The 72,089-nt window shown below is 35.0% G+C and overlaps 3 protein-coding genes and 1 non-coding gene across 4 annotated transcripts; 3 read left to right on the top strand and 1 right to left on the bottom strand.

Annotated features, from left to right (window-relative positions):
* Positions 1–16,309: 16,309 nt before the first annotated feature.
* LOC115712422 (stemmadenine O-acetyltransferase) lies at positions 16,310–17,891 on the bottom strand. Its single transcript, XM_030640695.2, has one exon. The coding sequence runs from the start codon at positions 17,718–17,720 to the stop codon at positions 16,395–16,397; it is 1,326 nt and encodes a 441-aa protein (XP_030496555.2). The 5' UTR covers positions 17,721–17,891; the 3' UTR covers positions 16,310–16,394.
* A 12,083-nt stretch (positions 17,892–29,974) lies between these two features.
* On the top strand, positions 29,975–31,832 carry LOC115711946 (stemmadenine O-acetyltransferase). Its single transcript, XM_030640142.2, has one exon. It carries the CDS (start codon positions 30,268–30,270, stop codon positions 31,612–31,614), a length of 1,347 nt encoding a protein of 448 aa, XP_030496002.2. The 5' UTR covers positions 29,975–30,267; the 3' UTR covers positions 31,615–31,832.
* A 3,116-nt stretch (positions 31,833–34,948) lies between these two features.
* LOC115712054 (stemmadenine O-acetyltransferase-like) lies at positions 34,949–36,786 on the top strand. The gene has a single exon (XM_061113010.1). The coding sequence runs from the start codon at positions 35,250–35,252 to the stop codon at positions 36,594–36,596; it is 1,347 nt and encodes a 448-aa protein (XP_060968993.1). The 5' UTR covers positions 34,949–35,249; the 3' UTR covers positions 36,597–36,786.
* Positions 36,787–48,029: 11,243 nt separating this feature from the next.
* Positions 48,030–48,136, top strand: LOC115715412 (small nucleolar RNA R71). The gene has a single exon (XR_004011283.2). It is a non-coding gene; the product is annotated as a small nucleolar RNA R71 (small nucleolar RNA).
* Positions 48,137–72,089: the final 23,953 nt, after the last annotated feature.

The following is a 72,089-nucleotide window of genomic DNA, read 5'->3' as shown; positions in this document are numbered from 1 at the left end:
TCCTTTATGTTATTTCCAGCCTATCTCATAATAATACAGACTCGTTGACTAAGGCTCATTAACGTCCCAACCACATAAAAACTCCGAGTGTTCTCTTCCTATTTCATTCTTTTAAACGTATTTTCTTTAGCTCTAATATTAAATAATTCATTTTCAAAAATTTCGATAAATATTTTTGTGCTTTCATTGAGAGCTAAAAAAAACAGTGATACCATCCATGATTACAATTAGTAATTATGGTACTCACCCAAACCCAATCTGGTATTATACTGACCCTAAGAAGGGTGACGATGGTCCCAATGCTAAGATGTGAGATGCAAAAGATCCAACTGAGGCGATCAATTTCCATAAAAAGGGTAAAACTAGCAACAAACCTAATCCTAGAGATCTTATGGCTGAAGACGATGAATCCGACGAGAATAATTCTGATGATCTTGAAGATGATCATCAAGACACGCGTGAGGAAGATAATCAAGATGCGCGTGAGGACAATCATCAAGATATGCCTATGCGTGATAACATTGAAAATGAGGGCAATTTCGATGAATCAGATTCTACATTCATGGTCAGGAAGCTGAAAATAGATGAGGATAAATTATTGTTGGAAGAGCAATTCTCATTGTTGATGCACGAGAAAAGGCAAGAATGGAGGCCATAATCAAGGCATTGACCGCAGCAAGTAGAACCACTAAAATGGCTCCAAAAGACAACACTGCTAGCTAGAATGATTGATCCCAAAACTCAAAGAACTTACGATCCTCGCAAAGACAAATAGAAAGGAAAAGTAGGTGAAACTTTCAAGAAGGCCGCCCAAAATGAACAGCAAAAGAAATCAAAATCTGTAAGCCAATCTCAAAAGAAAAAAATAGGAACTCATGCTTCAAAGCAAGGTGACCAAACTAATTCTAGAGGTAGAGATACACAGTTTGATAAGACTAATGCTGAAGCCAAGAAGCCTTTTACTCAGAAGGGTAAAAATCATTGTGATAATTCTATTAGTCAAAGTGATGATGCTGAAGAATTGCATCCGTCATCACATAAAAAAAGTGGAAGTCTTTCCGCAAATTTTCTGTAAACAAGGTTCAATTATGATCAATGGTATGTCTAACTTCTCTAAGGAGTCTCTTCTAGAGTACCGTTTTCATCACGATTATCATTTTAAATTATCAATACTTTATGACATTAAGGTACCTCCATGAGTATCTCTAGATTTAACTTCTCCAGGACAAATCAAATGAATATATTAATAGCTTCTACATTATTCATTTATGCTTCATACTATATTTTTGGACTCATTCTAACTCATTATTACTCATTTCTGCCATTTTTAAAATTTTTGACCAGAAAATATTATGCTGGCATTATTCTTCCGCTTGAATTGCTAGAGACTAGCAATAAGCTAGTTGGGGATTGTGATAAATGCTCAAATTTATACATTTTAAGCCTTTAATTATAGAGATAAAATTTATATAAATTAAATATTTTTTATGTTTTAATGTTAAATTTATTTTGTTTTGAAATATTTAATTTATTCTAATTTTTGTGTTATTTTTTAGATTTGAGCAAAGTGGTAAAAAAATATCAAATCCATATACAAAAGAGCCCAATCAAATTAACGCTCAATTTCATTTGGAGCAAAAAGTTTGGAGGAAAATGATGAGAACTCAAAAGTGTGTATTCAGTTAACACTTTTGTGTATCCGGTTGAAATTAGAGCAAATGACTTCAAACATCATTGTTTCCAATCAATTCTATGGGCTCTTATTTTATTCTTCTCTCCAACAAAGTCTTCAAGCCTGATAACTCTATGAAAATAGAGTTATTTATATATTTTTGGGCATTATATTAGCTTTGTTCTCAAGTATTTTTAGTTTATTTTAGTGACTTTTATTTGGTTTTATTTAGTTTTGCATAAATAGTAATTTTAGTATTTTTTATTAATTTTTAATTAATTTTGTAATATTTTATCAATTTTATTTAGTTTCCCATTTTATAAGTTTTAATCTCAATGTTGTGTTTTTTATTTTGTAGAAAGTTTAAATGCATATTTTGGGCTTGTCACATTAGTTCAAATGAAGAGTATTAATGTTCACGGAGGGGCTCACTAATGACCACCAATATTTGATGTAAAGTGAAATAGACTCAAAGCCCAAACATTTTACACTTGAGTGGCTATATTTATCGGGCTTTTACTTCACTAGTTGAAAGTCAAAAGAAAGAAAGATTGGGCCAAAAAAAAAAACAGAAAGAGAAAAGAAAATCAAGTGAGGGCTTGTTTTGGAAAAAAAAAAAAAAAAAAAAAAAAAAAAGACATCCTATACATGATGAATTGAAAAGGCTGAGGGGACGTGATACAAATTGAGAAGAGGTAGCTGCTACAGAGCTTCACACCAAAGAGAAAAATGAAGAAAAAGAAGAAAAAGAAAAAGAGAGAGAGTTTTATTTCGGGTTTTAATTTAGCATTTTTATGTTGGAGATTGGCAAATATTCAAAGGAAGAAGAAGAAGATTTTGGCAAGAAAAAGCTTGGAGTATTTTGACAACTCCAATATGGGTTTTTCTTTTTCTCTTTCTCTTATTTTAAACTTTGTAATTTTCGAACATTCCATTATGAGTTAATTTTTATTTTGTTAGAATTATTTTGTGGACTTAAATTGTGATTTGGTATTTTATTGCTATGTTTAGTGAATTGGTTTTGTTCATTCAAGAGTGTTTATTGTGCAATTCCTTACTTTTGCTTGATCACCATTAGTAAGTAGTAGCTAATCTTGATTTTGGAAAAATAGGGTTAGTGGAATTGCTTGAATGATGCATGAATATCAACTTGGAAAAGTGTGATTTGTAAATAGCATAGGAATGTGTTCAATCTTGAAAGGCTATTCGTGTTCTTTGATTTGTTAGTTAAGCCTACTTTTAGGCCAGGGTGATACGTACATTTTGGGAACACGGTAGTGCAATTGAGTGGGAGCGCTAGCATAAACATGGAATCTATAGCTTCTATCTGGCGAATAGTAAGCAAAGGATGATCTCCTTCGAGCTTGACCAAACGAACATAAATGGTGGAGTACTCATTTCACATAAGCTGAAATATCATTTATACGGGGTCAAGTGTTTTAAGGATAAAATACATAGTAGGGTGTTACGGTAATCTAATCCCTTTATAGTGTAGATCATTCATATAGAGGATCATTGATCACATTAGGATTATAACAATGGATAACTAATGATGCGTCTATATGGTGGAACATATAGAGCATTCTATATACTGAGAGTGCAATTCTAAGTTCTATGCGTGGATTCAACGAAGAATTAATAATTAAGTTAGTGAATTTTAGTGCTAAATTCTTGATCTACTTATTGGAAGCTCGGTTATGTAGACCCATGGTCCCCGCACTAGTTGAGATAATATTGTTTTTAAGACTCATGTAATTGGTTTTGATTAATCAAATATAATTCTCAAATTAGACTATGTCTATTTGTGAAATTTTCACTAAGTAAGGGCGAAATTGTAAAGAAAGAGTTATAAGGGGCATATTTGTTAATTATGATACTTTGTATGGTTCAATTAATAAATATGATAAATGACAATATTATTTAATAATTATTTATAGTTATTAAATAGTTAGGATTGGCATTTAAATGGTTGAATTAGGAAATCGGTATTTTTGAGAAAATCAGATACAAAAGTGTTAAAATTGCAAAATTGCAAAAAGCAAGGCCCAAATCCATCAAGCCATGGTCGGCCACTTTTGTAGACATTTTAAACTGATATTTTCATTATTTTAATGCCAAATAATTCAAACCTAACCCCAGTGGAATGCTATAAATAGATAGTGAAGGCTTCAGGAAAATAACAGACACTTCTGAATCAGAAAACCTGAGCCTTTCTCTCTCTACCTTGGCCGCCACTCTCTCTCTCTCTCTCTCTTCTTCCTTCATATTTCGAACTTACCTTAGTGATTAGAGTTGTGCCCACACACAGCAAGCAATACCTCAATCATAGTGAGGAAGATCGTGAAGAAAGATCATCAGCAAAGGAGTTTCAGCATCAAGGATTCAGAGAAAGAGATCCAGGTGCAGATCTTGATAATACTCTGCGACAGAAAAGATACAAGGGTTAGAGATCTGAATGGAAGGAGTCATTTAATTCCGCTGCACCCAATGTAAGGTTTCTTAAACTTTATACGTGTTTATTTCATCGTTTTAGAAAGTTCATATTTAGGGTGTTAATAAACATACTCGTGAGTAGATCTAAGATCCTGGTAAAATAATTCCAACAACTGGCCTCAGAGCCATGGTAATTGATTTACTTGGAAGAAATTTCGACTTTAAAACGATTGTTTGTTTGTTTTTGGATGGTATCATGTTGTATTGAGTGTTATTTGATGATTGATTGGTGTTTTGAATTTTCGTCAAAAATAATTGAATATCTGTTTCTGGAATTATTTTTATTGGATAGTATGGAAAAAATTAAGCAAGTTACTTTTTTACAGAACTCAATTTCGATTTAATTTGAATTAGTTATGATTTTTTGAAGATTCGAAAAATCGGAGTTGTGCTGAAACTAACATGGGCGCGCGGAAATCATGCACGACATGATTCCGCCGAGAAATCTCGCCCATGACACCCTCCTGCGCGCGCGGACGGGTATGCACAGCATCCCGTCCGTACAGCTCGCAATTTTTTCGTTTTTCTTCGTTTTTTCATGCTTTTTCATGGAATTAACTTCCGATTTTTTGTGTAGTTCTGTATTTATACTATTACTATTCCTAATTCAATTCTAATTATCATTATGAATTAATTTAATATTTTTTAAATTTAATTCAAGATAATAGTGTAATTTGAATTGAAAAATAGTTAGTATCTATCTTATTTGCTTATATGTTATCTTATTTTAAAATTTAAGGTCAGATTTTGAATATTTTAAATTAAATCTTTTTTTAAATAATTTGACCTTATTTAAATTTAAAATAAGATAACTATAATCATGTAATTTTAAAAAGATGTAAGATATTTTGCTAACTTTTAAATTTTGTTATTTTATTTATTTAAATTACATTTAAAATCTGAAAAAGATATTCATTTATCTTTTTTAATTTTTTATTTAATTTTTATTTATAAAATAACATTTAATTTTTAAAAGTAGTTAGCAAATTTTGAAATGATATTTGGGTTGGTTGCAACCTAATTTTTCAAAATTGTAGGTTTAATTTTAAATTTAAATTTTTTTTAATTTCGAATTTTTCAAATTTTTTATTTAAATTTTCGAAAACATTTTTTTATTTAATTAATTATTTCGAAATTAATTATTTAATTTAAAATTAAATAAATCCTACATCCAACTATCCAGCTAACTTGTTGCAGGAGTATGTGTTTTAGCTTATGTGTAAGTTTTCAAAACCTATTATTGCTTGATTGCAAATAGCCATGGTTAACTTGTTGACAGATCCAATGATCTGATTTTAACTCATGGCTCCCTTGGTCAAGTTAATAATTTGTAATAGGTATATTTACAATCTTCTTTTATCTGTGTATGACCTAGAAACATGATAGGACTCATCCAAAGTGTGTCTGTGTGAGCCTATGTGTTTAATTTAATTATAGATGCATATAGGTTGCTGTTGCTAAATAAAATGTCATAGTTCTTGATAGATTTTATTTAGGCCCATTTAGTTTTTGGGCTTAGTCAATTAATAATAGTTGTTCATTTTAAGGTTAAATTCCTCTCTTTTGGGCCTTGTGTGAGAGTTGGGAGCCATAGTAGTGGCTACGACATACTGAACCCAGCACCCCCTCACATGAACCACCCCAATGTGAAGGCCCATTTGCCTGATTTGAATAACTGTACTAGGTTAATTATACTAGTTTAACCTAATAAAATTGATTAGCAACATAATTAATTTCATTTATTTTGAAATTAATTTAAGAAAATCATAGTTTAAAGAATTTTATATTCTAAGCTAAACTACATGTATTTTCTTGTATTTAATTAAATATAGAATTATAACCATCTAGATTCTTTCTGAAGCTTGATTTAAATTTTTCATTAAATATTCCTATTTAAGTTGATATTTAGTTATCTACAACTAACCAACTTAAATCTGAATATCTTTTGGATTTAAAATTTCAAAATTAAGTTGAGGAATTTTAAGAATTGGTTATTAAGATTCTTTAGATATTTTTTAAGTTAATATCTTTTCGAATATTAACTTAAAATAGAATATTTTAGATATTTTTTGAGTTAATATCTTTTCGAATATTAACTTAAAATGGAATATCTTCAAATTAAGTGGTTACAACTTAATTTTAATTTAATTAAATCTGATTTGAAAGATATTTAAGTTGATTTTTTTTAGATTCTTCTAAAACAACTTAAACAAGATATTTTCAAATTTGTTCCATTTATTATTCGAATTTATTTTTCAAATTTAATTAATAAATGAAAATTAATTAAAATTGATTTTTTATTTAAACCAACTTTGATTTGTAATTTTTCATTATTATATTATGGAACTTGTTCGATATTTATTTGAATTTATTTTCAAATTAAATAATAATTGAAAATTAATTAAAGTTGATTTTTTATTTATTCAACTTTAATTTGTAATTTTTCATTATTATAATATCGAATATTATGATTATACAAAATACATATATATATTTTTTAAAATAATGAGCTTTTAATCAAAAGATATTCGATCTCCATTGTTGGTCTTACAATAGTTAAACTTTTTCAATATAACCTCGAGACGCTAGACTTCGTCCCCCTATGGATGGTTATTCGTTGAACACTTTTAACACCGTAAGATTTCATTTGATAAGTGTTTTGTGAGTTTTCGTCTCTATTTAGACTCTCCCCTACGGTGACTACTTAAAGATAAACTCATAAAACATGAAACAATGGTGGAAGCTCATAAAATGAGAATAACCTTGACTCTCGCCTACCAGGACAACGTTGGATTCTCATTTTGATCGAATAAAAGGTTGCTAAAATGGTTTTATTTTAGATGAGCTGACAACTCTATTCAACTAATGTTATCTTTGACTCTCGCCTACCGAGACACTGTATTTCATTATTTTAGAAACCTTGGAAAATAAACTATGTTAGATTTAGTATTTTTATAACATATGTGATTATTTGTTATTTTCTAAACTTGTGTATGAATTTTGAACCAAAACCTTACTTCTGTTTTATTGATGTGTTGTAGTGTCTATAACCCTCTTCCCATTCCACTCCTAGTTAATATCTTAGCAATTGAACTTGAAGTTATAAACTCCTTGTCAGAGTAATACTTCACATATGCTCATGATGGACTTTAAATTCCAGAAAGCACGTAAGCTGGGAATTGTTCACTCTGAAGAGCAAAAAGTTCATAACTCCATAAATCCTACTACTTCAAGCTTAGTTGAGAAGATAAGAGAAAGTGATTCCACTTCCTCAAATTATTCACAACAAAATGAACCAGCAAGAACAATAATTAACAAACGAATAAGCAGTAATGCTTTAGTCTTCGAATCATGTGTGTTAGAGAATGATAAATCCATTTGGATTATTGATTCTGGGTCTACAAACCATGTAATGCAATTGCTTGAGAATTGGAATTATTTGAAATCCGGAGAGTTGAAACTTAAAGTTGGTAATGGCGAAATGGTTTCGGTTAGAGCTAGAGGAAAAGCCAAACTCAAGTTTAAAAACAAAATTTTTGAATTAGACAATGTTTTATACATTCCAAATTTCAGTAGAAACTTGGTTTCTGTTTCATGCTTACAATTGCAACAATACAAATTAGATTTTTCGAGTTCTGGTTCTACCATTTCTCGAAATGATATTCAGATTTGTGTTGCATCCATGGAGCAGGGGCTTTATGTTCTTAGACCAGAAACACCATTTGCCTTACATAACGAACTTTTTAAAGTAGCTAAACCTAGAAACCACAAAAAGCAAAAGATCGTTGATGATAATGAAACATATCTATGGCATTTATGTTTAGGTCATATAGGCTTTGATAGACTCAATAGGCTAACCAAAGACGGTCCATTGAAAAATGTCGTCTTAGGTGAATTGCCAGTGTGCGAGTCCTGCCTCGAAGGAAAAATGACTAAACGTTCCTTCTCTACAAAGGGAGAGGGTGCCAAACAACCCCTAGGATTAGTACATTCCGATGTCTGCAGACCTTTGAATGTCAAAGCCCGAGGTGGTTATGAGTACTTTGTCACTTTCATTGACGATTACTCTAGATATGGACATCTTTACCTTATGCATAAGAAATCTGAAACATTCGCAAAGTTTCAGGAATTTCACGCATTGGCTCAAAACCAATTAGGTAAAACATTAAAGATTTTGCGAACTGATAGGGGTGGAGAATATATGGATATGCACTTCAAAGATCATTTAATTCAACTTGGAATTGAATCCCAATTAACCGCCCCTAGCACTCCACAGCAAAATGGAGTTGCAGAAAGACGGAATCGCACACTTTTGGAAATGGTTAGGTCCATGCTTAGTTTTTCAACTCTACCTACGTCCTTCTCGGGATATGCAATTCAGATGGCAACCGACATTTTAAATTAGAATATATGGATATGCAGTTCAAAGATCATTTAATTGAACTTGGAATTGAATCCCAATTAACTGCCCCTAGCACTCCACAGCAAAATGGAGTTGCAGAAAGACAGAATCGCACGCTTTTGGAAATGGTTAGGTCCATGCTTAGTTTTTCAACTCTACCTACGTCCTTCTAGGGATATGCAATTCAGATGGCAACCGACATTTTAAATGTTGTTCCATCTAAATCAATCCCTAAGACACCCTTAGAACTATGGATTGGTCGTACACCTAGTTTACGCCATTACAGAATCTGGGGGTGCCCTGCTCATGTCTTAAGAAAGAAAGACGGCAAACTTGAGTCACGAACTGAAGTTTGCATGTTTGTCGGTAATTCTAAAGAGACTAGGGGTGGACTATTTTATAGTCGCAAGGATGATAAAGTGTTTGTTTCTACAAACACAACTTTCCTTGAAGATGACTATATTAAGAATTTCAAATCACAAAGTAAAGTAGTGTTGGAGGAAATGCTTTCAGATATAAGGCCTTCCAATGTTTCGTTCTCTTCCACACGTGAAGAGGACAATCCCACTCCCTCAGTTGAACCAACTGAGAAATCTACTACTGAAGTTTCTGTTCAGAAGATCACCGCACCTCGTCGTAGTGGGAGGGTTTCAACAAAACCTGGTCGTTATGGCTTGGATGGTGAAATCAATATGGTCGTAGGTGACGGTATTGAAGACGATCCATTAACCTATAAACAGGCAATGGCTAGTCCGCAACGGAAACGATGGTCGGCCGGCAGGGATTCAGAAATGGATTCCATGAAAAAGAACAAAGTCTGGGAATATGTAGACGCACCTGACGACTATCATCCGATAGGATGCAAGTGGGTTTACAAGAAGAAAAGAGGAGCTGGAGGCGAAGTCGAAACTTTTAAAGCTAGACTTGTAGTCAAGGGTTATACCCAAAGAGAAGGCGTGGACTATAAGGAAACTTATAGTCCTCTTGCCATGCTCAAATCCATCCGAATTCTTCTCTCCATACCTGCTGCTTTCGATTATGAAATCTGGCAAATGGATGTCAAGACTGCCTTCCTTAATGGGGTACTTGAAGAAACTATCTATATGGAGCAACCAGAAGGTTATGTTCTTCCTGGGCAGGAAAAGAAAGTTTGCAAATTAAATAGGTCTATCAATGGACTTAAGCAAGCTTCTCGCTCATGGAACAAAAGGTTTGATGAAATCATCAAAACCTACGGCTTTCTTCAGAATGAAGATGAACCTTGTGTTTACCAACTCAAGGAAGACCAAGTAGTAGTATTCCTGGTCCTTTATGTTGATGACATTTTGATTATTGGAAACAATGTCAAGAAAATGACTCACATCAAGGAATGGCTCAACACTCAATTCGATATGAAAGATTTGGGTGAAGCAGCCTATGTTCTTGGTATTCAGATTATCAGAAACCGGAAGAACAGATCTCTTGCTCTCTCTCAAACAACCTACATAGACAAAGTCTTAGAGAGATTCTCCATGAACAACACCAATGGGGCAAACATGCCTTCTAGATATGGTATTCGTCTATCTAAGGAACAGTCTCCGACTGATCCTCAAGAGATAGAGGACATGGCAAAAATTCCCTATGCCTCTGCAGTTGGAAGTCTAATGTATGCAATGCTATGCACTAGACCTGACATCTGCTATGCAGTTGGGATCGTGAGCAGGTATCAGTCTAATCCAGGACATGAACATTGGAATGCAGTTAAGTATATTCTGAAATACTTAAAGAGTACAAGGAATCTTGTGTTAGTCTACAAGGGTGGTGCTTTAAATCCCATAGGCTACACTGATTCAGATTTCCAGGCAAGTCTAGAAGACAGGAAATCTACATCTGGGATGGTGTTTACTCTTGGGGGTGGAGCAGTGGTTTGGAGAAGTGCTAAACAAACCGCGATATCGGACTCAACTATGGAAGCTGAATACATAGCTACAGCCGAAGCTGCTAAAGAACTTGTCTGGCTAAGAAAGTTCTTCACCAGTATAGGTGTCGTTCCTGGAATGGAAAAGCCTCTGGTTTTACTTTGTGATAACAATGGAGCAATAGCAAACAGTAAAGAACCTCGAAGCCACAAGAGAAGCAAACACATTGAAAGGAAGTATCACATTATCAGAGAATACGTGGCAAGAGGGGATGTACTAGTTGAGAAAGTTGACACAGAGGACACCCTAGCTGATCCATTTACCAAAGTCCTGGCCGTGACAGCCTTTGAAAAGCACCGTCAGAATTTAGGATTAATTGATATGTACTAATTAGTTTTATATTAGTGCAAGTGGGAGTTTGTTGGGTTTTATGCCCTAAATAAAACTCCATTTAATTGTAATCTATTTTATTTAACATCAATAAAGAAACAGAAGTATTTTTCATTCATTTGTGTATGTTTTGGTTCACTTTATCAATTGCTTGTCTATTTGATTTATAAATTCATCTTAAACCCTTTTCACATACTTGATCATGTTTATTGTGTTGTCATCACATTGGAAAGTAAACATGACTATGTGAATAAAGTTTCCTAGATTTATCAGACACAGGGTTTTACTGATATGATAATCTACAACAAGAGTTTACTTGCATTTGGAGAAATGCTATGTTCTTTCCAGAACATTGGTTAAAGTAAAGCTCAGGTTGGATGCATGGAGTATGCATCGGAAGGGACCGATATTGAACTTTGACTTAGATTTAATTAAACTTACCGTAAAATCTATTCAAGTCAATATCGCCAAGTTGATCCTAGATCAAATGTTCTTAATCCTGTTATGATTAGGCTCAATCTTGAAAGGCTATTCGTGTTCTTTGATTTGTTAGTTAAGCCTACTTTTAGGTCAGGGTGATACGTACATTTTGGGAACACGGTAGTGCAATTGAGTGGGAGCGCTAGCATAAACATGGAATCTATAGCTTCTATCTGGCGAATAGTAAGCAAAGGATGATCTCTTTCGAGCTTGACCAAACGAACATAAATGGTGGAGTACTCATTTCACATAAGCTGAAATATCATTTATACGGGGTCAAGTGTTTTAAGGATAAAATACATAGTAGGGTGTTACGGTAATCTAATCCCTTTATAGTGTAGATCATTCATATAGAGGATCATTGATCACATTAGGATTATAACAATGGATAACTAATGATGCGTCTATATGGTGGAACATCTAGAGCATTCTATATACTGAGAGTGCAATTCTAAGTTCTATGCGTGGATTCAACGAAGAATTAATAAGTTAGTGAACTTTAGTGCTAAATTCTTGATCTACTTATTGGAAGCTCGGTTATATAGACCCATAGTCCCCGCACTAGTTGAGATAATATTGTTTGTAAGACTCATGTAATTGGTTTTGATTAATCAATTATAATTCTCAAATTAGACTATGTCTATTTGTGAAATTTTCACTAAGTAAGGGCGAAATTGTAAAGAAAGAGTTATAAGGGGCATATTTGTAAATTATGATACTTTGTATGGTTCAATTAATAAATATGATAAATGACAATATTATTTAATAATTATTTATAGTTATTAAGTAGTTAGAATTGGCATTTAAATGGTTAAATTAGGAAATTGGTATTTTTGAGAAAATCAAATACAAAAGTGTTAAAATTGCAAAATTGCAAAAAGCAAGGCCCAAATCCATCAAGCTATGGCCGGCCACTTTTGTAGGCATTTTAAACTGATATTTTCATTATTTTAATGCCAAATAATTCAAACCTAACCCTAGTGGAATGCTATAAATAGATAGCAAAGATTTCGTAACATGAATTGTAGCACTAGTGTCTAACCACCAAGTGTTTGAGGGCACATCAATAATATTGGATTCCAAACAAACCATCACAAGACAATTACCTTTCTTCTCTAATTGAGCTTTGAGCTTTCGGCAATCAGCTTGCTTATGCCCGAAGCATTGACAAAAGTTCCACTTCCCTTGGAAAAACTCATTCTTATGACCACTTGAAGAAGAGCTTGCTAGTCCATTTCTCTTGTGAGAATTGTTTGGATTGGTCACCATGGAGATACTTCTTGCTCTCCCCTTTTTCATGTCCTCTTCTTCTTTGGCAAGAATAGTAGTCATCTCCTCAATGGTCCACTGCTCCTTTTGAGCATTGTAGCTTGATCTGATCGAATCAAATTGAGAAGGAATGGTTTCCATCACAAACCGCACCATGTAATCCTCACCAAGATTCAATGCCATGCCCTTGAGCTTTTGGTAACAACCCATGAGCTTGTCAATGTGGGCTCTATAATATCACTCGTATCAGCATAATTAGTGCGATGGAACAAATTCAAGCACTCATTTTGCTCATTCTTTGAGAACTTTTTGTACTTTTCCTTAATGACAGCAAGAAAATCCTTTGCATTTTCAATCTGAGGAATACTATCACGAATGGACTCATCCATGTGATACCTCATAAGCACCAAACAACAGCGATTGGAATGATCCCAATCCTCATAGGATTTCTTATCCTTTTCAGTGACATCATTAGTAGGTTTAGGAGGTGCATCCATTCTCAAGGCCAAATCCACTGTCATAAGAGTCAAATTCAACATGAGAGATTCTACCCACTATTTGTGGTTTGTTCCATTCAGTGTCAACATGACAGAGGTTCTTGGAATGCTTAAAGCTGAATGAGAAACAAGAGCAATAACTATTAAATGCATGTTATAACAAAATCATGTCATTTGTGCTCTTTTTCTCATAAATAAATGATCGCAAAATAACTAATGATCATCATGTATGCTAGAGTTCTTAGACAAATTAATAAAGTAGAACTCATATACATGTAAGAATAATCTATTAATTAAATATTATAATCAAATACATTAATTCACTATCGAAAAAATAGATAAATTGTAATTCATAATATTTAATAAACTTTCTTCACCATATTAAGCATCCTTAGCAAGCAATTATTATCGATAGGATAATTAATTACTTATAAGAATCTTAATCTAATATTGGAGGAAGATACAATATTTAAATAAATTAATATTTAAGTGTTCCTCATTACCAAACAACTTTCCATGCTTAATCTTACGGTAGGTAAGAAAATAAACACTAATTGTTTAAACAAAGAAATAATTAATGCCATAACAAGATAATATTAATTACTAAGATTATGAATAAATTCATGCATTAATATTATGCAAAAGTGAGATGTGGAAATGATAGAATGCTAAAATGGAAAAAATTGGTGGAAAATGGCCCAAAATTTGACCTTGCACACGCCCCCACGCACCCATTTTCTTTCCTTTTTTTTATTAAACTGTCACACGACATGTCGTTTGATGAAAACGACATGCAGCAGGGGTCATGAAACGACCTGTCGTTTTGTGCTGCAAGGGGCTAGACCTATTATCGTACGACATGTCGTTTTGGGGAAACGACATGTCGTTTGCGACGAACGACATCGAAAAGGGTCAGCAAAATGACCCGTCGTGTTTTCTCAGTGGGTGATGAACCATGTGCGCGTACGGCATGTTGTTTTTGCCTGACAGAGGCAAAAGACATGTCATTTTTCTCGTCCCTATCACCCAAAAAACCAGCTCGCGGGTCTGCGGGTCTGCTATTCGGATCGGCGCAACCCGCTTCGTGACCCGATCTGATAGACCACCTCCGGCCACCAGATCTGATGTCGTTTGAGGGGTTTTGTTACATTTTGAACACTCTATCATTCCTAATACCCATTTAATTCAAAAAATACAAAATAATAGATAAAATATTATAAACCCAAAATGGGTTTTTCTCCATTAATGAACATTATGAAAACTTTATATTTCACCATAAAACCATATAGCAACAGTCCCAAAAATAAGAAAAAAAAACTCATTATACAACATTTAATCTCACATTACCCATTAATAAAATATATTAATCCAAAAATTAAAAAAAAAAATTAGAAAATAAAAATGGGTTAAGTTCATGAGCTCTAAAATCAAATATATCAGCTCTTGATACTAATTGTTAAAGTTCTATGATTATGAGCTAACCAAGAACACATTAAATGCTAGTCTTCATTACTCATAATCATCAACCAAGATCTATTTTATTTAGAGCATCATAAAATAAGAAAATACATACCTCCCATATTGGCATTTTCCATTGTTGCTATGACACCAAAATCCTTCAATGTATCTCCAAGAGAGTAGAAGAGGAGCTTATGATAGCAAACCCTTTTCCTTATCACCACACACACTCTCTTCGTACATACTAAACACATATTAACCCCTTTTATATCCAACACCTAACCCTAAGAGCTTTATTAGGCTTATTGGGTTAATGAGTACAATTAGTGGTGGACTATAATTTAATGGGCCAATTATAGTTTTAGGGTACTCTCATGTGCCTCTAATACATTTATTAATTATTAACCATCCCATTATGGTTGTTGACAATTATTGTGCACATAGTTAATGATTGTGTTTATGGTATTAAACCTATGATTATATTAGCCCACAATATTAATTCTAATAAACATTTGTAACCTATGTTGTCTGTTGCGATACCAAAGAAGGGGTGTTCCCATTCTTCGCCAGTTACTATGCTAAACGATCGGGGTATCCCGTATCCTATTTTTGGACCTTAACTAAATGTCTCACTACTATAAAAGTCAGAATTCGCGACAGTTTGAAAAAGGGACCGACACTAAAAAAATTAAGTAACTGTTTAAAACCGTCAAGAAAAATCAGTGTTCTCGACGGTTTATAATAGTAATTACAGGAATAGGTGATGATTTTAATTGGAATTCGTAAAATTTATTGGGCCCTTATAGGTGACGGTTTTAATGATTGATTATAGTATTTATTATAATAACAAATAATAATATATATATATAAACTAATATAAATTTTTACATTTTTTTTTCAGTTTGGAGACGAGCAGGAATACAATTCAAAAACTAATTTATTACCAGTGCAGTGTCAGTGGATAGAACGGTTGATGGCGGTGATTCACGAAGAATTGGATGATTGATGCTGAAAGGCTAAAGAATTTTTCTTCCCTAACTTATTTTTTTTAAGTTAACTTGTAGTAAGATTTATTAACTTGTCAATACTTGGACTAATTTACAATATTTTTGTAATATGTAATTGTAATTTATTAAATTATTTCTATGAAATGAAATTAAATATTTTGGCCAATCGTAAAATTAATTTAAATAATATTTAATTTACCTTTTTAAAAAAATAAATATCTAATTTTAATTTAAATTAAATAATATAATATATAAATTAATAAATATACAATTTAAATAAATTAAATTAAATTAAATAAACTGAAAAAAAATAATCATTAGATATTTGCCATTGGTTGTTATGGGTGTATATGACGTCGGTTATTGGCTAAGAACCGATGCCATATGTACCCCTATAGCGTCGGTTCCTAGAAAATAACCGATGCTATAGAGGTACGTATGGCGTTAGATATTTTAGCCCATATATCGTCACTTGGATCAGCGTCAGTTGCAAATTTTGCTAAAATCGATGCTGAACGGCCTTAAAAACCGTCTCTTAAAGATATTTTTGTAGTAGTGAGCACTATATATATTGTATGTAATAATAAAAAAAAAAAAACCCATTTATATAGTTAATTAAGTACAGAGAAATACCAATAATGTATACAGCATGTAAATAAGACCAATCATTTATAATCTTTTTAATTTATTTAATAATAATTTAACCAAATTATTAAAAAAAAAATGCCATATATCACATACAATTATAAAAATAATGACACAAAGGGTTTAAAACAAACAATTCTCATACATAGTTAATTAAAGTACACATGACATGATAATCATATTCTAAGTTGACAAAAGAGAGAGGAACTCTTTATCAACTTCCAATTTGGCCATTTCATGTGGACTAAAGCAAGCATAGGCCTCTATTTTGTCACATTTTTTGTTATCTAAAAATCCAAATATATTACCATAACACCTATCAGCCGAACTTACCCAAATAGGCTCACCATATCCAAAGTCAGCATCATAAAGAGGAAACCTACACAAACTACTAAAGGCAAGAGCAACCCCTTCTCCTTTAAGGGATCTCTCAATAGCCATCATAAGAGATTCAAAGTACTCATCTGATTTCTCAACTCTTTGAAGATCATTTACTAACTTTTTATCAATCTTTCTTAACTCATCACCTATCAGCCTCGCCACCTCGTAACCCTTCTCATTATTATTATCTTCCTTAGTATTGTAATTGATGGACGAAAGTGATGTAACATTAGCAAAATAGTAGTTGCCGAATGAGTTTTCGGGCAATGGCTTATCAAACTTGGAACGAATATTCACAGGGTGATAGATAGTTAATAATTCGCTTTTAACATCTATGCCTGTAACCGCCACATAACGGCTATATAAGAAAGCAGATAAGGCCTCGATACGAGTAATCCGTCGCGGCGGACACTTTGATTTTTCCTCGTATTTGGCTCTGAGTGCCTCCACCTTAAGAGCATCGAACGCGAAAAACTTTGCTAAGTTTGTGTTCTTCTTTGGTAGAGCAAAAGTTGGATCGTAATTACCAATATTCTTAGGTGGGAAAAGTGATGAAGAGATGAACGTAGGTTTTATTACCTTATTCTCTTCACCACGAGAAATGGCCATCCAGCTTTTTGTAAACTCTAAGCAAGATAAAGCGTCTGCGATTCTATGCGAAATGCAGACGCCAATGGCGATTCCGCCACAAGGAAAGATGTTGAGTTGGACACCAAAAGGTAGCTCTGCGCATTCGTCTAGGGGAAATGGAAGAAGATCATTGAGTTCAACAGGAATAGGGTTGTTAAGAACGTCCGAGAGTTGCGTCTTTAGTACTCGAGCTTCGAAGACGAGTGCTCCCTCGTCGTGGCAGTCGACGCAGAAGTCTTTGGTGAATCTTCCTGCAAGTGGGTAGTAAAGAGTTAGGGTTTTGGACAAAGATTTCTTGAGCTTTTCGGATATGTTAGAGATGATATAATTGTTGTCGTTGGAGTCATTATTGATGTCGTTTAGTGAGTAGTAATAGATGAAAGGACTGTAAGCTCTGGGTGATATTTGGTCAAGGAATGAGAGTTGATAGAGGCGCAGGTGGTCAGGGGTTGGAGAAGAAGGTTTGATAATATCTTTTGAGGTTACTTCAACCTTCATTTTTTTCTTCTTTTTCTAAAACTATATTCTTTATCGTGCTCAATTATAGCTTATATTGAATATGCGTATATATACTAAAAGAGTTGCGATTATATATGTCAGTATATAAGGTTCATCTTATATTTAATCGTGAAAAGGATAGGAAAAAACAAGGAAAAAAAAAATTAGAATATTCTTTCTCCAATTGGAATATTATATGCATGATGATAATTAGGACTCATCATCAACAGGAGAGTTTGAAATTTTTCACCATGCGATTGTGGTATTTTTTTGCAAACTGTATGTTATGTGGTGCTATTTGCGATTTTAAATTTAATAATTACGATTTAAACTCCGCAACACTATATATTATAAAATTAATTATTAATTTTTACAATATGGTTTTTATTTATTTTTTATACAAAGAACAAATATATACAATACGTATGTATATTATTTTATTTTTAGAGACAATTCAATATATAATAACTTGATAATTATTATACATGTTGAAGTTAATTAAAAGTTTAATAAGATTGTTTATTTTGTATTGTTAAAGCTTTATTTGTTTAATTTTTAAAATTTTGTTATAATATCTTATAATAATGATAGTGTAAATCGCTGAAATTGCACTGCACCACACCGCACTATGTTTTTACGATTTGACTTTGCAATTTTAATATCTCGTTTATATGATTACAGTTTGAGAAATTACAAAAATCACATATAATTTAATTTGAAAATAAAAAAATACAACCCCCACCACACGTTAACATAAAAAATTAAAAAAGTTGTCCAACTATTATGCCCCTTACCTACTCCACGTTATAGTTGCCATAATAATTTCGTAATATTTATTTAATGTCCATTAAAATGTCCAAAACTATACCACATAAAAATATATTATTTACTAAATAAAAATATAGGAAAATTCTACAATGCACTCCTTTGAAATAGATATATTGATGCACCTCTATCTATTTTAGCATCCGAAATAATTTTTTAGTCAATTTTTTTCTCATGGTCATGTACGTTATAGTTATTTAAGACATCCTACCAAATTTTAAAAAATTTGGAAAAGTTTAACACGCTGAAGATTATGTTCAAACAATGTGTTGTACGCGTGACTATTTTATTTTAAATGCGTGTAAAATAGACTGTTTGAATATTGTTTTTCGATATTGTAAATTACTCCGAATTTTTTAAAATTTTGTAGGATATCTTAAATAGCTATAACGTACATGAATATGAAAAAAAAAAATTAGACTAAAAAATTTTTCTGGAACCGAAATAAATTAATAGTGCATCAGTACATCCTTTTTAAGATAGTGCATTGTAAAATTACCTAAAAATATATAATACCCAATATATTATTTTCTTGTACCCGATAAAGTGTCCAGTAGCATTTCTAATGACGCTGGTATGTCTTTTCGCTTGCCTACCTCCATATATCTATCCATTAATTAAATTCAAATGATGATATAGACTTCTGCATAAATAATAAACAACATCTGATCAATTTTACTTTTTTTTTATTTATCATCAATATGATAAGATTCTTTGAATATTTATCTCTTCATGTCGTGATCTAAAATAATGTAACACAATAATCAATGAGAAACCAATTAATTCGATGTTTATCAATTAATTAAGTTCTAAGGTTGTCACATATTTTTTTGGCTTTTGTGAAGAAAAAATGTGTATATGTATAGACCTATAGTTTTCATCAGTTCAAACTTATTTATCAATAATTGAGTATTTTTATAACACTATGAAAATATCTTATAATTTATAATTGATTAACAATTTTACATATTATTTATTAATTTAAAATTCGTGTGACTTTTTTTTTTTTGAAATAAAGATTGCAACTTTTATTAAAGCAAATCAGCCAACAAAATAGCTTTCAAGCTAGAAGGGACAGACCCCCTACTGGAAATACGATCCGGACATGAACCAGAAGAATGAGCTAACCAGTTAGCCGCTTGGTTCCCAGATCATTTTACAAACTGAACTGAAATATGAAAAATAATAAAGAACCGTATAAGATTAATACAATCCGAAATAATAAGACCAAGAGGAGAAAGAATTTGGCTATTGCTATTGATAGCATTAACCAACAAGAGACAGTCCGACTCCATAATCACCTCTGTAGGACGAAAATCTTCAACAACACCTCCTTCTTCCCAACAAGATTTAACCCAACTCAAAGCCTCCTTCATTGACAACGCCTCAGCAACACAAGGGTCAATTTCACCCCGAAGCTTGACGGCCGCAGCAGCAAAGCACAAACCAGCATGATCTCTAGCAATCCACCCCAACCCATGACTCCTCTCAGTTGAAAAAAGAGCAGCATCACAATTAACCTTCAACTCTTCCAAAGACGGTTTAATCCAATGCTCAACACCAGCACGAGGATGACTAGAAGAAGATGAAACACCTCCATTTTTATTTTGAGCAAACTTCCAAAGTTCAAGTTGCGTAATTGCAGATGAAACAACTTTTTCCCTAGAAGTAGCCTTATTATTCCAAAGTAAATCATTACGGGCCCCCTAAATACTCCAAAGAACCATTGCCAGCTTATCAATCTTCTCAGCCAGATGAGTGTTACAGAAATCCCCAAACCAGCCACCAAAATCCTCATCCCCATTATTAATATGCAGACCCAAACCACGCTCCAAACAAGCTTTTGTAAAAGAACAACCAGCCATGATATGAAAGGTGGTTTCGGGTTCAACATTACACAAAGAACAAATACTGTAAACATGAACCCGCTTAGTCTGAAGAGAGACTAGAGTTGGAAGACAATTGGTGAGAGCCCTCCAAAGCAAATTCTTAACTTTTGGAGGAAGTTTCAAATACCAAAACTTTATCCAAAAACCAAAATTATCCTGCATATTCCATCTTCCATTACGCACTTGTACAACACGATAGGCACTCCTTACTGAATATCCACCAAAAGTTTCAAAAGACCAATACCATGTATTCAGTTTTGGCAACGCAGGTAGCAAAATTTTACAAATGAGATCCACATCTCTCGGCTCAAATAAATCGTCTAAAAGCTCCACATCCTAACACATTCGATTAGTCTGAAGAAGATCAGAGACAGGACAATCCTGAAGAGCCTCATGAGAAGAAATCACATAGGGATTGTCCATAGAAGGGAGCCACGGCTGGTTAAGCATAGAGATCGAAGAACCAGATCCCACACGCCATCTAGCCCCCAATTTAACCACATCTTGAGCTTCAATTATACTCCTCCACACATAATTTGGATTAGCTCCCAACTCAGCATCAAGAAAAGAACCTTGGGGATAATATCTAGCTTAAAAAACACGAGCCACAAGCGAAGTCGGATTGGTTAACAGATGCCAACCTTGCTTGCCCAACATAGATAAATTAAAGTCCCTCAAGTTTCGAAAGCCCAAACCACCTTTATGTTTATGCAGACACAACTTATTCCAACTTTTCCAATGGATTCCTCAACCTCGAGAGGCCTTAGAATGCCATCAGAATCTTCCCATTAGGCGATCAATGTCTTTACAAATTTCAAGGGGAATCAAAAAAACACTCATGGTGTAAGAAGGTAAAGATTGGATCACAGACTTTAATAAAACCTCCTTACTAGCTCTCGATAAAAGCTTACTATCCCAGTTTTGAATATGCTTCCTAACCTTCTCCTTTAAGAAGCCAAAAGCCACATTCTTGTTTCTACCAACCACACTCAGCAAACCCAAATAAAAACTATTCTCATCAGCAGCATGCATATGAAGGGTTGACAAAATACCGAAGCGAACACTATCAATCGTGTTGGAGCTAAAAAGTACAGAAGACTTATTTAGATTTACCTTCTGACCTGAAGCCTCCTCAAACTTCTTCAGCAATTCCAGAACACGTTGAGCCTTCTCCATAGTGGCCGAGCAATAAAGGAAGCTATCATCAGCAAAAAGCATATGTGTGACATAAGGGGCTCTACGAGCCACACGACAGCCATGGATCCATTTCTTTTCTTCATAAAGCCGAATAAGAGCTGAGAGACCTTCCGCGCAGATAATAAAGAGATATGGAGAAATAGGATCTCCCTGACGAATCCCTCTAGTTGGGACAATCGGCCCAAGAACTTCTCCCCCATGGACAATGTTATAAGAGATTTTTCTCAGACATTCCATTATCATCACAACCCAGTCAACCGAGAAACCCATGCGAAGTAAGATTGCATGCAAGAAAGACCACTCCATTTTATCATAAGCCTTGCTCATATCCAATTTAAGGGTCATACAACCTTGCTTTCCTTGTTGTTTACGTCGCAAATAGTGGAGGATTTCAAAAGAGACAAGAACATTATCCGTAATGAGGCGACCAGGAATAAACGCACTCTGAAACTCAGAAATAACCTTGGACAATAGACCTTTGAGCCGGTTAGCCAAAATTTTAGAAATAACTTTGTAAAGCACATTACACAGAGCAATAGGTCTCAAATCTCCCATGACTACAAGCATTTTCTTCTTTGGAGTAAGCACAATATTAGTAGCATTAAGATCTCTAGGCATTACCTTATTCCGAAAAAATTCTGAACAAGTCGAACGACATCTTGACCAACAATATGCCAGCACTTCTGATAGAACGCAAGTGTCATCCCATCAGGACCTAGAGACTTATCTGGATGCATTTGAAACACCAGTTAACGAACTTCTTCTTCCAAAACTGGTCGAAGCAAAGTAACATTATCATCATCACTTATCGAAGGCTGAATCTTATCCTGGATATCATTACCATGTGTCCCCAAGGAATGGAAAATATCAGTAAAATAATTAACCATCACCTGAGGTAAACCAGTCTCCCATTTGACCCAATCGCTTGCCTCATTCTTCAGCTGATGAATGAAATTATTTTTTCGACGAGAACTAGCAGCAGCGTGAAAGTACTTTTTGTTTCTATTCCATTCTTTTAACCAAAAGTGCTTAGATCGTTGACGCCAGAAAATTTCTTTTTGATGATAAATCTCAGCAAGCTATTTTTTGCGTCATGGTATTCAGAAACCGAGGCACTATCAGGACAATTCTTGAGAGCACCAATTCTTCTTTTCCAGCTTTGAATCCTCTCCTTAAAGTTACACGTCAAATCATTTCCCCAAGATTTAAGAGGTTCCTGAACAGCCACAATCTTGTCAATAATGTTATTAGAAATGCAGCCTCCTCATTGCTCCTGAATAATAGAAAAACAAGTCTCTTCACGGAGCCAATCATTCTCAAAACGGAAAGCTTTAGTAGAACCAATTTGAAACCGAAAAGAAGGGTCAAGAAGCAATGGACAATGATCGGAAGTGGTGAACATGAGATTGAGTAACCGAGAACTTGGAAATAAATCAACCCAGTCTGAGTTGGCAAGAGCTCTATCCAACCGAACCTCAATTAAATTTTCTGAATCCCTACCCTTCTCCCAAGTGAACTGATGACCAACCAACTCCAAATCCACTAAATCACAATCAGCAACTGCTTGTTGAAAACCTTCAAGAAGCCAATTCGGATAGGGATTTGCACCTCTTTTATCCACTTGACTCAACACATTATTCAAATCACCAATAATACACCAAGGAAGAGCCGATTCTTCTTTCAAAGTTCTCATAAGGTTCCATGTGTTTCCTCTAAGAGCCCGGTTCGGTTCACCATAAACACCCGTGAACCTCCAATCAAATAAATTATTATGATGAGCAATCAAATCAATGTGGTTCTGAGAAAAACCTCTAACCTCAGCGTCAGTTTGTTCTTTCCACAACATAGCCAAACCTCCTCCCCTACCTTGCGCATCCACCGAGAACATACCTTCATACCCAAGTTGAGAAGAAAGTAACTCCAACCGAGGTTTCAAGCTTAATGTTTCACAAAGAAAAATAAAAGTGGGTTTCTTTTGATAAACCATATCTTTAAGGAATTGAAAAGTCCTTGGGTTCCCAAGCCCATAGCAATCCAAGCTCAATATACTCATAATGATTGGCGAACCCGATCGAACGAGCCCGCCATTGAATCATTTTTTGATTGAGCACCCTTTTCCTGGCCCAAAATCACATTACTTTGCTCCCTAGGCCCATTCGGCCCAATAGCCACCTCCTTGCCCATTCTTTTTCTTTTAGTATCAAGAAAAAGCATCCCTTCCTCATCTATCTCTAAATCAGATGCCACCTCATTTTGTCCTTTACTGCCTAATTTATCTCTTCCATTACTTCCACCAATATTCATACCATTTATTCCCACAAATCTTGTATTGCCAACAACCGAATCCCTATTACCATGCATCAAACCTTGACCCATGATATTAGGAAAAACAACCTGCTGACTGCCCCAAATATCAGGGATATCAATCTCCCTTTCTCTTCTCGGTTGATCATCCACCGGAGCACCAAAACTCCCAGCACCAACAGAAGCCGATCGGAGCCACTTCGAGCCCATAGCGTACTGCGTTTTTTGAGGGACCGCCTTCATGAATGTACCGTATGGTTTGACAATAGAAGCAATAGGTTGGATAAACCATCTAGAGCAATATTGCTTGGTATGGCCTATAATTCCACAAATAAAGCAAAATGTAGGCACAAACTCATAACGAAAATTTATCCAAAACCACTCACCTCCGGTTAATTGCAGCTTCATCCGCCTTTTTAATGGCTTCTCAATATCAATCCGGACCCGTACCCTTAGATACTCCCTCCAAACACCATTGAAATTATTCTCGTCAGTTTTAACGAAGCTTTCGATGTAGTTCGCAGCATCCAACACCACCCTTTCCGTCTTGAATCCCGCCTGAATATCATGCAATTGAACCCAGATTTCAAGATGATGCAATCGCAAAGCTCGCGAAACATCTCCAATTTTTAGTCTCTCAAAAATCAAATGAGCGTTTTTAAACGTCCATGGGCTCCTATCAATAAACCTCTGAATATCTATCTCATGATAGAATTGAAAAATATATCTATTTCCTCCCAAATCTTTCACATACATGCCCATACCTGGCTTCCAAATCCAAAGGACTGCCATCAAATTTTGCATAGCCATGAAATCGATCGGACTGTCTGTAAGAAAACGACCAACTATTCTCCACCGTGTATCAAGCTCTGCATCATCGACCAAGGGTCGATCATATTGAACCGCTGGCTCCTCTTCCTCCTCGAGTGGGATGATCGACAACCTATCCTCAACGTCCTCATTACTATACGACGTCGCCATCAGAAAACTTCACAAAACAGACCACAACAAACCACCGAAAATAAGAACAGACCTCAACAAAAGAAACAAAAATCAAAGAAACATTCTCACCATGTCAATATACAAGACCTTAACCTTAATTTTAAGTTTAATTGCCTTGAATGATAATTACCTTTTAGTTTGGATTCAATTAACAAAAATCAAATTAATTAATAGTTTTTATATTCTAATCAGTAAATAATTGCTAGTGCGATTTAATATTAAAATACATTAATTATAACTATGACACATTTTACCGTGGTACCATTAGCAATTTTTTGTTTTCTAATCTTTTCTCATTTTTTATCAATACCATGACGGCCCGTTCGGTACACAGAACTGGATTGGATTAGACAGGCTAATTTGTCCAATCCAATGTTTGGGCATGTTAGAAGTCTGGATAACTAATCCAGTTAACCTCATCTGTCTGGGATTATTTATCCCACCCTGCTGGGATTATTTATCCCATCCAGCAGGGTGGGATAAATAATCCCATGCAGATGAGATTTTTTTTTTATCGTTTTTTTTAATTTAAATTTTATTAATATATTTTAAATTTAATAAGAATTTAAAGAAAATAATTATCACACATTTATTTATACATTTTCTTTATCAAAAACTTATTCATTAAAATTAGTGAAATGTATAATTTTGAATTATTATACATAAGTTTTTAAAATTTAGAATATTATTAATTAAATAATAGTTACTTAAATTGATTCTAAGAAAAAAAAATATGACAATAAAATTATATATTATTTTTAAATTACTAAAAATTAATATTTATATTAAATTAGTGATTAAATTAGTGTTTAAGATAAACAATTTTATATTATTCAAGTATTTTTATTTTACTATTTTAATTATTTATTAAATAAAAAATATGACAAAATATTTTATTATATATTTATGATATATTCTTAATTATATATGATATATTATTTTTTATTGCTACGAATTATTTATTTTTATTTATTTATTATTATATATTTTAATTTTAATTTATTATTATATATTTTTATTTAATTTAAGTTTTTTTTTCTAAAAGGAAATAAATAAAATAGTCCAGTCCATTCTTAAAGCAAACACAGGATTACTTTCAGCATAATCCAATCTTGTCCAGTCCAGTCCAATCCTTTACAGTCCAATCCAGTCCAATTCTGCGTACCAAACGGACCCTGAGATTATAATAACTTGTTAGTGATTGCATGCATCAAGGGTTATTGTAAGAGTTCGAGTTTACAAGTGTATAAAACTTTGAAAGTATCTAAAGTTTAAATAATTAGACCTATAATCTATAATGCTTGAAAGTTGTCATTAGTACAAAACTCCACGGTTTTGATCTATATCTATTCAATTTTAAGTAGTGATGGATTTTTCAGAAGTATATAGCCTATTTAAAACTTTAGTAGTAATGGATTTTTCAAAAATATAGCCTATATTTACAACTGAAACTTTTTTAAAAAGCAATAATAAGACACATAAATTTTATAGAGGTTCAGCTACGAGCAGTTCGATAATAGCCTAATTCTCGTGATTGGTATTGACTTAAGATCAAGGAAGAAAATTCCTTTTCTTATAGCTCTTACAACAGTATCTCTGAATATATAATTCTTAGATAATAATATAGTCTTAGCTTAGCTGCTTTTCGACCCCCCTTTGCCCAGTGAATATGCATCACTATTTATAGGGCTGGGAAACTTGAGGAGGAAGAATTTCCTCTCTCGTTACAATGCGTATATAAACAGAAAGATCGTGGGATCAATGCTGAATGCAAGGATCGTGGGATTGAGGCTGAGTACACTGATAGTGGGATCGTGTCTATGTCGTATCCACGTAAATTGATCCCTGAGTTATAGGGATTGAGCTGATGACTCATGATGCGAAAGCTGAATTCGCTAAGTGTTGATTGCTCTGCACGGATCGCTGAATATCTTACTATGGACATGCCAGCAAGGCATCCTACTCAGCCTATCTTCCCGAGCAGATGTTCTAAGTGGACTCCACGTCAGAGTGCAAAATTTAGAATAACATCTATTTTTATGTTTACAATTATAATAAACCATACAAATAATATAAAATATTTCATATATGTGTTTATTTTATTTAAAATAAACATACCAATAACATAGAATAATAACATTCACATAAGTTTATTATATCACTCTATGTGTGTCATGTTTAATTTTTAAAAAATAAATAATATATCTATATATAAAAATTGTTTATCTTTATCTTTTACTTTGATAATTGTGTAATGTTTATTTTTTCTAATTAACTAATATTTGGAGTTTATAAAGTTATATTTGTTTATTTATTTTTTGATATAAGAATTGTATTTCAATAAAAAATTCGTTCACTAATTCATTAGAAAATAATCAATGTATAGAAACAATAGAAATAAAATATATTTATTTTAGTATAGTATAAATTGACTATGTCTACTTTTATATTTACAATTATAATAAACATACTAATAATATAAAATACTTTGTATATATTTATTTTGTTTTCTATTTATTAAACATACTAATTTAATAAACCAAATAATAATATTCACATATGTTTATTGGATAACTATTCAATAATGGTTACATTTTTATTGTAACCATCGTGGTTACATTTTTCTTTGACCTGTAATAGCAGGTTACTCATAGGTAAACATTTTTTTTTAGAATTAATTAATTATAATTAACTATTTTCTTAAAATCATTAATTAAATATTTAACAAGACCTCTTTTAGCAATTAATATTTATAAATAATTTTTTTAATTATATTTAAATCCTTACTCTAATTATTTTAACAATAAAGTCATTTAATTATAATATTTACAATACAATTTATTTTCTGACAAAAATTAAACTTCTTTTTACACAAATTAAAATTCTCTTCTTATAGTAAATTTTTAAATAATTAATTATTTTTAAATGATATTTAATGATTTTGTTACAGTTAGATGAACTAAGTATGAAACCTCAAATTAGTCAATCAATAACAAGTGTAGCCATTTTTTTTCTAAAAAATTCTTCAACTTATTTTACTTTTCACTTTTTAAATATTTAAATAAAAAAAATTAAATAATTAAGTTTAATAATTTAAAATTAAGATTACAAGTATAATAAAATTTAAATTATGAAATTATATGTGTATAATTTTAAATTATAAAAAGTTTTGCTATAAAATTTTAAATAATTTAAGTGCAAAAAAATAAATTGCTAAAAGATCCTTATATAGTAATAAATTGCAAAAAATTAATTAATTTAATTTTAAAATATAATTAATCTTAATTAAAGTTTTATAAGAAAATAAATTATTAGGTTACTTTCAGGTTACAAGTTATTTATTATTTATTTTTATTTAATTTTTAATTTAATCACAACTATTTAATAGTAATCCAATGACTTAAAAAAGTATAATCATGATGGTTACAATAAAAATATAACCGTTGAAACCTCTTCTATGTTCATTATAATACTCTATGTGTGTCATGTTTATTTTTAGTAATTTTAAGCATTAATTTATATTTATATACATTAATGTTTATAATTTTGATATTATATTTAATTAAAAAAAATCTTATTAAATTATAATAATTCATACTAAAAATAGATAATAAATATTTATTCTTTAATTAAAAAAATTTAACTAGTTTATTTTTATAAAAATATTTATTATTTATTTAATTAATGTTACGAAATTATTTATTTTGAGTTTTAATAAACATATTTTATTATTAATAATTTTTAAAACATTAATATATAAACGTAAGGATAAGATATTACAAAATAATATTATAAATATTAATTACATTAATCTATTTATGGTAATTAGTTTAAGATTTATATTATTTAATGATTAAAATGTATGATTTCATGTAATATGTTTTCAAAGTGTATAAGTTTTTAAAATATTTTTTTTGTACATTTTTTGTAATTATATTATTTTTGTTGTATATTTATAAAAAAAAAGCGCTTTATATAAATAGATAGTTATTAACGTAGTTGGATGTAAGTTAAACCAACAATAAATTTGACCAAAAACAAATAATCCAATAATAAAAACTTTCCAAAAATATATTCCTAAACTATAGTTTATTAAATAAATGAAGAAAATATAAATTAAAAAATGAAACAAACCCATATTTAGTTTATAAAATATGTTATTTAATCAATACAATATAATATAATTAATAATAGTAATTGTCTTATTATAGAAATTTTTATCAAAAAATATTTATTGATGTAACTTTTTCCTAAAACTAATATTTTTTTTTTTGTTGAAAATCAGCTCATTGTATTTTATCTACACTGTTACATCCTAACAATACTAGATAAGGTCTGAATTCATTTCTACAAATATATATATATATATATATATATATATATGATCCTAAAACTAATATTATCTACATACAATTACTCTTATACACTACAAAAAATGTTATTTTTGCCGGCTTAGTTGTTATTGCGCTGCTAAATAAAGTAACTTTTACCAACCCATCTCGCAAACTACACTGGTAAAAATGTTAAATTTTTACCAGTATATATTTGTAGTGGTAAAAATTTAACTTTTACCAGTACATTTTTGTGTTAGGGAAAAATCATTTTTGCCAGCATTTTTTTTTAAAACTGGTAAAGATTCTAATATCAACGTTTATTTGCCAATACATTAAAAGCAATATTAAATTTTTACCAGTGCAACAATGTACTTGTAAAAATAACATTGATAGCTTGATTTCTTAATTAAACTAATAGGTATATGAGATAGTGCAGGTGTTTTATTGCATTTCTTATTTACTTAGATATGTCTGATGATAAGCATGAGAATTGTTACGTCCAACGTTTTCTATTTATTAATGTAAACGTATTATAAGACTCTTGATGATTAGCTTATCCTAAAAGCATAGGAGAAAAGACACATCTCATTATCAATTCATTATGAAATTAGGGCATTGGTAGGTAAGGGGCAAAATAGATATATCTTTAGCATCAATCTGTTTTTTTTTTTTTTATCAGATAATCGGAAATGTGTAAATTTTTTTTGTTGAAACAATTGGAAATGTGTAATTCATTGGCTTAATTTTAATCTTAATTACAACGCATCCAGCTATAGCCATATGAGCTATCATATTCAAAGTGGACAATTCTTTCTTTCTTGATTTCTTCATAGACCTTATTGCTCACAGTTCTATTTCGTACGTAAGAAATTAAGAAGAAGAACCTTGTACAATCAACATAACACCCAACTCTTTTACTATATATATTCACATTGTTACTCTAGACTTTTATAGCAACTTAAAGGTTATTAGTATTCAAAACAGAAAGGAAAAAAAATGAAGGTTGAAGTAACTTCAAAAGATATTATCAAACCTTCTTCTCCAACCCCTGACCACCTCAGCCTCTACCAACTCTCATTCCTTGACCAAATATCACCCAGAGCTTACAGTCCTTTCATCTATTACTACTCACTAAACGACATCAATAATGACTCCAACGACAACAATTATATCATCTCTAACATATCCGAAAAGCTCAAGAAATCTTTGTCCAAAACCTTAACCCTTTACTACCCACTTGCTGGAAGATTCACTGAAGACTTTTGTGTTGACTGCCACGACGACGGAGCACCCTTCTTCGAAGCTCGGGTACTGAAGACGCAACTCTGCGACGTTCTAAACAACCCTATCCCAGTCGAACTCAACGATCTTCTTCCATTTCCGCTGGACGATTACGCAGAGTTTCCCTTTGGGGTCCAACTCAACATCTTTGATTGTGGTGGAATTGCCATTGGCGTCTGCATTTCGCATAGAATTGCAGACGCTTTATCTTGCTTAGAGTTTACAAAAAGCTGGATGGCCATTTCTCGTGGTGAAGAGAATAAGGTAGTACCACCCACGTTCATCTCTCCATCGCTTTTCCCACCTAAGAATATTGGAGATTATGGTGCAACTTTTTCTATCCCAAAGAAGAACACAAACGTAACAAAACTGTTTGTGTTCGAAGCTTGTAAGGTTGAGGCTCTCAGAGCCAAATATGAGGAAAATTCTAGAGGAGAAAACCATGCAATACCCAAGTTGTGGCAGAGGCGGCTTTCTCGTGTGGAAGCCTTATCTGCTTTCTTATTTAGCCGTTATGCTGTGGCTACTGGTTTAGATGTAAAATCAAAGTTATGTTGTACCTATCACCCTGTGAATATTCGTCCCAGGTTCGAGAAGCCATTGCCGGAAAACTCTTTTGGCAACTACTATCATGGTATGGAGACATTATTACCTCCGTCCATCATCAGTAGTAAAAATGAGAATTGTCACGAGCTGGCGAGGGTGATAGGAGCTGAGATAAGAAAGATTGACAAAAAGTTTGTGGAAGATCTTCAAGGGGTTGAGAAATCAGATGAATACATTGAATCTATGAGGATGGGCAATGAGGGATTGGTGAGAGGAGAGAGATGTGCAGTTGTGTTCAGTAGTTTGTGTAGGTTCCCTGTTTATGATGCTGACTTTGGATATGGAAAGCCTATTTGGGTGAGCTCTGCTGATAGGTGTTTTTGTAACATATTTGTGTTTATGGACAACCAAAAGGGTGATGAAATAGAGGTTTATGCTTGCTTAAGTCCTGAAGATATGTCCAAATTTGAAGTTGATAAAGAGTTCCTCTCTCTTTTGTCTGCTCATACTAAGTGAGAATATTGCATTGGAAAATTCTAGGATGCATGCAACTCATAAAGTATGAGTGTTGATGCTTCTTTTATGTTTTTCACATCAAATAGTTATAATTTTAAAAGTTTGGAATTAGTAGTTTGGAGTGTCGAAAAATAAAGTTCAAACTATCTGTTATACGTTTGTACTTAGTTTGTTTTATACGCGTGGAATTGATTATTTGAATTTATATTTAATTAGAAGTAAATATCTTGAATAGCTATACTAAATATGCCAAAGATATGAAAGGAGTACCCTGAATTGATACAACTATTTTCTAAGGGTGCACACTTATTGTATATGATCAGTTATTAAAACTATATTTGTGTGAGAATTATTCTCTTTTAAAGTGTGGTTTGTAAGAAACAATAATAAATTATATTGTAATCCTAATGGGGCCGTATGCATGTCTTTTCAACAATATTAATGGTTTTTTCTTTTTTGGTAAATGAGAAAGTATTATTGCTACTTAAGAAATGAATCAAGATCCATTGTCCAAATATTGTGTCCCATATTATGTCTAACCAATATGATGATAACACATCATTTAATTTATTTTTGTAAACTTTACTCACTAAAACTAAAACTATAGGAGCAATTCCATTAACTACAAGCTTTTATTTTTTAAATAGTTTCCTTTTTTTTTGGGGGGCTATTTTTGGCTGAAAATAGTTTCTTTTTTTGTGTCAAGATTAGGTTTTTTTTTTTTAAATCTAGAACCTTATTAAAATAATCTATTTAAAATAAAATTAGTATCGTAATATAATTAAAATAATTACAAAATAATAATGATATATTATTTTTTTATTTATCTAAATATAATAGAGACATAACATTAATAAGAATTATTGAAAAGAAAGAGCATACCTCTAATTTTTCTTCTAGTTCTATAGCAGCGCTTGCAAGACTTCAGAGTATGAGTTTAAAAATTCTAAGTTAATATGAGGTATAATAAATTTATATTAAAAAAAAATAATATTTTAATAAGGTTCTTGATTTCAAAAAAAAGAAACTAATCTTGATAAAAAAAAAAACAAAGAAACTACTGTTCAGCCAAAAACAGCCAAAAAAAAAAAGGAAACTATTAAAAAAATAAAAAACTTTGTAATTAATGGAATTGCTCCGTTAGTTTTAGTGAGTAAAGTTTACAAAAATAATTAAATGATGTGTCATCATTATATTGGTTAGACATAATATGGGATACAATATTTGGATAGGGGATCTTGATTCCTTAAGAAATATTCTTAACTTCTCAAACCACAATCTATCTTTTAAACTAATTTTTTTCTTTTACAAATTGCGCTTTTTTTTTTTTTAATTCTATTACAATGGTATGGACAATATATATTTTGCTATCCCATAGAACAATATTTCTTGCATCCCAAATACTATAAATTACAATATTTACAGTTGCTATAGACCTCCCTGCGGAACATGGAGTGTCTACTTCTCTCTCTATCCATTTCAAACAAGTGCCAAGCTTCATCTTCTTACTATGAAGCCTAACTCAGTCAAAAATCTGTTTACAAAAATATTATGACTATAATCACCAGTGAAAAACAAGTAGGGGTGGGTTTCTTTCTCAAGATCACACAACAAACAAGTATCAACTTGTATGCAGCCGAATCTCATTACCTGATCCTGAGTTTGTAATCTTTGCTTACAAGTTAACTAACAAATGTAACTTGTGTTTTGAGTCACTATACCAGTTTCAAATCAGCGAGTTCTAAACTCTAGGATTATCAATCTGAAGCAACATTCTATCACAAAGTTTGAAAATCGAAAAATCCATGCATGCCAAGAAATTCATTACAGCCAACAAGCCTCTTTATCATGTCCTTCACTTTTATTATAATTATTTAATAGTCATGAATATGACAAATTAATATAAATTAGTAAAAAAATATGGTAAAGAAACCAAAATATAATTCATAAGGAAATTATAAATATATAAACATAAATATAGTGTACCAAAAATAATGATTGGTGGATACTGATCGTGTTTATATACTGATCATTTTCAGTATAGGAATGTCCCAACTGATTTGCTACCTTACTAGGTAGCTTAATTTGAAATCTAATAAAATTTGATTACTTTTTTCAAAAATAATAATTGGTGGAGCTATATTACTTCACAAAAAAGAAGTTAGTATTGCAAAAGAATTATCATTGTCAAAGAATTAATAAAGTCAAGAATGAAAGAAACTAAGCTACAACAAATGAATTTCAATATTTCAGGTACAAAAATTTTTACCAAGTTAGCGACCGAAAATGTGGAATGATATGGTCTAGAATAGGCCAAGTCTTCCTAAACATCAGTTCAAATTAATTAAACAATAAAAATTAGTGATTGGTTTTGCCAAATCAGGATATTAGCCTTAGATGCTTTAAAGTTTTAATCGAATCTTAATTGGCTTTTGTTCTTTAATGCGATAAAAATAAAATTTTCTTGCTTACGAATTTAAATAGTAAGGGTAAAATTTTTTAGTTGGGTCACCTATGCCATCGACGTAAAAATGGGTGGAATAGGTGTTGGTTACAAATAGTCAGTTTTGAGCATAATGTTAGCTTTTTGTAACTGGCAATAATAGATAGTTGTTGGGAATTTTAATAACTATGTGCTTACCGAGATTTTCGAAAACTAATAAACGATAAAAAACTAAAGAAATATAATAAACAAAGAATGAAACAAGAGCTTGTAGTTCATGGATTAATGAAATTAAACTAATAGCAATATGAAATAGTGTAGGTATTTTATTGCTACTACAAAAAAATTAATACTTTTAGTGACAACCTTTTAGTCACAACATAAATATGACTTTTAGTCATAACAAAAAGTTACTTGTGACTAAAACATAGTATTTAATTACAATTGTTATTAATTTAGTTTTAGTCACAACAAATATAGTGACTAAAAATACATTTAGTCACAACAAATTGTAATTTTTCTGATTAGTATTTTTAGTCACAACACAATAATGATAATTTATAATTAACAATAACTTTTTTTATCTTTAGTTACAAATTTTGTTGTAACTAAAAGTAAGATTATTTGTAGTAGCCATTTCTTATTTACTTAGATATGTCTGATGATAAGCATGAGAATTGTCACGTCCAACGTTTTCTATTAATTAATTTAAAAGTATTATAAGACTCTTGATGATTAGCTTATCCTACAAGCATAGGAGAAAAGACACTTCTCATCATCAATTCATTATGAAATTAATTAGGGCATTGGTAGGTAAGGGGCAAAATAGATATATCTTTAGCATCAAGTTTTTTTTTTTTTTTCAGATAATCGGAAATGTGTAATTTTTTTCTGTTTTGAAACAATCGGAAATGTGTAATTCATTGGCTTAATTTTATTTTAATTACAACGTATCCAGCTATAGCCATATGAGCTATCATGTTCGAAGTGGACTTTTTTTTCTTTCTTTTGTCCCATTGATTTCTTCATAGACCTTATTGCTCACAGTTCTATACGTAAGACATTAAGAGAGGAGAACCTTGTACAATCAACATAACACCCAACTCTTTTACTATATATATGCACATTGCTACTCTAGACTTTTATAGCAACTTAAAAGGTTATTAGTATTCAAAACAGAAAGGAAAAAAAAATGAAGGTTGAAGTAACCTCAAAAGATATTATCAAACCTTCTTCTCCAACCCCTTACCACCTCAGCCTCTACCAACTCTCATTCCTTGACCAAATAACACCCAGAGCTTATAGTCCTTTCATCTATTACTACTCACTAAACGACATCAATAACGAGTCCAACGACAACAATTATATCATCTCAAACATATCCGAAAAGCTCAAGAAATCTTTGTCCAAAACCTTAACCCTTTACTACCCACTTGCAGGAAGATTCACTGAAGACTTTTGCGTTGACTGCCACGACGACGGAGCACCCTTCTTCGAAGCTCGGGTATTGAAGACGCAACTCTGCGACGTTCTAAACAACCCTATCCCAGTCGAACTCAACGATCTTCTTCCATTTCCGCTGGACGATTACGCAGAGTTACCCTTCGGGGTCCAACTCAACATCTTTGATTGTGGTGGAATTGCCATTGGCGTCTGCATTTCGCATAGAATTGCAGACGCTTTATCTTGCTTAGAGTTTACAAAAAGTTGGATGGCCATTTCTCTTGGTGAAGAGAATAAGGTAGTACCACCTACGTTCATCTCTCCATCGCTTTTCCCACCTAAGAATATTGGAGATTATGGTGAAACTTTTTCTATCCCAAAGAAGAACACAAACGTAACAAAACTGTTTGTGTTGGAAGCTCATAAGGTCGAGGCTCTCAAAGCCAAATATGACGAAAAATCAAGAGGAGAAAACCATGCAAAACCCAAGTTGTGGCAGACGCGACTTTCTCGTGTTGAAGCCTTATCTGCTTTCTTATTTAGCCGTTATGCTGTGGCTACTGGTTTAGATGCTAAATCAAAGTTATGTTGTACCTATCACCCTGTGAATATTCGTCCCAGGTTCGAGAAGCCATTGCCGGAAAACTCTTTCGGCAACTACTATTATGCTATGGAGACATTATTTCCTCCGACCATCATCAGTAGTGAAAATGAGAATTGTCACGAGCTGGCAAGGGTGATTGGAGATGAGATAAGAAAGATTGACAAAAAGTTTGTGGAAGATCTTCAAGGGGTTGAGAAATCAGATGAATACATTGAATCTCTGAGGATAGGCGATGAGGGATTGGTGAGAGGAGAGAGGTGTGCAGTTATGTTCAGCAGTTTGTGTAGGTTTCCTGTTTATGATGCTGACTTTGGATATGGAAAGCCTATTTGGGTGAGCTCTGCTGACAGGTGTTTTGGTAACATATTTGTGTTTATGGACAACCAAAAGGGTGATGAAATAGAGGTTTATGCTTGCTTAAGTCCTGAAGATATGTCCAAATTTGAAGTTGATAAAGAGTTCCTCTCTCTTTTGTCTGCTCATACTAAGTGAGAATATTGCAGTATTGGAAAATTCTAGGATGCATGCAACTCTAAAAGTATGAGTATTGATGCTTCTTTTATGTTTTTCGCATCCAAATAGTTATAATTTTTAAAGTTTGGAACTAGTAGTTTGAAGTGTGGAAAATAAAGTTCCAACTATCTGTTATACGTGTGTACTTAGTTTGTTTAATAAGTTTGTAATATTGATTGTTTGAACAATATTTTTATACTTTAAATTTAGAAGTAAATATCTTAAATAACTCTAAGTGTGCACACTTATTGTGTATGATGTTATTAAAACTATATTTGTGTGAGAATTATTGGTTTAAACTGTTTTAAAGTGTGGTTTGCAAGAAACAATAATAAATTATAATGTAATCCTAATGGGGTATGCATATCTTTTCAACAATATTAGTGGTTTTTTTTTTGGTACATCAGAAAGTATTATTGCTCAAAATTCAATATACAAACACTACTTAGGGTGTATTTGATTTTTTTAAGATCTAGACATCTCAATGCATATATAAATAATAAGATTCTATCTCTAAATCTGAATATTGAAATATTTAGATTATTTATTTTTTTACACATCTGAATGTATTAATTTTTGGAGTTTTTTCATTTTTATACTTCACAATAGTTTTTTTCTTATGTTTTTACGGAATTATACATAGAAATTCTCATAGCAACTAACGGAATAACTTAAATCACAAGTAAAATCTACATAGCAACCCCTATAGAAACCACCAGAAAAACCATTAGAGCAACCCAAATCGTAAATTTTTTTTTAAAAAAGTTAAAAATTGATATATGGGATAATTTTCTTAATTTTTTAGTGTTTTTAATAATATGATATTGACTATTAAATTTTATTTTATTTTTTTAAGAAAAATATTTAATATTCAAATACAAAATGTTTTTAATTTTAAAATTTTAAAATATCTATATTTTTAATTATTTGACATTTTTTTTTATGAATCAAGAATTTCATTGCACAACTAACAAATTGTGATTACAAGCTATGGCTCTCCAAGGATTAAAAAAAATCTATACATGTATCATTTTTTAAACATCTTCTTATAATTCTCTAAACCAATCCATGTCATTTTGAATTATTTGACATTATTAATATTACATCTCTTACAATAAACATTATTAATTTTTTATATATATGGATATATTAGTGGTATATAAATTAATATCATTAATGAATTCGTATCAATGATGCTATATGCTTCCTCATCCTTCACTGTCATATTTTCTTTACTTTTATCTAACAACCCTTGTTTTTGTTGCTCACTCTCCACTTAACTATCCATAATCTTTTTTGTGATTTCATATTCAATAATTTCATGATCATGGATTAAATTTACTTTATTCACTACACGACATTCATTATTTGTCAAGTAAGAATCTAATTTAGCCAAATTTTAAGTTAATACTGTTACGAAAATTATGTTTATTACGCAAGTATACGCAATCAAGTAGTATCTCACGCAAGTGAGGTCAAACCACAGGGAATTGGATTAAGTACTACTAAACTATACTTATGATTCTATTTGGTAAAATAATAAGTTTGCAATTTGAAAGTAAATAACTCAGAAAATTAAAGAGAAAATAAACAAAGATTAATCAAGATGAGAGGTTAGGGAGGTGAATCCTGTTGATAAGCTACCAATGTTAATACCTAATTGCTATCCTTATCTCAATGTGAATGACAGATTATAAATTAACCTAACTCTTTTCAGATCTTTTAGGTTCTAAATAATATGTTCTCTAATTAACTTCTTAATTAAATCAACACAAAATCAGCATTAAGCAATAATCTTTTCGTCACTAAGGCTATGTAAATACTTTCGTTTCACATCAAAACCTAGACTATCCAAATTTTAGCATTCTCAATTCTCACTTTTCAGATTTCGAATTGAAATCATTAAACATGTAAAAGGTGATGAAGCTTGCACATGGAATTAAACACAAATATAGATAGTATTCACAAACAAGATAAAGGAATGGCAATTATTTATTAACTAGGCATAAACTTAAACAACATTCATCATCCTCCCTTAATAGGAGTTTAGTTCATAAAATCCATAATAACATCCATAATCAAAACTTAAATAGAAATTAACATAGAAATTAAGAGTTTAAGAAAGAACTAGTTGGTGATTGCATTTCGGATCGCCACAATTGCTTCCTTTGCCTCCTTCTTCATCTTTAGGGTTTTCATTTCTGCCCCCCTTCGTTCTAAAACATGAGCCCCTTAAATAGAAATTAGGGTTGCTACCTCTTTGAAAAAGTCAAAAACTGCCCAAAAATCTTGTTTTTCGCCCCTAGTCGCGACTACATAAAGCCTAGTCGCGACCATGGGCAAAATACGAAAAAAAAAACTCGTTGTTTGGCTCTTAGTCGCGACCATGGTCGCGACCATGAAAAAGGGTCGCGACCATGGAAAGTGGTGGCCGCGACTACTGGAGCAAAATTTGACACCTTCAGCATCTTTCAGTAAAATGTACATAACTTTCACATACGAACTCCAAATGAGTTGATTCAAGATGCGTTGGAAAGAAGAAAAAGAAATCTAAAACTTTTATGTTTTGACTTTTTCCAAAATCTGATTGGAACATAGTCAAATTTAAGCTTGAAGTTTCAGCTTTATTTTCTTGCAGAATTTTCTCTATTCCATAGCTAGTTATTTTCCGAAATTTGATCAATTGATATATTCCAAGTGTGAAACCTGAAATCAAAGAAAACAAGCGTAATTCTATTCCAAAAAGAATAACAAAGAAGGAAAACAACTATAAAAAATGACCCAAAATGTAGGCTAAAAATAGCCTAACAAATTCCCCCAAACTAGATTCTTACTCGCCCTTGAGTAAGATAAAAAAAACTAACTACGCTATCAGATAATCACTACACTGCTGACTCATGCTCTGCTTTCTTCCTTGCATAAACTAGAATTTCGACCCTAATAACTCTAACAATTAACTCAGATGCTCAATTCATAACACTATGTATAACCACAAAATTTATCCATATGTGAAACATTGTTATAAAAGTTTTACTCTTTCCAACAGTTCCACAGCCCGATAACTCATAAGCTTGCATGCTTACCTTTCTCCACTAATGTTGACAATATCTTTTGGAATCATTAAGTCTTTTCAAGGTTTAGGCATTATGGCTCAGATATTCAGAAATCAACAAAGGACGGTTTTGGCTCAAGACATCATAAGCACACAAACAAAACCCACAAGCTTCTTACTTTTCTTTTTCAATACCCATAATGTTCCCAAGTTTACCAAGATTGAGAGAAGACATCTCTATTATTTTCCAACATCACTGAAATCATTTATTTTTTTATTTTTTTTTTGAACACATATTTTTTTACTTTTTCATTGTGTTGTTTTTTTCTCTTTTTTTTTTTCAGTGACATTGAATTACAATTTTTTTTTTCTTCTCAATCTTACAAGTTTTTCTACCTCTCACTATTTCCTCACACTAACTATTTCTCCTCCCCCAAACTAATCATGTAGCTTATGATATCATGGATAACATGGTGAAGAAAAATTAATAGTGTGGTTGCAAAAATTTTTTAAAATCAATGGGTGAAAATCAAAACAGGTTTAGGCTCAAAAGGTTAACTAGGGATACACATTATTATGGTAGGCTTGAAAGGCTCAAACTATCCAACAAATGCCTAAGTCATATTCCAATTGAACACTATCAAGGATTTCGCTTCAAAAGAATAAACATGCAAGCTCTAAGTTATCCTGTCAATCTTACCACAAACCATAGTAAAACAATTATAACAATTTTCACAGATTGAGTATTTGCAGAAAAACACAGGTTTCTAAACATCCGAACTAATTCAAAGAGTTAACAAAATCAAGCACACAGTTATTTTACAGTTTCAGATCACATAACACTAATCAGCAGTATACAACTATCGTCAAGCTTATTGCCATTCCTTAACTAAAACAAAACTAAAACAGAAAATTTAAAAAAAAATTAAATCTCTCTCCCCAAACTAAATATGACATTGTCCCCAATGTGACATTAAAGAAAAAGAAAAAGAAACTTACCTGAGCGCTACATCAACAAGCGGTTGACGCCCGTATTAAGCATCATGCTGGACAACTTGAAAGTTGTTTTTAAAAATGCCCTCAAGCTTGGCATGTAATGAGTTTGAACCAAAAGCCACACCAACAACACAAGACTTTTGATGATGAGCTTGGGGAGAAGCCTTTCGTAGCTCGTAGAGGATATAATATGGTGTTGATGAAATATATGGATCCATTGGTGGTTTGTTTGTAAATATCATTGATGCAGTTGAATCAATGATGTCATGTTCTTCCTCATCCTCCAATGTCACAGTTTCAACACTTTCATCTAACAACCCTTCTTCTTGTTGCTCACTCTCTACTTGGCTATCCATACCCTCACTTGTGATTTCATATTCAATGATTTCCTCTTCACAAGGATCTTGATCTTCAACTGTAGGCTCATTATCTTCCTTGTATTCAAATAATGACCCTTCTTCATTGTACCAACAACTCTCGTAACTTTCATCCTTGGAGTTATTAAATTCTGAATCATGAGTCATTGAATTCTCACATAAGGATCTCACCATGTCAGTTAAGCGGTTAATCTCTCCTGGAAGTGATTGTAGAAGTGACAGTAGTTGCTCGTCTTTTTCAGTTTGTTGGGATGAATTTGGACAATAAGGTGGGTATTGGTGACTCCAACCCTGAAGTGATGGATTCCAATGCCAATCGTAATCAAAATCTGCCATATCATTCAACAGATTTATTACATCATAGCCTCTCATTAATAAAGGTGCTCCAGTTGCCTCTGCTCCATAATCAACCCAGCTTCTTGTTTCATCGTTAAGTCCATTATACAAGAGCCATGTAAAATATCCACTTGAGAAAGTGGGATAACATCTCTCTCCAAGCTCTTTAAATCTCCTCCAAGCAGAATAGAATGGTTCATTGTGTTGTTGGACAAAATCCTCAAGATATAGCATCTGGATTTATCTTGTAGTTCAAACTCATAAGTTAAACATTAGTAAAAAAAGGAAAAAAAATAATAAAACTAAATTAGTAATTAAAAGATAAAAATTTGAAACAACAAAATTAACACGAAAACTAAAAAGAAAAACTAAATTAGAAAAAAAAATTAATTTTTAATAATATTAAAAAATTTAATCTAAAAGAAACAGATTAGAAATAAGCAAAAAGAACCAAAGTAGAAGTTAGTATAATTTTATGTAATATTAATCTTTAAACAATTCCCCGGCAACGGCGCCAAAAACTTGTTACGAAAATTATGTTTATTACGCAAGTATACGCAATCAAGTAGTATCTCACGCAAGTGAGGTCGAACCACAGGGAATTGGATTAAGTACTACTAAACTATACTTATGATTCTATTTTGTAAAATAATAAGTTTGCAATTTGAAAGTAAATAACTCAAAAAATTAAAGAGAAAATAAACAAAGATTAATCAAGATGAGAGGTTAGGGAGGTGAATCCTGTTGATAATCTACTAATGTTAATACCTAATTGCTATCCTTATCTCAATGTGAATGACAGATTATAAATTAACCTAACTCTTTTCAGATCTTTTAGGTTCTAAATAATATGTTCTCTAATTAACTTCTTAATTAAATCAACACAAAATCAACATTAAGAAATAATCTTTTCGTCACTAAGGCTATGTAAATACTTTCGTTTCACATGAAAACCTAGACTATTCAAATTTTAGCATTCTCAATTCTCACTTTTCAGATTTCGAATTGAGATCATTAAACATGTAAAAGGTGATCAAGCTTGCACATGGAATTAAACACAAATATAGATAGTATTCACAAACAAGATAAAGGAATGGCAATTATTTATTAACTAGGCATAAACTTAAACAACATTCATCATCCTCCCTTAATAGGAGTTTAGTTCATAAAATCCATAATAACATCCATAATCAAAACTTAAACAGAAATTAACATAGAAATTAAGAGTTTAAGAAAGAACTAGTTGGTGATTGCATTTCGGATCGCCACAATTGCTTCCTTTGCCTCCTTCTTCATCTTTAGGGTTTTTATTTCTGCCCCCCTTCCTTCTAAAACATGAGCCCCTTAAATAGAAATTAGGGTTGCTACCTATTTGAAAAAGTCAAAAACTGCCCAAAAATCTTATTTTTCGCCCCTAGTCGCGACTACATAAAGCCTAGTCGCGACCATGGGCAAAATACGAAAAAAAACTCGCTGTTTGGCTCTTAGTCGCGACCATGGTCGCGACCATGAAAAAGGGTCGCGACCATGGAAAGTGGTGGTCGCGACTACTGGAGCAAAATTTGACACCTTCAGCATCTTTCAGTAAAATGTACATAACTTTCACATACGAACTCCAAATGAGTTGATTCAAGATGCGTTGGAAAGAAGAAAAAGAAATCTAAAACTTTTATGTTTTGATTTTTTCCAAAATCTGATTGGAACATAGTCAAATTTAAGCTTGAAGTTTCAGCTTTATTTTCTTGCAGTTTTTTCTCTATTCCATAGCTAGTTATTTTCCGAAATTTGATCAATTGATATATTCCAAGTGTGAAACCTGAAATCAAAGAAAACAAGCGTAATTCTATTCCAAAAATAATAACAAAGAAGGAAAACAACTATAAAAAGTGACCCAAAATGTACACTAAAAATAGCCTAACAAATACCACTTCAAAAGGATCTTGATCTTCAATTGTAGGCTCAATCGCTTCCATGTATTCAACTAATGGCACTTCTTCATTATTCTAACAACTCTCATAACTTTTGTTATTTAAGTTATTGCCACTATAACTCTCCAAATTATGCTCCATTAAATTATCACATAGTGCTCTACTATGTCCGTCAAACGATTAATCTTTTTTGGAAGTGATAGGTATATTCTCCTCTTCTTCAATTGGTTGGGGTGAGTTCGAGCAATAAGAAGCGTATTGGTGACTTCAACCCTAAAATGATAGATCCCAATGCCAGTCGTAATCAAAATATGCCATATCATTCAATAAATTTATTATATCATGGTCTCTCCTTAACACAGGTTATCTCTGTTCCATAATCAACCCAACTTCTTGTTTCATCATCAAGTTTGTTATAAAAGAACCAAGTAAAATACCCAGTTGAGAAATTGGGATAACATCTCTCTCCAAGCTCCTTAAATCTCTCCCAAGCAGAATAGAATGGCTCATTGTGTTGTTGGAAAAATTTCACAAGGTATAGCATTTGGATTTACCTTGCAGGTCAAACATATTCAGTAAAATATTAGTAAAATTAAATAAAAAAAACCAAATTAGAATAAAATTCAACTATATTGATATTAACTAAAACAATTCTCGATAACGACGCTAGAAACTTGTTATGATAAATCCAGCAAGTAAGTATACATATCGTTTTTACAAGTAATACTCAGGTAATTAAGTGAGATCGTTCCCACGAGGAATATAGCTAAGTATCAATCAATTGAATTCTTGTTTCTAATTGACAATCAAATAGATAAATTTTAAAATTAAATAAAATAAGCAAAAAAAATAAATAAAACAAACAAATAAAAGGTTTAAAAATGGATGTGAAATTGGGGATATGTTTTCAATTACTTTGATTACCCAATGATATATTAATACTAATTAACTATTCTTCTTCCTCCTATGTGATGACAGATTATAAAATAATCTAAACGCTTTTTAAATCATAAAGGTCCTAAATTACATGTCAACTACTGCATCTTTGAGATAGTACAACAACAATTTGCATTAAGCAATAATCTAAAAGGTCACACAAGCTATGGAAATACTCTCGTTTCACATTAAAACCTATGTTTATCCATTTAGAGCATTCTCAATACTCACTTTTCAAATTTTATATTGTGATCATAAAGCATGCATAAGGTGACCAATTAAACACATGTAATAAGCACAAATATGAAATTAATAATAGGGAAAGAAAAAACAATCAAATAGCATTAATCCATAGAATAATATCAATCAATATTCATCAAATCCCTAAATAAGGAGTTTAGCTTAAAATCAAATCCATAATTAAACTAAACACAAATAAAAACGTAAGAAATCAAGAGAATAGAAGGAAACTAGATGGAGGATTGTCACGAATCGCCTATGCTCGGTCCAAGAGCTTTCTTCTTGTGTTTCTAGGGTTCCATTCTGCCCACCTCCCTTTAATTCGCGATCCCCTTTTATTAACACTACTACAAAAAGGGGTTTTTGCTTCGATTTTAATGTGACACAAATAATTTGTGTCGGTCGGTATAACCGATGCAATAACCGTAGACGCAAATAGTCATATTTTTAGCTTCATTTTAGAACTGACGCAAAAAGTTTTTTTGCTTCGGTTCAAAAAGAATTTTTTTTTGCTTCGGTTCATAACTAAAGCAAATAGTAGTGCACTGTTGCTAATTGGTTTTTTTACTTCGGTTATAAATCGAAGCAAATAAAATTAAAAAAAAAAAAACTAAACCAATATTACACCACCACCACCCCACACTGCTACAATCCAACAACAACAACATGAGCTATGGCTATTTATTCTCCATTAAGTTTATTAGAAAAAAAATACTATATTGGTTTATGCGAGCCTGCCTTTAAAAAAATATTATCACTACAAAAAATTGTGGTTTTAACGAGGACATATATCCTCGGTAGAAACCAAAAAGTCCTTGTAAAAAGTTATACGGACCATATATTTTCAATTCAATGTCGTTGTTAGAACCTCGTCGATAGAAAATGAGTTCTACCAGCAACATTAAAAATTTACTCAATCGGTAAAACTCTTACATATAATTTTAAAAATACACATTATCTCATATGCACATTTATAAAGAATTATATCACTAAACAAATTGAGTTTTATACAAAAGTTATTCTTTTTATTCTTTCATTACTACACCATACAAAATTCAATTAATCTACATACACAATCAATATATATAATAATATATACATATCACTTAATAATATTACACACAAAAATAAAAATTTTATTTATCTATTTATACACATTAAAAAAGTAATAACAAGCGAAAACCATGTAGTATCTCATTATAGACAGATAAAAAATACTAAGAAAATATCAAAACTAAAAAGTAATTGATGAAAGCTACATTAAAGTTAGAGTTAGAGTACCATTGTAGAAATAGATGAAAGCTACATTAAAGCTCAAAACCGTACCTATAAGTGCAGTCGCAGGTCATAAACTTACCAACTTTCACCAGTACATCTTATCCCACGAGGATGAGTCAAAGAACGATCCGCTAGTTGTAAAGTCACTGTTGTGGGCTTTGCTTTTCCCAATCCTAGCCTTTTGAAGACAGACAAGGGCATTAGATTAATGCTTCCTTCTAGATCACATAGAGCTTTAGTTTCCACCGAACCCGCTATAGAGCATGGAATATTGAAACTACCCGGATCTTTAAGCTTGGGCAGTAATTTCTTCTACAAAATTGCACTGCACTCCTCAGTGAGTGCCACTGTCTCGAATTCTTCCAACTTCCTTTTCTTAGCTAAAATTTCTTTCATGAACTTCAAGTAAGTTGGCATTTGCTCCAAGGCTTCCGCAAATGGAATGTTAATGTGCCGCCTCATAAATATTTCAAGAAATTTTGAAAACTGCTTCTCGAGGTTGTTCTTGCGAAGTCTTTGAGGGTAAAGAATTTTAATATGGTGATCTATGCTGATTGGAGGTGAAACTTCTTTCGGTGCAAGACCCTCAGTAGTCTTCTTTTCCTTTGGTCCCTGTGTGTGCCTATTGATCATGAACCCCATCTTCAACTGGTGGCATGCCACTATGTAACGTCCTCGCTTCAAGCCTCCATTGGGTCCTTACACCCACTGAATGAATGGCTCTTATACACGAGTAGGCAACTGTGGCTGCAACCTGGACTCATGGCTGACCCTACAAACCAACACGAGTGTTTCCAGCGTGCTTTGTCCTCACTCGCACGCTTCCCAAGAAAACTTCCCAGGAGGTCACCCATCCTAAAATTGCCCCAGGTCAAGCACGCTTAACTGTGGAGTTCTTTCGTAAGATGCACCTTGTTGATATAGGTAGTACCAATCAATCCATTTAAGCTCTCGTCAGCTGTGTAGTCCCATACCTACACAGTCTCAGAATCATCCCACTTAACCTTCCCAGGCGGTGTGGGATTTTACAGCTTACCCGATATTTCCCCTTACGGATCACGAGACTAATGACTGTCACAATCACCCCCCCTTACGGGGTCCGACGTCCTTGTCGACCACACTTCCGGTTGGATCAATGCTCTGATACCATTTGTAACGTCCACGCTTCAAGCCTCCATTGGGTCCTTACACCCACGAAATGAATGGCTTTTATACACGAGTACGCAACTCTGGCTGCTTTATGGACTGATGACTGACCCTACAGACCAACACGAGTGTTTCCAGCGTGCTTTGTCCTCACTCGCACGCTTCTTGGGAAAACTTCCCAGGATGTCACCCATCCTGAAATTGCCCCAGGTCAAGCACGCTTAACTGTGGAGTTCTTTCGTGATGGGCTACCGAAAAACAAGATGCACCTTGTTGATATAGGTAGTACCAATCAATCCATTTAAGCTCTCGTCAACTGTGTAGTCCCATACCTACACAGTCTCAGAATCATCCCACTTGACCTTCCCAGGCGGTGTGGGATTGTACAGCTTACCCGGTATTTCCCCTTACGGATCACGGGACTAAAGACTGTCACACACTAGGTCTCTCATAACTCGTTCCACTCCTCAAGGAAATTGCTTTACATTGCTCTTTTCCTTTTGCCTCACTAGTGCTAGGTGAATTTCCTTGAGCTTGTTCTGCCACTTGAGTAGCCAATTGTTCCATCTGAGTTTCTAGAGTTTTAATAGAGGCTCTAGTCTCCATCATGAATTGGAGCCATAAATCAACTTGGATATTGGAGCCTCCACTAGGATTTTGTTGTTGTGGCTGTTGTTTGTTTTGTTGGGACTGATTTCTCTGCTGCTAGAACCCCTGTTGCTTGTGCCCAAAGTTGTTGTTTTGAAAGTAATTTCTAATGGCTTTTGCTTCATCCAGTGGCAAATTATTCACATCTTCCTGGCACTCTGAATAATGATGAAGACCTCCACATAGCTCACAGACCACTTGGGCTTGTTTTGCTTGAACAGCCACCAGTTTTGTTAGGGCCTCTACCTAGGCTGTCAACTTGGTAATGGCATCCACCTCAAGCATACCAGCCACCTTCCTTGTTTGGATTCTTTTAGTTGGCCACTGGTGATTATTCAGGGCCATCTCCTCCAACAAATCAAAAGCCTCATTCGCACTTTTCCTCATAAATGCTCCACCAGCTACAGCATCTATAAGTGTTCTAGTGTTACCCACCAGCCCGTTGTAAAAATTGTGAACCAGCATTCACTTCTCAATACCATGATGAGGGCACTTTCTGATGATATCTTTGAACCTCTCCCAAGACTCATGGAGAGATTCATTCTCTAGCTAACAAAAATTGTTAATTTCTCCTCGCAGCTTAGCAGACTTTGCTGGAGGAAAGAACTTACACAGAAATATTGTTGCCAAATCATTCCATGTGGCTATAGAATTTGGTGGCAAGGAGATCAACCAACTCTTGGCTCGTTCTCTCAGCGAGAATGGAAACAGTCTCAAACGGATGGCATCATCACTAACTCCATTGACTTTGAAAGTCTGACATAACTCCATGAAGTTTGATAAATGCAAATTAGGGTCTTCAGAAGGGAGTCCACCAAACTGGACTGAAGACTACACCATTTGAAGTATGGGAGGTTTTATTTCAAAGTTATTAGCATCCATTGTTGGTCGTCTGATGCATGACTGAATCCCCGTAAGAGTTGGGAGAATATAATTTCTCAAGTTGCGGCCATTAGCTTGATCTTTAATGGCACCTCCATTATTACCGTTGTTGCCTCCATTATTCGCGGCATTAGCATTAGCAGCCATGATTTCTAGTGTTTCAGCAGTTGCTGAAACTCTTTCTTGCCTCTTGTTCCTTCTATTCCTCCTACAAGTCTTCTCGATTTCAGGATCAACGGGTTATATGACTCCTTGTCCTTGACGGCGCATACACCTAAAATTCTTGAAATAGATAGAGACAATATTGCAAGAAATATATTAGCAATTAGCAAGAAAAATAAACCAAAGTAGAATTTAGTATAATTTTATGAATATCAATCTTTATACAATTCCCCAGCAACGGCGCCAAAAACTTGTTACGAAAATTGTAAATAGTACGCAAGTGCACGTAATCAAGTAGTAAACTCACGCAGGTGAGGTCGAACCACAGGGAATCGGATTGAACGCCACTAAACTAGACTTATGATTCTATTTGGCAAATCGATAGTTTTCAAGATTTTAATAGAATAGAAATTCAAGAAACTTAAAGAAACAAGTGAAGATTAATCAAGATGAGAAATTAGGGACAAGAATCATGTTGATTTAATTACCCAATTGTTAATGCTAATTACTACTCTCTTTCTCAATGTGAATGACAGATTATAAAATTAACCTAACTCTTTTCAGATCTTTTAGGCACTAAATTACATGTTATCTAATCATCTCTGAATTAGACTAACATATAATCAACATTACGCAATAATCTAATTGTCACAAAGGCTATGTAAATACCTTCGTTTCACATCAAAACCTAGTTTATCTAATTTTAGCATTCCCAATTCTCACTTTTCAGTTTTTGAATTGGGATCATAAAGCATGTAAAAGCTGATCAATCTTAACATGTAAATAAACACAAATATGGATAAATTCACAATTAAGAAAAGAGGAATAGCAATTATCATTAACAAAAGATAAAGTCAATCAACAATCATCATCTCCCTAAATAGGAGTTTAGTGTTGGAAATTATTTTACCAGGATCTTAGATCTACTCACAAGTATGTTGATTAACACCCTAAATATGAATTTTCTAAAACGATGAAATAAACACATATAAAGTTTAGGAAACCTTACATTGGGTGCAGCAGAATTAAATGACTCCTTCCGTTCAGATATCTAGCCCTTGATTCCTTTCTGTAGCAGAGCATTATCAATATCTGAACCTGGATCTCTTTCTCTGAATCTTTGATGCTGAAACTCCTTCTTGCTGAAAGTCTTTCTTCACGATCTTCCTCACTATGATTGAGGTATCACTTGCTGTGTGTGGGCACTACTCATACACTAAGGATTTCGAAATTCAAGAGGAAGAGAGAGAGAGAGTGGGTTCGGCCAAAGATAGGGAGAGAGAAGGCTCAGGTTTTTCTAATTCAGAAAGGGTCAAAAAAGTGTGATTTTCCTGAAGCCTTCACTATCTATTTATAGCATTCCACTAGGGTTAGGTTTGAATTATTTGGCATTAAAATAATGAAAATATCAGAGGAAAAAACCCTACAAAAGTGGCCGGCCCTACATAGTGGATTTGGGCCTCACTTTTTGCAATTTTGTAGTTTTATCTTTTCTGCATCTGATTTTCTCAAAAACGCCAATTTTCTAATTCAACCATTTAAATGCCAATTCTAACTATTTAATAACTATAAATAATTATTAAATAATATTGTCATTTATCATATTTATTAATTGAACCATACAAAGTATCATAATTAACAAATATGCCCCTATAAACTCTTTCTTTACAATTTCGCCCTTACTTAGTGAAAAATTCACAAATAGACATAGTCTAATTTGAGAATTATAATTGATTAATCAAAACCAATTATATGAGTCTTACAAGCAATATTATCTCAACTAGTGCGGGGACTATGGGTCTACATAACCGAGCTTCCAATAAGTAGATCAAGAATTTATTACTAAAATTCACTAACTTATTAATTCTTCGTTGAATCCACGCATAGAACTTAGAATTGCACTCTCAGTTATATAGAATTCTCTATATGTTCCACCATATAGACACATCATTAGTTATCCATTGTTATAATCCTAATTTGATCAATGATCCTCTATATGAATGATCTACACTGTAAAGGGATCAGATTACCGTAACACCCTACTATGTATTTTATCCTTAAAACACTTGACCCCATATAAATGATATTTCAGCTTATGTGAAATGAGCACTCCACCATTTATGTTGGTTTGGTCAAGCTCGAAGGAGATCATCCTTTGCTTACTATTCGCCAGATAGAAGCTATAGATTCCATGTTTATGCTAGCGCTCCCACTCAATTGCAATACCGTGTTCCCAAAATGTACGTATCACCTTGACCTAAAAGTAGGCTTAACTAACAAATCAAAGAACACGAATAGCCTTTCAAGATTGAGCCTAATCATATCAGGATTAAGATCATTTGATCTAGGATCAACTAGGCGATATTGACTTGAATAGATATTACGGTAAGTTTAATAAATCTAAGTAAAAGTTCAATATCGGTCCCTTCCGATGCATACTCCATGCATCAAACCTGAGCTTTACTTTAACCAATGCTCTGGAAAGAATATAGCATTTCTCCAAATGCAAGTAAACTCTTGTTGTAGATTATCATATCAGTAAAACCCTGTGTCTGATAAATCTAGGAAACTTTATTCACATAGTCATGTTTACTTTCCAATGTGTTGACAGCACAATAAACAAGATCAAGTATGTGAAAAGGGTTTCAGATGAATTTATACATTATGTACATATAATCATGAAATAAATCATGTGAACCATGCAACATTAAATGTTATTTCTGATCTATATTAATAAGTAAATCTAATATATTGAAATAAGTTTTATTTAGGGCATAAAACCAAACATTTAGTTCATAACATCCATAATCAAATCCATAATTAAAATTAAAAAAGAAAATAGCATAGAAATATTAAAGAGAAGAGAAAGAACTAGTTGAAGCAATTGATCCAGATCGCCACAAGCCGCTCTTGTAGCCTCCTCCTTTGTTTCTAGGGCTCCAAATCTGAATGAACCCTAATTTTCACGAACTCCCTCTATTTAAACCAAGTCTCATCTTTAAAATTCGTAAAATTACGAAACTGTCCAAAAATCCCGTCACCAGATTTAATTGGGAAATTTGATTTTATATACTTAAAAAATTAAAAAAAATTATTATTAAACAAAAAACTTAAACCCTAAAAAAACTATGCCTTTTTTTTCAAAACCCCAAAAATACCCCCCTCACAATTCTCTCTCTCTACATCATCTCTCTCTCTCTCTCTCTCTCTCTCTCTCTCTCTCTCTCTCTCTCTCTCTCTCTCTCTCTCTCTCTCTCTCTCTCTCTCTCTCTCTCTTTCTCACATCCCAACCGCCCACCCTCACCACCACCTCCGACCTCCATCCTCCGACCCTCACCGCCGACCACCCGCACCAACATCCCGACCCAGCCCCACTCTCTCGGACTGCCCAAAAGTCGCACCCCGAAAGCCCACTCTCTCTTCCTCTCTCTGAAATCGCAGAAAAAAAAATTGCTCCCAGGTAATGGTCCGACCAATCGGACCCATGGTCCGACCATCGGACCAATTCTTTTTTTTCTGCTATTTCAGAGAGAGGAAGTGGGCTTTCGGGGTGCGACTTTTGGGCGGTCCGAGAGAGTGGGGCTGGGTCGGGGTGTTGGTGCGGGTGGTCGGCGGTGAGGGTCAGAGGTCGAAGGATGGTGGTGAGGGTGGGCGGTTGGGATGTGAGATAGAGAGAGAGATGATGCAGAGAGAGAGAATTGTGAGGGGGTATTTTTGGGGTTTTGAAAAAAAAGGTATAGTTTTTTTAGGGTTTAGGTTTTTGGTTTAATAATAAATTTTTTTAATTTTTTAAGTATATAAAATCAAAATTCCCGTTTAATTTCACTAATGTTTTACTGATGAGCTTGACTTGCAAGGTAAATCCAGATGCTATACCTTGAGGATTTTGCCCAACAACACAATGAGCCATTCTATTCTTCTTGGAGGAAATTTAAAGAATGTGGAGAGAGATGTTATCCCACCTTCTCAAGTGGGTGTTTTACATGGCTCTTTTATAATGGACTTAACGATGAAACAAGAAGTTGGGTTGATTATGGAGCAGAGGCAACTGGAGCGCCTCTATTAATGAGAGGCTATGATGTAATAAATATGTTGAATAATATGGCAGATTTTGATTACGATTGGCATTGGGATCCATCACTTCAGGATTGGAGTCACCAATACCCACCTTATTGCCCAAATTCATCCCAACAAACTAAAAAAGAGGAGCAACTACTATCACTTCTACAATCACTTTCAGGAGAGATTAATCGCTTAACAGACATGGTGAGATTCTTATGTGATAATTCAATGGGTCATGATTTAGAATGTAATAACTCCAATAATGAAAGTTATGAGAGTTATTGCTACAATGAAGAAGGGTCATTAGTTGAATACAAGGAAGATAATGAGCCTACAATTAAAGATCAAGATCCTTGTGAAGAGGAACTCATTGAATATGAAATCATAAGTGAGGGTATGGATAGCCACGTGGAGAGTGAGCAGCAAGAAGAAGGGTTGTTCGATGAAAGTGTAGATACTGTGACATTGGAGGATGAGGAAGAACATGGCATCATTGATTCGACTTCATCAATGATATTGAAAAATAAACCACCAATGGATCCATATATGTCATCAACACCATATTATATCCTCTACAAGCTACAAAAGGCTTCTCCTGAAGCTCATCATCCGAAGTCTTATGTTGTTGGTGCTGACTTTGGTTCAAACTCATCGCTTGCCAAGCTTGAAGGCGAGTACAATAATAATTTTCAAGTTGTCTTGCATGACGCTTATTATGGGCGTCAACCGCTTATTGATGTGGCACCCAGGTAAGTCTCCTTTCCCTTTTCTTTGATGTCACATTGGGGACAATGTGTCACTTTAGTTTGGGGGTGACTTAAATTTTTATTTTTAGTTTTTTTTTTTAAGTTTTATGTCTTCAAAAACTTGTTGCGATATTTTGCACACGCAAGTGTATGTATCGTTACAAGTAGTAAACTCACCAAGAGTGAGGTCGATCCCACAGGGATTGTAGTTAAGTATGTTGAAATTAAACTTTTACTTCTATTTGGTTAAATAAAAATTAAGAAAGAGTTAAAAATAAGAAAACTAGTGAGAAGCAAATATTTAAGTAAATTGATAGTTAATAAAAACTAGGGCTTCGATTTCAATTGTTTCTATTGATTATGGTCTAATATGATTATTTTTCTAATGTTAATTTCTATGCAATAGCAGGTTTACTAAAGTAATTTATAGTCTTCTCAAATATATAAATCTCAATTACATGCAAACTTTCTACTCTCGTGATAAATTTAACATACAACAAGCATTAAACACAGAAACCCTATAAGCTATCTGAACCATATAGGTACTCTCGTCCTATATCGAAATTCAGTTCTAATTCACTATAGCATAATTGACACTCACTTCTCAGATCTCGCATCAAAATCATAGGCAGTTAATTGGTGATCAGGCAATTATTAAAAGTACTTAAGCACAAATAAAATAGAATACATAAAAATTAGGGGAAAATATATCATATTAAAACTATAAAATAATGTTAAACAATCTCCATCTAGCCCTAATTAAATATTTAGTTACTCATGTTTACGAGAGCACAATCACACATATTAACTTTAAGAAAAGAGATCAAAATAGAGAAGAGAAGAATGCTGAAAACCCTCTGAAGAACGCCTCCAATATTGTAGTTGATCTCTCCACTTTGCATCTGTATTCTCTCTGAAATTGCTTGCTGAAATCAACTCCCTTCTTCCCTTTATATAGGTATTGAAGGCCTAAAAAGATGGAAAAAAACGCACATGTTTAAATTCCCATTCGGATTTAAATTTTTTGGGAAACCTCAAACGAGATATTTTTTCTGCTGCGCTGACTGATAGTATTTTGGCCATAACACTCTTGATATTGCTCAGAATTAGACAATTCAAGATGTTCCGGAAAGATAAAAGAGAGATCTAGAACTTTTGTGCTTTGACTTTTTCCAAAATCTAATCCGAAGATAGTCGAAGTCAGACTTGAAGTTGCAGCTTTATTTTCTTGCACAGTTTTCTCTATTTTAAATATCATATTTTTGTGAGATATTTTTATCTTTTTTCCCATCTTTTTCTCTGATATTTTTCTAATTTTCTTCTATTTTAAATCTGCACAAATAAAAGATAACATTCGTAAAAATGCTCCAAAGACGATTAAAACTCAATTAAAAATATACTAAAATTGATACTAAAAATAACCTAACAGTCGCGACGAAGGATTTGCCCGTCGCGACGAAGGCTTAAACAGAATTTTCTAAAACTCTCTGCCAATCCCCGTCGCAACGGAGGTTTTCGCCCGTCGCGACGGGATTAGGCAGCAACATGTCTTGTTTGTTTTTCTTCTCAATTCTTTCACCACTTGTCCTCAATTCTTGTAAATACTTTCTTTAAACACCCGGGGACCTGAAACAAAAGAATCAAGCGTAAAATAGCCCTAAAACTAGAAATAAAGAGTGAAAACTAATCGAAAATACGACCCGAAACTTAGACTAATTTTAGCCTAACAACACCGACCATATATTTTCAATTCAATGTCGTTGTTAGAACCTCGTCGATAGAAAATGAGTTCTACCAGCAATATTAAAAATTTACTCAATCAGTAAAACTCTTACATATAATTTAAACAATACACATTATCTCATATGCACATTTATAAAGAATTATATCACTAAACAAATTGAGTTTTATACAAAAGTTATTCTTTTTATTCTGTCATTACTACACCATACAAAATTCAATTAATCTACATACACAATCAATATATATAATAATATATACATATTACTTAATAATATTACACACAAAAATAAAAATTTTATTTATCTATTTATACACATTAAAAAAGTAATAACAAGCTAAAACCATCTAGTATCTCATTATAGACACATAAAAAATACTAAGAAAATATCAAAACTAAAAAGTAATTGATGAAAGCTACATTAAAGTTAGAGTTAGAGTACCATTGTAGAAATAGATGAAAGCTACATTAAAGCTCAAAACCGTACCTATAAGTGCAGTCGCAGGTCATAATGAAGCTGAGTTAAAAAACCAAACTGCCTATACTCAGCAGCCTAAAAATGAGGGAGAGCCTTGGTGCTCTGTTCAGACAAAAGAGAATTTCAGATGTGAGAGAGAGAGAGAGAGAGAGAGAGAGAGAGAGAGAGAGAGAGAGAGAGAGAGAGAGAGAGAGAGAGAGCAAAGGGTTGTGGTAGTGGATGATGGAACAGAGAAAGAGAAGGGCGGTGGATGGTGGACGTACGGTAGACAAACACAAGTTACACAAATTAAAGTTTCTATTAAATTAGAAAAAATCTTTGCAAGAAAGTGGATTATATTTCAAAAAAAAAAAAAGTTGAAAAGTTACATAATGAAAACCTAGCAAGATATATTCTTATTTCAAGAAAAGTATGCATTACTAATGTTATTATATCATATATTGTATTTAACCAATACTCACATGACAGAAAATAAAACCATGAAAACCATCCTAAAATCACTCAAAAATCTATTTGCATACAATATTTGATACTACGTCAAAAATGTCAAATATATTGACATAGATATTATTATGCTTATTTAATACATGTAATTGTTTAAGACTCATTATTTTATTCCAAAAATGTACCTGAACAACTATTCTTGTTTTCCAAATATTTATGAGCAAGTTGTTTGCCTTCCTCGAGCTATGGAATTCGATCAAGTTTCGAAGTTGGACGCCAAATGTTGTGGCAATTTCAGCCACAACGTGACTCTTACTTCACAAGAATCAATCAAGTGATCCATGTTATGAATGGAATTGGCTTTATTGGATATAATAGGAAAATGAATTTATATTTGACCAAAAACTAAAAGTTAAAAATATGTAAAGTAGGTATCTGTCATGGGCTGAATTTTATTCAAATCTATTTGACCAAAAACTAAAAGTTAAAGAAGCAAACTAGTGTAAAGTACGTAATCTACATGATTAATTCAGACATAAACTACTTGGAATTTTCTTGATCACAGAAAGCTCAGATAACATAGTGTGTCCCAAATAAAATAGATGAACCAATGCTTCAATTTGATCTCAGAATAGATAAAATAGAGCATAAAACAAACTATTCTACAACTAGCAGTGAAAATTGATGACACTTGAAACACTCAAGTAAACTTTTTCTAGTCCCAAAACAAAATTGAAACTCCTCAGTTGATCTGATGGCATGATTAAATTCACTTGAACCAATGTTTAATATTACTAAGCAACAAAATTACCCATATATCTCACCAACCACTTGAAATATTTTGTATTATTTAAAGAGATTGACACAAACTACACAAATTACAACCAACTTCTTTTGTTTTTCCATTCAAGGGCATTTCAGTAACAAGTCGCACAAGGATACGGCAACAAAAAGAAGAAAAACTAGCATTTTCAAACTGAAGTAATAAAATCCATGGATGTAGTAGTTTTGAACTGTGCACATGGTAATTTACCCTAATTTATTTGGAAATTAATTAACACAATTTTTAAAGGAATTTTTAGTTTTAACCAGTACTCTAAAACTGATTCACTTCTACCACATTGATACATATCATATGTATTTCAAAAACATATCTTTAATAAAGTAAAGCAAATCAAACTGATGAAAATAACTTTTACTTGAACGAAGCTCGTCGAGAAAGCTATTTGGCAAATCCATATTAAGGCCTTCAGTGCATAAATCCTCAACCCTATGAAAAACAAAATGAAATAACTCTGTTTGGTTAATTAGAATATGAGAGAGAGATGGCTATGGGCATAACTCTGTTTGGTTAATACAGTATAGTCTTGTCAGTTTCTTACCTTCGTTAGTGTATAGTCATGTGTTGGGTTTTGTGCCCTAAATAAAACCCATTACAATCTGATTAGTTATCAATTTAAGAGATTTGAAGTGATTATGTTAACATGTATTTTACATGCTTATGATTTAATATATATATTTAATATATACACAAAATCAGTTAAGTCCAGAACATATATTTATTCACAATTACAGTATATTGCCAACACAGTGGAATGTGATTGTTGTTATAGTGAGATTTCTCTCACCTAGAAACTCGAGACCAGACTCCTCTTTAAAGGACACGTGTATTCAGATTTCCAATGAAGGCTGAATGTCCGTGAGAGATTTCTCGAAGTTTAGACCTCGCTCAGGATAAAAATAGCGAGATACTGTAGGTGCGACTTAAGTCACACCGCATAACCATAATTCTCATCATGCAGGGTAGATCCAATTCGCATATGTCAGAACATGTGCGAGTGTCCCCTCTATATCTCCACGACAAGTATAGAGACCGATTCCCTATGATGCGGTTTTGGTCCCAGCGACCCAATAGCCCTAACAGACCAATATAAGTTCGCATGTCCAGACTTTACTAGCTCCAACATGCGATGTCTACAAAGGGCGATTACCTAAGGACGCAGACGTTCCAAACGTATTGGCGACCCTGCGAGCTCAACAGACGGAACATGAACGGTCAACTCGCAGATGCGGAAGACGCATACGTTGATGAAATTAGTAACTGTCATACATTTATTAATGTTAACGTTGTTTGAGTTTAGTCATTGCAATTCAATGTGTAAATAATGGATTAACAATAAATGTGATCCTCATGTAACCGATTGGACACCTACTTTGTATATAAAGGGGTGATCCACCATGAAAATGGACCTATGAATCCCTTGCTACAGTGGACTAAGCAGAACAAAATCTGACTGAACCACTATAATTCATCGTCTTATTTACTTTTTCCAGCCTTGTTGTTTGTTCTCGCATTCCCATCCGAGTACTCGCCATTTTAGGTTGAATACTCGCACTTGTCATTTCTCAAATAATTCCCTTTCTTATCGATTAAATCATACTTTTTGGTGTTACGAAATTTGCTCGACAACATTTGGCGCCGTCTGTGGGAATCGACTGTAAGATTTTATTCACGTCAAAGAACACCACTCATCATGGCTGGAAATCACGCTAATGGAGCTAACAACGGATCCATCAACATTGGAATGATGAGCGTACCATTGCCTGGAACCGGAGTGCCACCTGTAGACGTCATCAACGGCGGGGTAGGGAGGAGCAACATCAGACCTCTCAACCTATTTCCAGAAACAACTGGTCCACAAGTCGGAGGCACGTCCACACCACCAGCAACCATGCACTTTCCCCCTGTCACCCCGGCGGTCGTGTCCGAAGGAGTGGTCCAGCTCACGACTGATCAATACGCTGCAATCCAGGATCAGCTGCGAGCACTACAAGCCGAGGTAGATGGACAGAGCCGAGCTCGACGCCCTCCTCGGGTCCCTGCCATTCGCAACGAAAACCCTCAGGTAACAGTTTCCAGACGTCAAACTAACCGTGCACGCAGGGAACGAAGAACTGATCCTGAAATCTTGGACTTGAATCACCCGACGTCAAGAGACCAATCTGCAAGGTTGCCTAACCAGAGCGCGCAAATCGACGAGGATCCTGAGCGCCGCAACCCTCGCAGTCGTCCACCTCGAGATAACGACGCAGAGTCGGCCTCTTCATCCTCGCATGGCCGCACTCCGAGCAGGTATACGAGGTCTGGCTCTGTGCAGACACAGCAAGGAGGACACTATCGTGTACACCGAGGTGATCTGCGTGATCATCTCAACGCAGTCTTTAGGGCGCGCTCCCACGGCCCGCATAACACGGAGACGCTCCATGATCCCCATACGGGCGATCAGGGTGTCAATACAGTTAACAACCCGCCTATCGCGCCGATCGCGACCACTGGGATTAATATCCCCTCGAACCTTGCCGCAGTGGCTGCGAGCCCCGCTGTTGTAGCAACTCCAACCCCTGCGACAGGAGGAATCGATCAAAGTATGCTTCTGCAAGCCTTGAAGATGCTCGAGCAGCAACGTAAGCCCATATACAAGCTGCACGGCACCTCGCCTTTTACCGCAGAAGTGCGACAGGCCCAACTTCCAAAGGGGTTTCGTTTATCCGAATCCCTCAAATATAAAGGTACTTCTAACCCGTTAGATTACCTAGAAAAGTTTAACACTATAATGGAAGTGGACCAGGTACCGCAACTTGCGAAGTGTCGCATTCTCGCGGCCACACTCGAGGAGAATGCCCATGATTGGTTCACCCAATTACCAGAGGCATCGATATCGACGTGGGAGAACTTCGTCGACTTATTCCTCACACATTTCCAGGCCACGATGACGTATAGGCCACCCTATACGACTTTGGCCAATATCAAACAAGAGCCTGGTGAGTCTTTGCAAAATTATTTCAAGCGTTTTAACGCCGAAGTAACAAAGGTTGAGAAGGCCCCCGAGTCTTCGCTTGTTTGCATGCTAATAACAGGTATCTTGCCAAGAACCGACTTCTGGAAAGAGCTACAGGCCCGAAGGCCAGAATCCTTGGTAGAGTTCTTCGCCATGGCCGAACCTCATAAGAGAATCGAGAATTCCTTGGCGGAGTTAGAGAAGGGCAAGAACAAACGGCGATCGCCCATACCGCGGTCGCGGTCCCGCAGTCCGCGAGGAAAGAATTCCAGGGGCCGAAGCCCCAGAAGACGCAGTCCACGCAGACCGCGGAGCCCGAAGTTGGCTAAGTCACCCCCAAAAAAAGGAGTCCTCGCCAAAAAGAAAAGGGGGACCTCGCTTCGTCAATTATACCGAACTTGCCGTACCTCGAGACCATATCTATGCGATTGAGGAAAGGAACGGCGTCTTCAAGAAGCCGCCCCCCATCAGGGGAAATCGCGACCGAAGAGATCCCAAAAAGTTCTGTAAGTACCACAAAGACATCGGTCACACTACCCTTGAGTGTTGGGTCTTGCAGGACGAGATTGAGGAACTGATCAGAAGAGGAAAGTTCGACAAGTATAAGAGAAACGAGGAAAGACATCCCCAAGCGGATGGCAAAGAAGATAGTCAGAACGCGAGTGGCTCGAGAACGCCTCGCAACATTTTAACCATAATAGGAGGACCGCACATCGCAGGCGACTCTCGCAAGTCACAAGAAAGGTATGCTAGAGAAGCTAAGGAGAGGCCGTTAACCAATGTAAACAATCTTGGTGAACGGCCAGAGAAGCTCTTCAAGAAAGAATGCGAGGACATTGTCTTTATGGAGAGCGATGCGAGATGGGTCCACCACCCGCATTCTGACGCACTCGTGATAGTCGCCAATATAGGTGGAGACAACGTCCATCGCATATTGGTCGACAATGGAAGTTCGGTGAATTTACTGAACTTCCAAGCCTTCAAGCAAATGGGGTTACAAGAAAAGGATTTGCGGCCTATGACATCGAGCATCTATGGCTTCTCGGGAGATGTCATAACAATCAAAGGAATGATCAAACTCCCAATCACTTTGGGGATCGCCTAATAACTGCCAAGTCGATGGCCGACTTCGCAGTAATCGACCAATACTCAGCGTATAACGCCGTGATTGGACGACCAATTCTGAAGGAGATGAAGATCATAACCTCGATCTATCATCTAACAATGAAGTTCCCCACTCCCTCTGGAGTAGGATCAGTGAGGGGAGTCCAATCTGACTCTCGAGAATGTTACAATGCAGCTGTCAAGCTCGCAGAAAAAAGGACAGTTAATGTTATTTACCTTTTGAATGCACCACCACCTCGCCAGGAGATCCTCAGGATCGAGGAGGTACCGCACGTGGACAAACCAGACTTGGACCCAAGAATCCTTGATCACACCGCCACAGCCCAAGCCGCGGAAGACACAATCGAGGTACCTATAGATCCTATAGACAATAATAAGGTTTTAAAGATTGGTTCTAGATTAAATATACAGTTGCGAGAACGCTTGACGACTTTTCTAAAACAAAATCTTGACATTTTTGCCTGGAAACATTCAGATATGGTCGGGATATCTCCACAGGTCATGTGTCATCGCTTGAACATTGACCCAGAAGTGCGAGGTGTCCGACAAAAGCGTCGCAAAATGGACCCCGCGAGGTACCAAGCGCTGAAAGAAGAAGTTGACCGCCTCCTTGCCTGCGGCTTTATACGGGAGTCATTTTACCCCGACTGGTTAGCTAACCCAGTACTCGTGCCAAAACCCAATGGCTCATGGCGTACATGCGTTGACTTTACAGATCTGAACAAAGCTTGTCCCAAAGACAGCTTTCCTCTTCCTAGCATTGACCAGCTTGTCGATGCCACTGCAGGTCACGCACTTTTAAGCTTCATGGATGCATACTCGGGATACAACCAAATCCCGATGTACGAACCAGACCAAGAACATACCTCGTTCATTACTGATCGAGGATTATACTGCTACAAGGTAATGCCTTTTGGTTTGATAAACGCAGGTGCGACTTATCAAAGGCTAGTGAATATGATGTTCGCAGATCTTATTGGAAAGACAATGGAGGTATATGTTGACGATATGCTCGTAAAATCGCAACATGCGGAGGATCATATTACGCACCTGCAGGCCATGTTCGACATATTGCGACGATACAAGATGCGTCTAAACCCCTTAAAATGCGTCTTTGGAGTGGGTTCCGGAAAATTCCTTGGTTTTATGGTAAATCAGCGGGGAATAGAGGCCAATCCTGCGAAGATTAGAGCGTTGGTAGAAATGCCGTCACCGACTAAGCCAAAGGAGGTTCAGAGCCTCACAGGCAAAGTCGCGGCTTTAAACCGCTTCGTATCCAGATCCTCCGACAAATGTAAAGAGTTTTTTCAGACTTTGAAAGGTAACAAAAGGTTTCAGTGGGATGAGAAATGCGAGCAGGCTTTTCAAGCGTTAAAAACGCATCTGGGACAACCTCCAGTTCTATCAAAACCATTGCCCGGAGAAGTTTTGTCTATTTATTTAGCCGTCTCCGAGTACGCGATCAGTTCAGTACTAGTCCGCGAGGACCAAGGGCGTCAACACCCGGTGTACTACGTCAGTAAGCGATTATTAGACGCCGAGACGCGTTATCCTCAAATGGAGAAACTGGCTTTTGCCTTGATAGTATCCTCAAGAAAATTGCGACCTTATTTCCAGGCTCACAGCATTGAGGTTTTGACAATCTTCCCCTTAAGACAGGTTTTGGCAAAGCCAGAGGCGTCGGGGAGATTGTTAAAGTGGGCGATGGAGTTAAGTCAGTTCGACATCAGGTATAAACCAAGAACTGCGATCAAGGGGCAAGCCTTGGCAGATTTTATACTTGAGTTCCCAAGCACGGAGGTGGCAGTTGTAGAGGGTGGAAATGGCATTGCCATGACAGGCAAAGAGGTATGGACATTGTATGTCGATGGAACCTCAAATAATGAAGGTTCTGGCAGCGGGATCTTGTTAATCAGTCCCAATAATTTCAAGGTACACGCTGCTCTGCGTTTTGAATTCTCTGCATCTAACAATGAAGCCGAGTATGAGGCTTTAATCGCAGGTCTGAAATTGGCTCTCGAGATGAAAGTCGAGTATCTACAAGCATTTAGCGACTCTCAAATCGTGGTATGTCAAGTGAGTGGAGAATACCTAGCGAGAGGAGGAAGATTGGTTAAATACTTAGCCATCGTTCGTGAAATAATGCAGAAGTTCAAACATGTAGTTGTGTCTCGAGTACCGCGTACTCAAAATGCCCACGCAGATGCATTGGCCCGACTGGCCTCCACCAGAGAAGCCGAATTACTCGATGTAATTCCGGTAGATGTATTGTCTCATCCAACCATAGATCGAGAAACAATCATGGAGATCGATGACGTTCAGGAGATCACCTGGATGACTCCTATCCTCACATACCTTGACAAGGGGCTCCTACCTAATGATAAAATAGAAGCAAGGAAATTGCGACAACGAGCAGCCCGTTATGTGATATATGACCAGAGTTTGTATCGTCGAAGTTTTAGTCAACCACTTCTCAAATGTATCAGTGGAGAAGGTTGCGGTTACATACTGCGTGAAGTGCACGAGGGAATTTGTGGCAATCATACTGGAGGTAATTCCCTTGCCTTAAAAATTATGCGGCAAGGGTATTACTGGCCAACATTGCGACAAGATGCCCTCGTGTTTGCAAAAAGGTGTGATAGATGCCAACGAATAGCCACTTACACACACCAGCCCCCGAGTAACCTCCATTCTATCACGAGTCCCTGGCCCTTTGCAATATGGGGAATTGATTTAATTGGCGAGTTACCCAAGGGAAAAGGCGGAGTCAAATATGCTGTAGTCGCGGTTGACTATTTCACGAAGTGGGCTGAAGCGAAAGCACTCGCGACCATCACTGCAACGAAGTTACGCGAGTTCGTCTACACTTCCATCATTTGTCGTTTTGGCATTCCGCACAAACTCATTTCAGATAATGGAAAACAGTTTGACTGTAAAGAAATGCGACAGCTATGCGATGATTTAGGGATTAAAAAAGCCTTTTCCGCAGTCGCTTACCCGCAGAGTAATGGACAGACTGAAGCAGTCAATAAAATAATTAAGCACACCATAAAGGGAAAATTAGAAGATCGCAAAGGGGCATGGCCAGATGAATTATCGCAAGTCCTATGGTCTTACAATACAACCCCTCGATCTACAACTGGCGAAACACCCTTCTCGCTTTCTTATGGGTGCGAGGCCATGTTGCCGGTAGAAGTTGGGGCAGGTTCCTTACGCAGAGATGCTTTCGATATCTCGCAGAACAACGAGAATCAGTTGTTTTGCCTTGATCTTTTGGAAGAAAAGCGTGATAAAGCGCAACTACAAAACGCGGCTTATCAACAACGAACAGCAAGGTACTTTAACTCCAAAGTAAAGATAAAAACTCTGCGAGTAGGAGACTTGGTCCTTAGAAGGGTAATGCCAAACACCAAAGTCCCATCTCATGGAGTCTTTGGGGATAATTGGGAAGGACCATACATAATCGCAGATCAAATTGGTGATGCCACTTATCGACTCGCAACACTCGATGGAACCGCGATTCCACGAGCATGGAATAGCGAGAGCTTGAAATTTTATTATCAGTAATATTCGCGTTATACGATTATGTTAATTCGAGTACTTATACTTAGATATTTTTTGTTCAAAAAAAAATCCTAAGTATAGGGGGATGTATGCCCGCATGTACTACTGATCGCATGAATAAAATTACTTACTAAGTTTTTCGAGTGATTTAAATTTACTTTACCAAACTTTAAAGTTTTTCCTACTTTATTACACCAAGCTGTAATTAAAGTCGCATATGTATATAAAATTGCGATTACACCAAGCTGTAGTCAAAGTTAAAAATATATAAAATCGCAAGTACCCGTGTACTGCGTAAATATTAAAGTATAAGCTATCCCCGCGAGGATAGAAATTTGTTCAAAAGGTAAAATAAATTTGTTCAAGTACATAAGTGCGAGTACCCATGTACCGCATATATAAAAAAAAAAGAGAAGAGTGAAATTAAACAACAACATAAATTGAAAGATAATCAAGCATCTGGAGCAGCAGTAGTAGTCTCATCAGGAGCAGCCTCGTCCACGACCTTGCTGACGACCTCATTCTCTACCTCTTCAGCCTGTACGCCCTCGACCTCGTCCGGAAGGTTGCCTCCCCCACCTTGAGTCTGGGTAGGCGACATGGCACGAAAGGCTTCAGCCATCTCAGCAGCTTCAGCTCCAAAAAGCGAGAAGTCAAAGTCGGGGACTTTAGAAAGAGTGGTATAAATATAATCAGACACAGCCTGATCGTACTGTTTCTTCCCATTCTCTTTCTCAGCCTCCAAGTCGCGAGTCATCTCGGCGATCGTTGTCTGCGACTTCTTCACCTCGAGCTCCGCCTGTTCTTTTGCCCTGCTGAGTTCCTCGAGCTCTTTCTCCTTGGCCTTGTTAAGTTCCTCAATCCTCGCCACCTCCTGCTTCAGCTTCTTTATATTTTCTTGAAAATGGGCATTCTGCCTCTTCAGCGAGTCGGCTTCCTTAGAAGGAGTAGTCGCGGCTTTTATGAACAAAGCCATGGATTGCGCGGCCAGTTCAGTGGATCGAGCAACGAGATCCTCATAAGGGATCTCAGTCAGGAATTTTTCCTGCATGGCCAGGAAGTCGCGAGCACGAACTGGAGAGTCGATGACGACTTTCTTCCCCTTATCCTGAGTAGTCTTGGCCAACTTCTTGGAAGAATCTGCAACAAGCGAAGCCATCACATCGCTCTTCCTCTTTTGGGCGACGACCGGCGAAGTCGCCGGTGTTCCACCCTTTTGCTTGATTTTCAGATCGCGTACTTCAAAAAGTCATGTCTACAAGCATAAAGGACAGATAAGTAAAAAATCACAATCCTACCCCTCAGTTTATAGCAAAAAGACGAGTTACCTGAAATTTGCCGAGGAGTTTGCTTAGAAAGACGTTTGTCAATCCGCTCTTGCTGCTTCTCAGATGGTTCTTTATATACTGGCTCCCGTTGAAGACTCGCGTTCTCAGGGATCAGCTGGTGTTCTCGCAACTTCGCAGTTGTGCACAGTAATCGCCAGTCGCGATCTTGTACCGGAAGACTCCCGAGAATTTCAGCTGTCTCCTTTCTCGTCGCGTCAAGAGTTGGTCGAGCTGGTCTATCTGCGATGACAACAAAAAGCGAGTTAGCAAAAGATCTCAGAGAACAAAGTAAAAATTATATCTAAGTCAACAAATACGCGACATACTGGGTCTGCGATTAAAGTCAGTTCTAATCCCAGGAACCTTAAAAATGTAAAACCACTTCGACTTCCAGTCACCCATGTTCGATACCATCCCCTCGACACCGTTTATTTCAGAAGTCGCCCATTTACTAAAGCAATAGAAGCCGTTATGAAGACCCACGCTCTTTATGTCGTAGAAGTAACTAAACTCCTCTACTGACGGTGCCCTATGGGCATACTCCATGTACATCGCATAGAAAGCTAGTACAGTGCGATAACTGTTGGGTGTTAGCTGAAAGGGCGATACGTCATATCGCCTGAGAATGGCTGCGACGAAAGGATGAAATGGGACCGATACACCACATCGAAGGATGGGTATTGAGATGACCACGTCCTCTGTAGGGATGATCACAGGGTTGGTAAACGGAAGATGCGCTCTCTGAGATGGTTTGGGACGTTGAAACGCGAGTCACAACAAATTCAACCTCACAAAGGTGGTGAAGTCAGATTTGGCGACCCTCAAGACTAAATCTTCGCATGAGAAGGGCTCGTTCAATTGGGAGTCGTCGACCGAATCCGTCCCACTCCCTTCCGCTTCCTCTTCTTCCCCACCTGACTCACGGACCGGAGTGGTCCATTCCTCCTCCACCTCCTCGACCTCGATGTCGGGAGCATGTCTCGTATGTATGAGGTAGTCGCGTGCTGACACTGTGGATTCGCTATCTCGGATATCGATTGTCCCAGGTTCAGCGAGCTCCTGTACCATCCTCTCGATGTCTACGGAAGACATCGGACCTAACTCTATCTCCGCAGCCTCCATTTCGGAGATGTCCGTAGGGAGAAAACTGTCTCTCTCTTGGTCCGACTCCCCATCAAAGGCGCGACCTCCTGAGCCGAGCTGCTGGCTATCCGATAGATCGCTCATCTGAAAGATAGAAGATCTTTTCAGCGTGATGGATGTGTGAAAAATAAAGGTAAGTGATCTCACCCGCAGTAGATTATAAAATTCGCATTCGACAGGAAGGTCAAGCTCTATGCGAAAACTGACCCTCCTATCAACATGCGAGAAGAAATATAGCTATCTTTGGGCAAGTAATTCACGCATCCTCGGTTGTGCGGCATACCTCCAGAAACGGCTGGGCGTATCCCAGTGACTCAAGAGGTATGCATTTTCGAGCATAACCCTGAAGTTACTGGGAGACTCCCACCGTTTCGAGACTACCTATCAACCAAAGAGTACGATCATTCGAGCATTAACGCACGTCAACAAATGGCTGGGTGTATCTCAGTATCTCAAGGGGCATATAATCGCATATATAGCCATTAGAATACTGTGACACACCCACCATTTGGAATGGCAATTAATACTCTCACCACTCAGCCCGCGACATGTAAAGATCCTAAAAGATCTAGCTAATAGTTAAGCGGAAATAAGTCTTGGAAACATGCGATTATTCAAATTGTTCATCCGAACACCCGCGAACATTCAAATTGTTCATCCGAATATCCGCGAGCATTCGAGACGTGAATCAGTGCCTATGAATTGTATGCGGTTATGTCAATTTACAGGCCCTATACTATGAATATTACCCAGTTTCATTGACCCAAAACACATAAATACCCACTAGCATACACTCCTAAAAAGCCTTCGAAAACATCCAAACCCAGAAAGTAAAGCGCAATTTCTCTAAAAACAAAAACGAAAAATGCAGAAAACTAACCTTTAGTTTTGATTCTATGAACTGCTCTCGATCACGTCTGAGATTGGAAATGTTGTGAAAGCTGGCAGAAATCTGGGGATGAACTTTTTTCTGAAGTGTATGGACTAGAGGGAAGTTAAGAGAAAAGAGGGAAAATGGGGAAATTTGATTCGTATCAAAGCGTTTAAATACCCATATCCCTTATTAATTGGGATTATGACACGTGGCAGTCAGAATGCCTAAGGTCGCCCAATCTAACAGCCAATTATGGCCACGCCTACACGAAAACCGAAGGGTTTTGTGACGTGGCATCCTAGAGATAATAAAAATTAATTATTACAGCCGTCATTTTTCGAAACCCTCGATGGGACAACCAAAAGGTCACCTCCTCGTGACAACCTTTCACCTGTCTCTCGAGTAATAGTTTCCCTCAGTGACCGCTCTAGTCACGTCGCGAAACTAGGGGCATGTGTTATAGTGAGATTTCTCTCACCTAGAAACTCGAGACCAGACTCCTCTTTAAAGGACACGTGTATTCAGATTTCCAATGAAGGCTGAATGTCCGTGAGAGATTTCTCGAAGTTTAGACCTCGCTCAGGATAAAAATAGCGAGATACTGTAGGTGCGACTTAAGTCACACCGCATAACCATAATTCTCATCATGCAGGGTAGATCCAATTCGCATATGTCAGAACATGTGCGAGTGTCCCCTCTATATCTCCACGACAAGTATAGAGACCGATTCCCTATGATGCGGTTTTGGTCCCAGCGACCCAATAGCCCTAACAGACCAATATAAGTTCGCATGTCCAGACTTTACTAGCTCCAACATGCGATGTCTACAAAGGGCGATTACCTAAGGACGCAGACGTTCCAAACGTATTGGCGACCCTGCGAGCTCAACAGACGGAACATGAACGGTCAACTCGCAGATGCGGAAGACGCATACGTTGATGAAATTAGTAACTGTCATACATTTATTAATGTTAACGTTGTTTGAGTTTAGTCATTGCAATTCAATGTGTAAATAATGGATTAACAATAAATGTGATCCTCATGTAACCGATTAGACACCTACTTTGTATATAAAGGGGTGATCCACCATGAAAATGGACCTACGAATCCCTTGCTACAGTGGACTAAGCAGAACAAAATCTGACTGAACCACTATAATTCATCGTCTTATTTACTTTTTCCAGCCTTGTTGTTTGTTCTCGCATTCCCATCCGAGTACTCGCCATTTTAGGTTGAGTACTCGCACTTGTCATTTCTCAAATAATTCCCTTTCTTATCGATTAAATCATACTTTTTGGTGTTGCGAAATTTGCTAGACAACAATTGTGATTATATGATTCAAAGACTAAGTCCCTGTTTCATCAGTGTTTTAGATTTACATTGATGTGATAATCAACGATGAAGTATACTTACACTTGGAGTAAGTGTTATGTTCTTTCCAGGACATTGGTAAAGTATATTGGTTTCGAATGTATGGAGTATACATTGGACTGGACCGATATTGAACTTAGTTAAGATATTATAAACTTACTGTTGTATCTTTCCAAGTCAATATCACTAGTTGATCTTAGATTAAAAGAATTTAAATCCTGATATGCGTAGGCTCAATCTCAGGAGTGCTATTCATGTTCTTTGATTTATTAGTTAAGCCTACTTTTGGGTTAGGGTGATACGTATATTTTGGGAACATGATAGTATGACTGAGTGGGAGCGCTGAACATAAATATGGAATCTATAGCTTCTACTGGTGTATAGAAGTCAAATGATGATTCCCTTCGAGCTTAGCTAAATAGAAGTAAATGGATGAGCTCTTGTTTCAGTGACTATATCTTAGATCACTAAAACATCATTTACAGGTAGCCAAGTGTTTTAATGGGCCAAATACATATTGAGGGGTAAAAACAGTAAATTTTATCCCTTCTCAATGTAAATCATCTATATAGAGGATCTTTGATCTCATTAAGATTATAACGATGGTTAAATAAGATAGCATATCTATATCGTGGAACATATAGAATGCTCTATATATGTCTGAGAGTGCAATTCTAAGTTCTAAGAGTGGATTCAACAAGGAATTAATAAGTTAGGGAATTTACTTGGTAAATTCGGTTCGACTTATTGGAAGCTCAGTAATATAGATCCATGGTCCGCATTCTAGTTGAGACCATACTGCTTATAAGACTCAATAATTGATTTATGGTTAATCAATTATAATTCTAAAAGTTAGACTATGTCTAATTTGTGAATTTTCACTTAGCATGGGTGAAATTGTAAAGAAAAGAGATTCTAGGTTTATTTATTAAATTAAGAGACTCTATATGTCTAATTAATAATTATGTTAAATGAAAATATTATTTAATAATCTATTTTAGTTATTAAATAATTAATTTTGGCATTTAAATGGTTAGAATTAGAAAATTGGCATTTTTGGGAAAATAGAAATAAATTGTGAAAACTGCAAAATCCAAGTGAGGCCCAATCACACCATGGCCGGCCACTTGTATGTGCATTTTCCAATTATTATTTTCATTATTTTAATGCCAATTAATTACTAACCCAAACCTAGCAGTTATCTATAAATGGAAAGTGATGGCTCACACCAAATAAAGCAGTTAAGCAATTACTCAGTAATTAAGGAAACTGCCTATTTCAGAAAATTGAGCCTTCCCTTTTCTCTTTATATATAGCCGACCCTCTTCTTCTTCTTGTACATAATGAGAGATACAATTTCAAAATACCCTAGTGAAAGAGTAGTGCCCACACACAGCAAACAGTACCTCAATCATAGTTTGGAAGATTGTGAAGGATCCAAATCCAAGAGAAGGACATTCGGAGTCAGATCTTGATAATAGTCTGCAACAGAAAGGATACAAGGGTTAGAGATCTGAGTGGAAGGAGACATATTATTCCGCTGCAACCAATGTAAGGTTTTCTTAACTTTATATGTGTTTATTATCGTTTTAGAAAGTTCATATTTAGGATGTTAATCAACATACTTGTGAGTAGATCCACGATCCTGGTAAAATAAATTCCAACATCTTGTCTATTTCTTAAACCGGTATGCCATAACCTAAATTAACCTATACTAGGTCACGTGATTGGTGATTATGAATGTTTATTGGATCTGAAGTTTCATGTAAAAAAGAAGAATATAAGAGAGAGAGAGAGAGAGAGAGAGAGAGAGAGAGAGGGAAGGGTAATGCTGATTAGTTAATGGTTAAGACAGATGCCTTACCCGTATCTACTCTATTTGAGTCGTCGGGTTGCTGGCTATGGTGGTGCGTCGCTGGCCTGCTACTACTTGTGGTGGAGAGGTTGAATAAGGCTGCTACTACTGGTGGTGGTGAGGGTCGAAGAGGGCGGGGTTGTGCTAGGGTTTGATTTAATTTTGAAGATGAAATATGATAGGGGTTCCTCTCAAAATATTGGGGGGTGAAATGATTAAAACATTGTGGCCAAGTTTTACCCTCAATTTCCAACTGAAGCAAAATAAATTTAGCATCACTTTTAAACCGAAGCTAAAGGAAAATATATTTTTCAGACTATTCCCTTTTTTGCCTCGGTTCTTCTTTTGGCGTTGGATTAATAACTAACGCTAATTGTATTATTTTTAGCTTCAGTTAACATTTGAAGCCTAAAATTACTGCCTATTTATTTCGTCGGTCAACTATTTTGGTGAGACTCTTTGACCGACGCAAATTGAGTATTTTGTAGTAGTGTAAATAGAGTTTTTCAACTGAAAAATAAGAAAAGAAGTTCTCCTTGACCCGTACGGAGTCGGCGCCGCGGCCGCCAATAGCCTCTCTATGACAACTGTAAAAAAGTTAAAAAATAGAGTTTCTGTAGTCCCTCACCGCGGCCATAAGTTGTGCTCATCGCGGCCACAAATATTAGTCGCGACAAAAATATTCCTACTTCGACCTCAGTATAATATACATAACTTTCACATACAAACTCTAAATGAGCTGATTCAAGATGCGTTGAAAAGCTAAAAAAGAGATCTAAAACTTTTATGTTTTAATTTTCTAAAATATGATCAGAACATAGCTAAATTGAGGCTTAAAATTTAGCTTTATTTCTTGCAAAATTTTCTCTATTTTATAAATCACCGTTTTTCGAAATTTGACCAATTTATACATTTCAAGTG

This window comes from Cannabis sativa, chromosome 4 (genome assembly GCF_029168945.1).
Source record: "Cannabis sativa cultivar Pink pepper isolate KNU-18-1 chromosome 4, ASM2916894v1, whole genome shotgun sequence".
Taxonomy (NCBI): domain Eukaryota; kingdom Viridiplantae; phylum Streptophyta; class Magnoliopsida; order Rosales; family Cannabaceae; genus Cannabis; species Cannabis sativa.
This window is presented reverse-complemented; position numbering and strand designations above follow the sequence as displayed.

What these genes read in the sequence shown, in the direction of transcription:
- LOC115711946 (XM_030640142.2), top strand. Translation starts at nt 30,268, where the DNA reads ATGAAGGTTGAAGTAACTTCAAAAGATATTATCAAACCTTCTTCTCCA.
- LOC115712422 (XM_030640695.2), bottom strand. Translation starts at nt 17,720, where the DNA reads ATGAAGGTTGAAGTAACCTCAAAAGATATTATCAAACCTTCTTCTCCA.
- LOC115712054 (XM_061113010.1), top strand. Translation starts at nt 35,250, where the DNA reads ATGAAGGTTGAAGTAACCTCAAAAGATATTATCAAACCTTCTTCTCCA.